General features: G+C 41.2%; 9 protein-coding genes across 9 annotated transcripts; all 9 read left to right on the top strand.

Annotated features, from left to right (window-relative positions):
* The first annotated feature begins 9,658 nt into the window (after positions 1-9,658).
* Positions 9,659-18,003, top strand: LOC141802896 (glyceraldehyde-3-phosphate dehydrogenase-like). Its single transcript, XM_074686690.1, has 12 exons — positions 9,659-9,760; positions 9,961-10,008; positions 14,559-14,658; positions 14,790-14,899; positions 15,004-15,094; positions 15,184-15,299; positions 16,471-16,552; positions 16,811-16,962; positions 17,047-17,125; positions 17,222-17,305; positions 17,487-17,584; positions 17,671-18,003. Exons 2-12 carry the CDS (start codon positions 9,986-9,988, stop codon positions 17,738-17,740), a joined length of 1,005 nt encoding a protein of 334 aa, XP_074542791.1. The 5' UTR covers positions 9,659-9,760; positions 9,961-9,985; the 3' UTR covers positions 17,741-18,003.
* Positions 18,004-20,716: 2,713 nt separating this feature from the next.
* Positions 20,717-30,623, top strand: LOC141803276 (uncharacterized). Its single transcript, XM_074687238.1, is given in 13 exon segments — positions 20,717-20,768; positions 21,554-21,814; positions 22,182-22,460; positions 22,566-22,894; positions 22,948-23,104; positions 23,198-23,215; positions 23,331-23,368; positions 28,978-29,248; positions 29,397-29,675; positions 29,752-30,072; positions 30,198-30,296; positions 30,396-30,413; positions 30,531-30,623. Coding segments are annotated over 13 exon segments (2,172 nt in total). The 3' UTR covers positions 30,581-30,623.
* On the top strand, positions 24,014-27,415 carry LOC141802878 (major histocompatibility complex class I-related protein 1-like). The gene is made up of 6 exons (XM_074686660.1): positions 24,014-24,115; positions 24,204-24,470; positions 24,655-24,933; positions 25,061-25,357; positions 26,438-26,539; positions 26,621-27,415. Exons 1-6 carry the CDS (start codon positions 24,067-24,069, stop codon positions 26,749-26,751), a joined length of 1,125 nt encoding a protein of 374 aa, XP_074542761.1. The 5' UTR covers positions 24,014-24,066; the 3' UTR covers positions 26,752-27,415.
* Positions 30,624-31,080: 457 nt separating the features above from the next.
* Positions 31,081-33,355, top strand: LOC141803275 (major histocompatibility complex class I-related protein 1-like). Its single transcript, XM_074687237.1, has 6 exons — positions 31,081-31,312; positions 31,402-31,668; positions 32,219-32,497; positions 32,617-32,913; positions 33,045-33,146; positions 33,228-33,355. Exons 1-6 carry the CDS (start codon positions 31,264-31,266, stop codon positions 33,353-33,355), a joined length of 1,122 nt encoding a protein of 373 aa, XP_074543338.1. The 5' UTR covers positions 31,081-31,263.
* A 5,467-nt stretch (positions 33,356-38,822) lies between these two features.
* On the top strand, positions 38,823-45,860 carry LOC141802876 (major histocompatibility complex class I-related protein 1-like). The gene is made up of 6 exons (XM_074686659.1): positions 38,823-38,881; positions 42,299-42,561; positions 44,726-45,004; positions 45,113-45,409; positions 45,544-45,645; positions 45,727-45,860. The coding sequence occupies exons 1-6, from the start codon at positions 38,823-38,825 to the stop codon at positions 45,852-45,854; spliced, it is 1,128 nt and encodes a 375-aa protein (XP_074542760.1). The 3' UTR covers positions 45,855-45,860.
* A 970-nt stretch (positions 45,861-46,830) lies between these two features.
* LOC141803274 (major histocompatibility complex class I-related protein 1-like) lies at positions 46,831-48,550 on the top strand. The gene is made up of 5 exons (XM_074687236.1): positions 46,831-47,125; positions 47,415-47,693; positions 47,812-48,108; positions 48,240-48,341; positions 48,423-48,550. The coding sequence occupies exons 1-5, from the start codon at positions 46,831-46,833 to the stop codon at positions 48,548-48,550; spliced, it is 1,101 nt and encodes a 366-aa protein (XP_074543337.1).
* A 2,279-nt stretch (positions 48,551-50,829) lies between these two features.
* On the top strand, positions 50,830-52,464 carry LOC141803273 (BOLA class I histocompatibility antigen, alpha chain BL3-7-like). Its single transcript, XM_074687235.1, has 5 exons — positions 50,830-50,878; positions 50,970-51,236; positions 51,496-51,774; positions 51,889-52,185; positions 52,331-52,464. Exons 1-5 carry the CDS (start codon positions 50,830-50,832, stop codon positions 52,462-52,464), a joined length of 1,026 nt encoding a protein of 341 aa, XP_074543336.1.
* A 1,484-nt stretch (positions 52,465-53,948) lies between these two features.
* Positions 53,949-63,787, top strand: LOC141803272 (uncharacterized). The gene is made up of 12 exons (XM_074687234.1): positions 53,949-54,004; positions 54,070-54,338; positions 57,101-57,379; positions 57,502-57,783; positions 57,839-57,979; positions 58,061-58,125; positions 59,940-60,063; positions 60,901-61,167; positions 61,471-61,749; positions 61,848-62,144; positions 63,596-63,692; positions 63,781-63,787. The coding sequence occupies exons 1-12, from the start codon at positions 53,949-53,951 to the stop codon at positions 63,785-63,787; spliced, it is 2,163 nt and encodes a 720-aa protein (XP_074543335.1).
* A 927-nt stretch (positions 63,788-64,714) lies between these two features.
* LOC141803271 (major histocompatibility complex class I-related protein 1-like) lies at positions 64,715-68,220 on the top strand. Its single transcript, XM_074687233.1, has 6 exons — positions 64,715-64,763; positions 64,839-65,105; positions 67,178-67,456; positions 67,579-67,860; positions 67,892-68,056; positions 68,138-68,220. The coding sequence occupies exons 1-6, from the start codon at positions 64,715-64,717 to the stop codon at positions 68,218-68,220; spliced, it is 1,125 nt and encodes a 374-aa protein (XP_074543334.1).
* The last annotated feature ends 269 nt before the right edge of the window (positions 68,221-68,489 follow it).

Here is a 68,489-nt window from a genome sequence, read left to right as displayed (position 1 = left end):
AAGCTTCTTCTGAATAAGTCAAAATTTTACAGTATACTGTTCTACTCCCCATCTATCTACTTGCAATGGTCTATTGATTTTATTGATAGATCATTAGAAAAAGTTGATGAATTTATTTTGGGAGTTCCCACCTCCCACCCATCTTTGAAATATCATAACAAATCAATTGTAAAGAAAATGTATTGTCTTTTTAAAATGCTATATTATTCCAAAGACTTTTATTTTATTTTTTTAATTTTGAAACACAAATGATCCTTCAAATACTTGACCGTGCTGACATTGTCTTTCGTAATATATCAGAAACAAATCTTCGTCTTCTTGATGTAGTTTATCACAGTCTCTGTTGATTCATTCTGAGATGTCCATTTAAAAATCACCACTGTCCACTGTATTATGAAATACATGAAACTTTAACATTAATTAATCAGCCACCAGGGGGAGTTCTAAAGGTTTTGGCTTCACTGTTTTTCTTTCTGCAATTTTATACAAACTTGAATAAAAAAACCCTTTAACTCCTTTTCGAAGCTTTTATGTTGAAAATCCAACCTCCATGATCCCCTTTTCTCCTCCGAGTGCCAGACTCATCTTTTTATTATCAGCTGCTAAGAAGCTTTTCTTTCCTCTGCTTTGAATTAATTCTTGAATTAAAGGCAGAATTAAACAGCGTGATAACCTCATGCAGCCTAACATGACCCTAAAAGAGTCAGCCTCTTCACTTTAAAGGGGGGATATTGAATAAAATGATGAATGAGCTGCTGGAGGGAAGAATGGAGGGAGGGAGGTAATTTAATAAAAAGCAAAAACAAAACGTCCAAAGCTGGAAGATAATTGGTGAATCCAGGCTTTTAAGGACCTGAAATGTCAGTTTTTAAATGTCACACCTCTCTGGATGTTTCACTCTTACGGTGTGAACAAGTGAACATCAGAGCGGATGAATCCTGGATGTATAATCCCAGCTCTGTCTCATGTACCTGTCCTCACCTGGTCCTCTGCCAGGTGCTCGGCGTCCTCTCTGCAGAGCTGATTAGAGGCCCCTTCCTGTAACAGAGGACGGGACAAGGACGAGCGGCTCTGCGTCTGCCAGGAAAGCTCTCAGCTCCAGCCGGCCGAGCCGAGGCGGAGGCTGAATGAAGACGGATGGTGTGATCCAGGGAGGAGATGGAGGGTTAAACGCTGGTCTGAGAGGAGACGGACACTCAGGACTTCATTTAATGAGATAATCACAGCTCTCACAGTCGTTAAGCTTGAGTTTCTCTCACTGTTTTTGTCTCTTTGAGTCTGAATCTTACCCTCAAATATTTGTGATTTACTCTTTTCTAAAAAACAGCTTCTGCTGCTGCTGCTCCATGTTGCCTGCTCACTAGAGGGCGCCAAACAGCAATGAGAGAGCTTAAGTGGTCTGTAAAGATTTCCTCTCTGAGCTCAGTCACTCAGGGCACAGTTCAGATGTCTCCTTCCTTTCCTCCTTTCCTCCTCCCACAGACCTGTTAATGTTACATAACGAACAAAGACCCAACATCAGGATAAGAAAAGGAGTCTGATTTCATCAGGGAACAGAGACTTTTGCAGCATTTAGAAGGTAACAGAAAAAAACGTCCAAACCTTACCCAGTCCAACGCCAAGCCTGGGGCCAATTATGAGAGATCCTTTTTTATTAAGTCATCCTCTCGGCAGCAAAAGTAGAAACTCACTGTCCTAAAAGTTGTTAAAAGTCACTTAATTTTCCGAAAATGTGCAATGTGCATGATATTCTAATACGGTGGTTTTCAAAGTTGGGGCCACCAGGAGGAACCAGGGGGGCCCAAAAAATTGGAGAGAAGGGGAGAAATGGACGTTTTTTTCTAAATAACAATTTCTCCTCAATGTTTAACACATAGGGTGCCATTTTTTGTCAGATCCTCTTAGAGTTGACATTTCTTCACATATGTTTTTGGCAAAGTTCATTGGTTGCCAAGGGGGGTCCTCGGCCAGAAGCAAATAATGTTCGGGGGCCTTGGCAGAGTAAAGTTCTTACAGATGCTAAAGGAGAGGAAAGTCTTTGGAGGGACATAATTGTGCATAAAAAAACACCCAAAATCTGTTTAGAACTACAAATAAACTCAAACCAGGGCGGGATGGACCAGTGGCGGCTACTGACTTGGCTGTCTAAGGGTCTGTTTACACAACGTTTTTAGGATGAAACACAAAATTATTGCTGTGTATCCGCTGCTCATTTACATGGAAACTGCGTTTTAGCTGACCTTAAACACAAACTTTTAAAAACGGCATCCAAAGTGGATTTTTTCAAAAACGCTGTAAACAGCAAGTTAAAGTTTTCAGTGGAAACGCTGACGTCAGTGCATCCAACAGTCCAACAGTACCGTTGTTATGATCATCGTGGTCTACCGAGTTGACCTTGAGCTGCTCACTCTGCTGAATCTGTGACTGTCTTTGACAAAATGTTCATCTGTTGCTCCACTTCTGCTCTTAGCATTCACCAACACACCAGATGATCGGCCCAACTCTACTTCAGTGGAGATCTACCAAAACGCGCTTCTGGAAAAGACAGTTATAGCGCCACCTACAGGCCTGGCATGCTTACTACAGTGTTTTCAGTCCCTCAGCATTTATGTGTACAAGATATTTTTCTCTGCATTTTCGTGTTTTCAGATGAAACATTGTCGTGTAAACAGAACCTAAGAGTCTTCAAATGTTTTCAATAACTCCAAAAAAATTGCTGGATTTTATGATTTTTTTGAACGAAAGTCACTAAAGGAGTCTGAAAATTTAGCTAGCCTATTAAACAGTTTGTTCTCAATAACAGTCCTTCACTTATAACAGCACATTTAAAATTTCATATTAATGCCTCTAGTTCAGGGGTCTGCAACTTATACTTTCATAAGAGCCATTTTGCCTCAGCTCACCTGGATTTAAGTCGTTCAGGAGCCACAAAATCTACTTTATCTTTGCAATAAAGACAAAAAAAAAAGTTTAAAATTCTATAAATAGAAAAAAAATGGTGAGAAATTAGCCAAATGAGAAGTTTTTTTGTGTCTATAAAGTTGAACATGTTATGTCTTAGTTTTTGTTTAAAATAACCTTGCAAATTTTAAAAAAATGAAATAAAAAAAATGGGGTTCTTTAAATTTAATGAATTTGCAAATTTTATGAAATTTCAATAAATTGCAAACTTTTTCAAAAATTTGTCAGAAAATCGTTAAATTGCAATAATAATAATAACAATAATAATAATAATAACAATAATAATAATAATGATAATTATTATTATTATTATTATTATTATTATTATTATTATTATTATATAATTAAATAAACAAATTTGGTAAATTGTAAAAATTCAAAAATTTGCTTAATTTTCAAAAAGTTGTAAATAATGAAATATTTGATTATTTTTCAAAAATTGTAAAAAAAAAAATTAAAGAAGCAAGATGAGAAATATTTGAGGCTAAAAAAGTCTGGATATGAAAAGCAGTCCTGATCAAATCCAGATCCTGATCCTGCCATGAAAACACCCAGACATATTATTTTCTTATTGCCCCCTGGTGGAGAACATTTCCCCTGGTCTGAAGCAGGGTTTACTGATGATCACCTGGTATCAAGACTCACCTTCTTTCCTTTCTCCCAGGAAATCAGAGAGGAGACAGGAAACGCTAACACGCTCGGCGTCAGTCGTCCCGGTGGCTCAGCAGGTTTTAGGCCCACTCACGTCAGATCTTGTTCTTGACCTTTCGTGGATCCTCTGTCTTTCTTCTCTCTCGCACATTTTTTGCCACATCCTCAGTTTAATGAAGCTTAACGGGAATCCTTAAAGGTCATCTCCAGAAGCAGTTAGAGCCTCCTGCAGCGACTCAGATTAAATCATTTCATGGAGGGAAGAAATCAACAAAGTGTGAAAACTTAAAGGGAGATTTCCTGATGTTTGTTTTCACTTTGAGTTCTTCGTTTGCTGACTCTTGACCTTCATTTTCTTGTTACAGGTCTTATTTTAAAACGCAAACACCGTTTTCCGTCAGGTGATGTAGTTATTCATTAACTTATTTCCTTTATTTCTGTCTCCTGGATTTTTCTTGTCAGACTTAATCTAACACCTCAGGAAAATCAAAATGAATGCAGAGTTCTCTCTGTGCAAATTGGTTTTCTTGACGCCCGACAGGTCTTGAAATCTGTCTCCTCTCACTGTCAAAGTCTGTGAAACTGAGAGAGTTTTAAAAACAGGTCACTTTCTGGGAGAGGAGCAGCAGCAGCGTGTCGCAGAATACAAATTTTACCTCGTCTTGGAGGAGGAGTTGCTGAGGAAATCAGGCTGAAAAGCGACGGATAATAAAGCGAATGTGTGCGATATAAATGTGGGGGACAGAAACGTAAACATGAGACCAGCTGTGGAGCCACATGGAGCCAGGTGTGATAAAGCAGGAATTCAACCTTTACCAATGACAAAGCAGCATTTCCCCACTTCTGTCTGAGACTAACGGCAAATATTTACACCAGACTCCAACAAAAGAGCCACAGGTCTTTCCTCACTGCTTCCTCTGAGCTCTTTTTGTGCTCTGTGCATGTTTCACTCACACTAACCTGGATCACATCTTCCTCTCCTGACACTCACGGACTTTTTTTCCTCGTGGTGTTGACCTTTGACCGTGGTCGCCGGTTCCTGGCTCACCGTGTCCTCCCGCCAAATGTCACACCCTTTGACATATTGAGACTATACGAAGCGAGCAGCGGCGCGGTGCAGGAGAAGGTTGGATGTTGTATTTATAGGTTGACCTTTCCTTCACCCTGCACAGGCTCACTTAAAGAGCTGTATGTTGGTGGGACTGGAGCATTGTGAGCGCTTCAAATAGCAGCTTTGGGTCCTCCTTCATGACATTCATGTTGAGTTTGGACTGAAGATGGTTTAACTCTGACCAAAGTCTGATTTAAGGACAAGTTTTTCACACAAAAAAACAATCTTGTTTTGGAACCAGATTTGGGCGTATTTTAAGTCTGGATGTGCAACGTGAAATCAAGCATAGCCTGATTTATTCTCCTTTTCTTGACGTGAATCACAAACTTAAAGAGGCTGTGAGGAGTTTTTAAGCAATTTTTAAAAAGTCTTCTAGATGCTTGATCATAATCCACACTTTAAAATGAGACTATCAGCCACAATATTACAGGTTTTTCCAAAATGCTGCTTCGTAATTTGTTCGTAGCTTCCCGATTGGGTCCAAGTCTCTGTGACAATACTGTGACAGTCCATAAGTAGTAGCAGCACATTTAAAATTTCATTTTAATGCCTCTAGTTCAGGGGTCTGTAACTTTTACTTTCAAAGGAGCCATTTAGCCTCAGCTCACCTGGATTAAATTCATTCAGAAGCTACAAAATCAACTTTAAAATCACAAAAAAGACACAAAAAAAGGATAAATTTCTGTGAATAGTAAAAATCTAGTGAAAAATTATCCAAACAAGGATTTCTTTTTTGTGTTAATAAAGTTAAAAATCTGATGTCTTATTATTTTTTTCTAACTTTGCAAATGTTTAAAATGAATTGAGAACTTTGTGGTATTATAAACTTCATGAATTTGCAAATTTTATGAAATTTCAATAAGTTGCAAACTTTTTTTAAAAAATTTTGAATTTTCAAAAAATTGCCAGAATATCATAAAGTTGCAATAAAATAATAATAATAAATAAAATTATTAATAAAAAAAAAAAAAAAAAAAAAAAAAAAATAATAATAATAATAATAATAATAATAATAAGTGTATAAATAAAAAATGTAATTTTAACAATTTGTTAAATTTTCTTAAAATTAAAATTAAATTAAATTTAATTAAATTAAATTAAATTTAAATTTTCTCTTCCGTTGCTAGGCGCTGCCCAAGTAGCTGCCTGTTTCAGCAGCTCTCTCGTCTTTGTCCGTTTCTTGTCATTTTTTTCGTCTCTTTTTCGTCATCTTTGTATTTAGAGTGGATCATCACTTTGTGTGGTTCATTGTTGGTCATGGACACCAAACTTTTTGTGGCTTCAGTGATATTTTTACTACTTTTCTCCTGTGTTTGTCTGGAGATCCTACATGTAACCATGGCTGCATTGTTTACATGCGAACTCAGCTGTTAGCAGCCCGTAGCATGTCAATGCTAACTAGTGTAGGGCTTGATGATTTCCCTCGAGCTGAGGAGGAGGAGGTGAGGACGACGTGCTGGTTCTCGGGTGTGAGCTGGGAGGTGACGACATGGACCTGTTCTTCCATCCATCGTTGTTGGGAACGTGGGATCTAGCCCCGGGGGATGGACGAGCTAGCTGTGCTATCGTGCCGTTCACGAACGTGGCTGACGGAGCTGACATCGGACGCCGCGACACATTGGAGGAGCTTCACCTGCTGTGAGCAGACAGGATCCAGGAGACAGAGACTGAACAGACTGCTGGGGAGGCTCAGTCCTGGACCCTGTGGAGGTGGAGGCTGGCTGGGCTGGAGAGTGGTGGACGAGTGGTGGACGGGATGTCGTCATCTAATTTCTTATGGACCTTTTTGCACTTTCTATACTCTTTCTTACTTTTGTTTTCTTAAATGCTGCGGTGACTCCTGAATTTGCCCTCGGGGATAAATAAAGTATTTTCTATTCTATTCTATTCCAAAAATTGTAAAAATTTAAAATTTTGCCAAATTTTCATCAAATTGTAAAATATCAGCAACAATATTATGCTGCTTTGTAAATTTCTCACAGCTTCCCGATTGGGTCCAAGTCTCTGTGACAACACCGCACCAGCTGACAAAGTTTAGTGGAGAGAAGAGAAATCTGTGTTTTTCTCTGCTGAAAATGATTTCTGATTAATTTTGTAGCGATGGTGGACACTGGAGCCGAACTGTCAGACAGAAAAAGGACAGAAGAGCAGAAGAAAGATAAACAGGAGAGCGACAGAGCATGCGTTAAAGGCTAAAAAGGCTAAACTTTTTGTGCTAACGTTGACTCCAACCCACAGTCAGAACTTGAGAGTCTATCAATAAAATGAAGAGTGAGGTTACATTAGCTCTGATTGGTAGATGACTGGCAGGATATAACCAGGATTCACGAATGTTACACACTACAGACACGTCTCATAGTGCTGGGCTGCCGATAGCACTACATATGGACAGCTACTAAACTACTTACAAACTGACAGTGTTTACTTGCTGTCACATTAGCCCACAGATACGTCAGAGCACCAGGCTGCCGATAGCGCTACATATCCAGCTGCTACAACGTTTGCTTAATGTCACGTTTGAAACCATAGCGCTACGTAACTTTACTAATAAATACCTTACCTCGTCCTGTTATATTTGGTACAAATTTGTCTTGAACACAGGAAATTTGTTTCAGAACAAACACACACCTTGCTAAAAGAAATTTATAACAGTGTGTGGAGACTCCGGGCCAGAAGGTGGCGGAAGAGTGCAATTAAATCAAATCCTCCTCACAGTATCTTGAAGCACCTTCAATTAACATTCTTTCAAATGACCAGCAGGGGGCGACTCTAGAAAAAAAACTACATCTTGACAAAAATATGCAAATTATGCTCTCCTAGCCCCTCCCCTAATCCTTCCCTCCACACAAAAGGAGAGACAAGAAATTGAAACTGCAAAAAAACAGTAATTGAAAAAAAAATCAAAAAAGTAAAACATCATAATTAAAAACTGTCATTGATGAAACAGTGACATGTCAACTGATATAACCAATGAAAAATCGAGTCTCTGAATAAAATGTGACACCCTCTGCTTGTCTTTGAGGACACCTTGATGTGGCGTCATCTTAAACCAGATGTTTCGTGTCAAAATGTGACGTGGTATTTCCAAACTCTTCATGTGTTTTGTCGCTCTCAGTCTGCTGGTAACAAAGTGCCCGGCCCATCGTATTAATACCAGAGCAGACAGATGTTGCTCCTCTGTGTTTGAGCAGCGTGTCGACAGATTATAATGGATGAGAGCCGTGATGTGTGGAGATCTGGCCTGCAGACGGATAAGCTAAGAATAGACTTGGTCAGCGTCGGTGTGACGGACACACGGGAGATTCAGACTGACAGAGAACTCAATCAACACGAGCAGGAGTAGCAGGAGTACACGTCACGGCTTTGTCTTCATTTAATCATAGAAACAAATGCAGAGTGAGCAAAAATTTTCATTCAGCTTAAATAAAAAACAGTTTCTTCTTTGATTAACCCCTGAAAGTATCTGTGTGTTTGAAGCCTCCTGTGACATTTCCTCTCCACCTCCTGTGTGTGCATGCTATGCTACACGTAGCAGTGGGCTTTAGAGAGTCACATGACTTACAGTATCACTCAGTGAACATGAGACTGGACAGGAGGACAGTGAGGGGGCCTGCAGAGGTCTGGTTTTGGACCAGGGACAAGTTTAAAGATCAGCTCCTTGGAGAGCGTCCAGTTTTATTCACGCCTTCCTTTTTTAAAATGTGTGTGTGCAAAAAGCGTCAGTGTGCACAGAGATGTTTGTGATACCATCATTTTATCTTCCAGAAAAATTAAAATGCAATTCCTCAAATGTATGTGTTTTTTTGTTAAATCCTCGGCCTCTCAGCAGCTAGTTTGTTACCTGAGTTAGCTACAGCTATCATTACGAAGGGCAGGGGCAGAAAGAAAATAACAGGCACATTTAGCTCATTCCTACCATTAAAGAGAGCCCTAAGTTCTGCTTATTTGGTGGATTTGCCTTCCAAGGAGGCAGTTAATCATGTTTCAACTGGCCAAAGGGCACTTAAGTGTGTGTTTTTGGGCTTCCAAAAACAACCCTAAAGCATATGTTTTGGCTCCCAAGAGGCCACTTTAGCTTTTTTACTTCTCCTTTATTTTTACCAAGAGGGCACTTAAGCTTTTTATTCATTTGTTTTTTTCTGTTTTTTTATTTTTTATTTTTTTTATTTTTTTACCAGGAGGCCCATTTCTTTCTTTCTTTATTTATTTATTTATTTATTTTTCTTTAGTTTTTATTTTAATTTTTTACCAAGAGGCCACTTAAGCCTTTTATTTACTTATGTTTTTATTTTTTTACCAAAAGGGCACTTTTTTTTCTTTTCTATTTTTTTATTTTAATTTTTACCAAAAGGCCAAATTATTTATTCATTTAATTAATCATTTATTTTTATTTTAAAAGTTTTTTAATTTTTACCAAGAGGCTACTTCAGCTTTTTTCAATTGATTTGTTTATTTTCTTTAATTTTTACCAAGAGGGCACTTTATCTTTTTTTTGTATTTTTTTTTTTTAACAAGAGGCCATTTTAGCTTTATTTATTTATTATTTTATTTATTCGTTTATTTATTTTTCCTTTAATTTTAACCAAGAGGGCACTTAAGGTTTTTTTGTCTACTGGGCACTTAAGTCTGCTTTGACTCCCAAGGGACCACTAAGGGCGCAGTCACACTGGCTATCCAAACCCTGCCGCGCTTATGCATTATTGGTCACACTACTCCTATATGAACCAGACATGATGTCTGTTTCATGCTATCTTTATTTATTTTTTATTTTTCATGCTATTCTATTTCATTTCAAGATCTCCTGTAAAATCCTCCCTGCGTGGATACATATGACTCAACTCTCGGCAGGTGTAGACTCCGTCAGGTGCTCCTTTACATAAACTCCTCCACAGACAGCCTCACGTGCCCTTGACATTTCTAAAAAAGGGGGCGTGGCCTGGCGGCGCGCAGCAGGTATAAAACAGCTGTGACACCTCCGCTCGTCCCCGCGCTCACTTCTCCCACAGAGGAAAGCTGACTGAGGTGCCTTCACTGACGGTGAGTGGGAACTTTTCCTGAGTGTCTAACTTTTCATCAGAGTTTAGTTTCGGTTTCTGTGCGAAGAGACACTTTCAAAATAAAAGACCCATCATTTAATCTGCATGTTGTGCTTTCTAAACTTTAATTTGAAGAGTCAAACTTCAACTGTACTTATATATTTTAAAGTTTGTTCAAAAAGTGTCATCTTTCTCTTGCAGTGAGGATTAGTCAATAACAGACAAAATGGTGAAGATCGGAATCAACGGGTGAGTTAATGTCTTTTCACTCACAGAAAATCTTCCTCCACTTTTTTTTTTATGTAAGTTTGTCTGTTGGTAACTTTATTTAAAACTTTGCATGAGGAGCAAACTAGTCATGTGATATTCTTTATAGAAAACTACATGCGTCTGCTGCAACACACAGAAATATGCTGTAATAAAGCCCTTTAAGTTGATTTATTTTACATGTTGGCATACAGCAGCTCTGTAAGTGTGCACTCCAGGTGCCAAAGTGTGTTGCAGGTGTGTATATTCTGCATTGGGTGCATGAGAGATTCTCATTTCCTAAATTGGTAATAATTTGACAAGGATTACTGAGCTGGGAGTGCAAAGATCTTCTGGAAACAGGACCCTAACGATGTTTCTGTGACCCTGAGGAGAGTTTAATCAGGAGCTGAGCAGAGGAAACTGAAGGGATGAAGTGGTTCAGTCAGGATATGATGGGTTATTTCCACCTGAAATGAAGAAGCAAGCAACAAACAGTGAGAGTGTGATGCAGCTTGTCATAAAGTTTACAATCGTCTTCATTTTTTCCTTTTCTTTGAGTTTCTCTTGGAGAAAGTGTTGTTGAAGTGACAGGAGCGGACTCAGGACAGGAGCCGTCTATTCTCTGGTTATTTATAGTCTGGTGGTGTTGTGTTGTCACGCTTGGCGTCCCCTCTTCCTCCACACCCTTCAGAGACCCCCTCCTCCTCCTCCTCCTCCTCCTCCTCCTCCTCCTCTCTGTCTGCATCTCTGCTCCTCTCAGCTGTCACATTCCTTTTATTCTCCCTCCGTCTATTTTTAACGCTCTAACCTTTCAGCTGAAGTTCGGAGATCATCCGGACGGCTTTTTTATTTTTTGTTTGGACACCGCTCTCTGGACTCAGAGGTGGCCGGTGAAACATTTCCTCCTCGTCTTTGAAACAGCTGCAAAGAGATTTAGCTCCTGAATCCTGGCTCTGCACCAAAACCAGCACCGAGCCTCAGAGACAGAGGACAGGCTCAGGTCCAGTTTGGACTCCTGGTCACTTGGTGATTCACCAGAACTGACTAAGGAGAGCTCCAGAGTCTGCTCTGACTTCAAGATTTCATAACTTAAAGTTTAAAAAGGTTGACCTGAGCTGTTCACTGAACCTGTGTGGAGTTATAATGAGTTTCCCTCTAATACAGTTTGATCCAGTGAAACATGACTGCTGCTCCAGAGCAAAGCAGGAAGTAGTCTAGACCTCCTGGCCGTCCATTCAGATTCTCCATGTTTTGTCAAACTAAAACAAGGGTCTTCAACCTGTGGTTCTTTGACTCCTTTGCAGGGGCTCCTTGTAGCTTAAAAAAAAAATATTATTGAAATAAAGAATTTTTATTTTTCTTGCAAAGGGTACAAAAAACATCACCACATCTTGCAAAATAGATTTCAATTATTTAGTTTTTTCATTTTGTTTGAATTTTTTTACAATTTTAATGATCTTCAATTTTTTTTTTACTTTTTTCATATTTAGAAATAAAATCCCAATTTTTTGAAGGTTTTTGCAAAGTTCATTTTCTATATCTGCAAATTTTTGCAAATCATTTCAAGTCCATGTTTTGAGAAATTTTGCACATTTTGACATTTTCACAATTTTTTTTGAGAATGTAGCAAATTTTTAGAAATTTTAGTTTCTTGCAATATTTTGCAAAATTTCTTTTTTGTGAAAAAAATTGTAAAATTTTGAAAAAAAAATTGCGTCTTTTTGAAATTTATTAATTTTCCAAAATGATAAGATTTATGATATTAATTTTTCTTTTTAATATTTCAAAAATGTGTTAACAATGAAAACAAAGACATCACATTTGCAGTTTTATAAACACAAAAAACTTTTAATTTAGATAACTTTTCACTATATTTTTACTACGTTTCTATTTTTACTGTTTTTTTGTTTTACACAAGAGATGAAGTAGCAACTTGACGTATCCGGAGTCTGCTGAGGAGAGAAATCTGTTTCCTGCCTTTTATTTTGTATTCTGAAGCGTATCTTAAATTTGTACCAGCTATCAGGCTTTAAAGAGAAGCAAACATTTGAAAAACAGTTTTAATTGAGCACACTTTGATACAGGAACAGAGTCTGCAACGTCAAATTGGTTAGCATAATGTGGCTAACATTAGCAGAGCTAGCACCTCTTGCTAGTGCTGATTACCACACCACCAACAAACCACATCATGCTACAAACATAGTCTGTCATCTGTGTCTGTTTACATCTGGGTAGTAGAGCATCATAGCAGTAGCTGTTTTTACCTAGTGGTTGAATAGTTGAACTACAGCTTAGCCACTGTGCATGTCTGTCAGTTCAGGTCCACAGCTATAAAAAATTATAAATTTAACCAACGAGTAATTCTGATGCCAACAAGTGAGGTTACGACATTTAACTGTCATCCTTCGACTCAGTGATCCCTGAACAGTAGTTTTAGCTGCGATGTCTAAAAATCCTGCAGTGGACTCAGCCAGGACTCCGCCTGTTGCAGCTGTGACCTTCCTCTATGAATGACAACGTGAGCTGTGCTGACTTCCTGCTGCACTCTGACCTTTCTTTAGATAGACTCAGTCTCTGATGTTGGCACGCAGAGCGCATGATTGTGTCTGAAACAGCAGGTTGAGTTTCAGACTGACCCATGAGGATTTACAGTACGCCTGTAACTGGACTCCTGAGTGGAGGAGGAGGGGGTTTGTGATGTTATGTAACGAGGCTCGGTCACTGATTCTGTATCCTCACTTTGATATGACCCTGTTTGGGGTTTTAATGCCTGTACTTTTATTTTAATATTTATATTTCCATGTGAGGGTCTCTGCTAAGTTTAAGCCTGTATGCTCCCTAACAAACATGGACATGACCATTTTTTTAACAGGTTAAACCTTTAAATATGTTATTGTTTTTTTAAGGGAATCTTTAAGAGACAATAGCAAATAGAAAAAAAGGCAATTCAATACAAGATATAAACCAAAAGAATAGTCATTCAGATTTACCAACAACAACAATAATAGAAAGAAGAAAAAATGTCTTAAAGGAGCAGTACATAATTAAGAATTACACAAGGAAATAAAGGAACAGTTGAGGCTTTACTGAAAACAAAATAAAATGGTTTAAGATGAGAAAAAAAAAGTAAAAAATAGGAATTAAGACAAGGATAGATATTCACAGGTAAATAGAGAAACAATACCTTTAAGGAAATCTGAATAGTTTAAATATTAGAAAAAAATAAATCAATCAATGTAAAAAACAAAACAAAAACAGAACTGTAAATAAATAAATAATTAAATAAAAATCTAAATAAATAGATAAAAAATATAAATAAACGAAAAATATATTTAAAAACATGAAAAATAAATAAATAATTAAATAAAAAATCTAAATGAATAGATAAAAATATGAATAAATGATAAATAAATCTAAAAAACATAAATAAATAAATAAATAAATAAATAGATAAATAAATAAATAAATAAAAATAGATAAAAATATAATTTAATACATTTAAAAACATAAATAAATAAATAATAGATAATTAAATTGATAAAAATATAAATAAATACATAGATAAACTGATCATTATTGATCATATTTTTTTTCAGCAGAGGGCGCCCCATATTCTCCATTAACAATACTTGAGCATTTAAGACACGTTGCTTCAAAATCCAGCTGTAAAAAAATGCACTTTATTCAAGCTCAAACACTTAAATTATTTTCCCATGAATATTCTATGATTTTTTCCAGATTTACACCAACTCCACATTGACTTCTTGCCTTTTGAGCAAAGTTTCAACCCAACATTTGCTCTTCTTCTTTGATCAAACCCTTCTGACCTCATCCTGGACACCACACAGGTCTTTGTAATGTCCATCCTGGCAGTTTAGCAGCAGACAGCTTCTTTAAATGTTCTGTAACAATAATACAAAGCAGTTAAAAGATGCATTTATTTGCATTCCCCCGCAGTCTAAAGTCAGTCTGAAGGTCAAATAGCTTGAATTTGAACCCTTTGCATCCAGCTGGGGGTCGTAAAGCAGAACAAGGACGTGAGTGTTGTCTCCTCTGTGCTTAACTTTAACATTAGTGGACATTGCGAGGCTTTAAATTCTTCTCTGACGACATCAAACTGTGACATTTATCCCACACCAGCTCAGTGGATGTGGCAGCGTTCCTTCACATTTTTCACACTCTTTTTGCTGTCAGACTAAATTTCCCCTCAGCTCCTGGCTGAACTCTTCCTCCTGCTCTCAGCCTCCTCTGGTTTCAGCTCTTCGCTCTCTGACCTCCTGTAACAGCAGCCATATTAGGCATAAACAGGATTTATGCTGCGACTATTGTTATCTGAAGTCGAGGTTGGCAGGCCTTGTATGGCTCTGCTGTTCTCTGCTTGGGCTGCTTTTGTAAAGCTGGGGTTTTGCTGCCACCTGCTGGTCAAAGCGGAGAAATGCAGTCCTGTTTTTGCCCCACGAGCTCCTCAAAATAGTTTTGAAATTACAAACACAACAGGTTAACATCCTCATCTTTCACCCTGTGTTTGACTGTGTCCTCCTGGGTTTCAGATTCGGACGTATCGGCCGTCTGGTGACCCGTGCCGCCGCCACTGGAGGCAAAGTGGAGGTTGTGGCCATCAATGACCCCTTCATCGATCTGGACTACATGGTGAGAGGACTATCTGCGGGTCTTTTTGTAGCTTAAGAAAAGTTAAAGAGTCAAACTAAAATCTTCTCTAAACCAACCAGCAGAGGTTGTTTAAATTTATCCTAAATAACATCTTGAAATCCTCTTTCCAGGTCTACATGTTCAAATATGACTCTACTCACGGCGTGTGGAAGCACGGAGAGGTGAAGGCCGAGGGCGGCAAGCTGGTGATCGGAAACATGCACATCATGGTCTTCCACGAGTACGCACTTCTTTTAGATTTACACTTTTGGAATTAAAATCTACCTTTTTCTGAAATATAAGAGTGCAGAGTGTTAAACCTCTCCCGTTTGTGCCGATGCTCAGGAGAGACCCCGCCAACATCAAATGGAGCGATGCTGGCGCCGACTACGTCGTGGAGTCCACCGGTGTGTTCACCACCATCGAGAAGGCCTCTGTGAGTCATCACGCTGAGTAGCTTCAGAGTTTCATTTTTTATTGATTTGTTTTTCAACTGAATGACCTCTCATCTCCGTCACTCTCCAGGCTCACCTGAAGGGCGGCGCCAAGAGGGTGGTGATCTCCGCTCCCAGTGCTGATGCTCCCATGTTCGTCATGGGCGTCAACCACGAGAAGTACGACAACTCCATGAAGGTCGTCAGGTGAGTCTCTAAGAACAGAAACAATATTGTCTACAATTTCAAAACCTAGAGTTCCCTTCGTACTGTGTTTACTTTCCGCGTTAAAGAGGGGGTATTCTGCTGTCTCATATCTGAAACATGGATACGTACTTCTTGACATGATGAGGTCATTCATGACATATTGAAGGGTTGGGCCCCAAACACCAAGATTTGCCCTGGACAAGCCTCCAGAGTGCTGGCCAATCAGAGTAAAGGGGGTTTGTGGAACAGGGAGCCTTAAAGAGACAGCACCTAGAACAAAATCATCACATCAAAAAAAAAACACTTAGAGAAAATAAGGTATTTATTTACACAATAATGTGTATTTTGTTAAATTAAAAATGCATCACTTCTTGAATTAACGCTTCTATATTTAAAGAGGTTTTTTTTTCCCGTTTTTTTTTTTATTTCAATTTTTTGACATTTTTTTTATTTTTAAAAACTTGGTTTTTTTTTGCATATTTAATTTTTTAATTTTTGCATTTTTTATATTTTTCAATTCCATTAAAAATAAAATGAAATAAAATGAATTGTTTTTTCTAAATTTAGTGAATTTTTAAAGTACATTTAATTTTTTGCAGATTTATGAAATATTGGCAATTTTTTTGAAATAAGTAATTTCTGGAATCTCACTTTTTTTAATTTTGTGATTTTTTTAAACAACTTAATTTTTCTTGAAAATTTTGATATTTTTTAACTTTCATAAATTTTGCAGATTAATGACATAACAGATTTTTCTTTTCTTTTTTTCAATTTGCTAATTGGTTAAACAAAGTACTAAGACATAACGTACAGTTTTATTAACACAAAACACTTCACTTAGATAATTTATCACTATAATTCTCCTATGCATGAATTTTGTACACTTTTTTGTTTTGTTTTTGAAATGAGGCTTATGAAAGAGTAAAAAAAAGTACATCCTGTCACCCAGCCTCTCAGAAGAAAAAATCATAAAACCAAACGAAAACCAACCTTCTGCAGTGTATTTCAATAGACGTACAGGCAGAGACTGTCCAACTGGGTTGGAAAGCTATACGCCCTGTGATTGGCTCATCATGTTTGTGGGTGGGACTTTATGTGGGCATTTATGTGACACAACCACTTGGTTAGGTTGTTTATCCACTAACATGTTTTTATTGCCTTGTCTTTGTAGCAATGCTTCCTGCACAACCAACTGCCTGGCTCCCCTCGCTAAGGTCATCAACGACAACTTTGGCATCCTTGAGGGTCTCATGGTAAAAACACATCTTTTTTATTTTAAAGATACACACACATCCACGGTCAAGGTTAATGAGCGTTAATGCACTGTTTTTAATTTTGATTTTTTGGCAAAATTACTTTAGAGCCAGAGTTTGACCAGTGTCTTTCCAACCTTGTGCTCTGGTTCATTCATCCAGTCGTCTGTTTCCTGAAACACACGATGTCTTAGGAATTTAATTTGGCACCAGAATCCTGAACCTTTCCTTTAATTCTCTGATGCCTTCCTTTTCCAGAGCACAGTCCACGCCATCACCGCCACACAGAAGACCGTTGATGGTCCTTCTGGAAAACTGTGGAGGGATGGACGCGGTGCCTCCCAGAACATCATCCCCGCCTCCACCGGAGCCGCCAAGGCTGTGGGCAAGGTCGTCCCCGAGCTGAACGGGTACAGACTCCAAACACATTTCGAATTTTCTGTGTTCTTCTTGTTGGTCAGACTGACTTATAGTTGACTTGTTTCTTTATGTAGAAAACTCACCGGTATGGCTTTCCGTGTCCCCACCCCCAACGTCTCCGTCGTTGATCTGACCGTCCGTCTGGAGAAACCCGTAAGTTTCACGATGGAGAAGCTGAGCTGTTTACACATGAAATAAGAAAGTTTAATATCAGCTTTTTGTCTCAAATCAAAATGTGGTGTTCATCAGGCCAAGTACGACGACATCAAGAAGGTCGTCAAGGCCGCCGCTGAGGGACCCATGAAGGGAGTTCTGGCATACACAGAGGATCAGGTAAAAAACCATGTCCACAGATTCCTGGAGTCTTGAAAAAGTCCAAACTCAACGAGCCGTGCTTCACGTGGAGCAGTGTAGAGTCAAACATGAGCCACTAGATGGCAGCACATGCTAAGTTATGTAGATAAACAGGGCTGTGATCTTCAGGGTATCAACAGTTTTTCCTCTCTCTGCTCAGGTTGTGTCCACAGACTTCAACAGCGACCCTCACTCCTCCATCTTTGACGCTGGCGCTGGCATCGCTCTCAACGACCACTTCGTCAAGCTGGTTTCATGGTGAGTGGGCGGGTCAGACTCTGAACCAGAGACCTCACAGCTTTAAGTCTACGTCACTCAGTCTCCACTCTCCTGTTCGTCTGCAGGTACGACAATGAGTTCGGCTACAGCAACCGTGTGTGCGACCTGGTCCTGCACATGGCCTCCAAGGAGTAAAGTCCTTCCCTGACTCCTCCTTTCTTCCCATGATTCCCTCCTCCGTCACCTGTAACTGGATGCTGCGCCATCCGGCCTCGGGAGCAAGCTCCTCTTGGACAAACGTCTAGCTGATGATAAAACCTTTTTTTATGGTGAAGTCACCTCTGACCTGCGAGGCCAGCAGCAGACCGTGTGTGTAGAGGTGATTGGTGTTGTACTGAATGGTCTCGTAGCACTGAACATGCACAGTGGCTCCTTTGCACTTAACATGAAAATAAAGCCCTCAGATTGAGAAAGACCTCAGACTTTTGATTTCACTCCTCATATTGCTGCACAGACACAAAGACGGACCATTTCTTCAGACGTTAGATCTGATTTAATGCAGTGATTTCCACTACAGAGTCATGTCTGTCCAGTGTCTAACTTCCTGTCCTGCGCAATCTTCCCTACACTGAGTTTTTGCATCATAGATCAGTGTCTACATGACAGACCAGCCAACGGAACGGATCCAGTGTAAGTTGACGCATTGAATTGAATGGAAACCTATCGATCGTTGCAGTGACCGACCGCAGACGCATCTAGAGTATTTCAGACGTTATGTTTCCCGGGTTGTGGAGGATACAACAGGAGAATCCTTTACGGCTCAACCCATCCTTGACATTATTTAGGAATTTTGATGATGGTGGTCTTAGCTACATGACATTAACACTGCCAAGTGGTTAACTAATGACGCCAGCTGATGACGTAAGGAGAATCCTCCACTGACCAAACTGTCTCAAAATTGTTGCCAACTCAATTTCATCTCCCAAACTGAGCTGTCAAAAATTGTCTCTTCCACCTGCATTTTAGACCCTATCCCATCGTCCCTCATTAAACAATGCCTCCCTACAATCTCCCCCTTCATCACTGAAATTGTCAACGCCTCACTTACCTCCTCCACTGTCCCTCCATCTCTCAAACTTGCTGCCATCACTCCGATCCTCAAGAAACCTGGTCTGAAACTTTCACCCCATATCTAACCTGCACTTTCTCACCGAGATCCTTGTTTGTACCGTTGCCGCACAAATCAAGACCCACCTCACCATCAACACCCTCTATGAATAGTTTCAATCTGGACCTCCCCCTCTCCTCTGACTCTGGCCTTCTCTCCATCCTCATTCCTCCATCCCCACCGCTTTTGACACAATCAACCATTCCATCCTGCTTCCCTGCCTTAAATCTCTCCTCCACATCACAGACGATGCCCTCACTTGGCTAACTTCGTACCTCAGTGACCGGAAACAATTCATCTTCATCAACAACTGCTCCTCTTCTACTGCCCCCCTATCCCAAGGTGTCCCTCAGGGTTCGATGCTTGGTCCCCTCTTTTTCATCCTTTACCTCCTTCCCCTTGGTCAGATTATCCAACGTCATGGTCCCCGCTCTCGTTGTTATGCCGATGACATTCAACTCTATATATCCACTGAATCAATAACCTCTCTGACCCAGTCCGCCCTCTCTAGCTGCCTCTCCGACATCAGCTCCTGGTTACAAAGTAATTTTCTAAAACTTAACCTCTCAAAATCCGATATTCTTTTAATCGGTCCAAACTCCCTTACCTCTACAGCCGAAGACTTCCACATCAAATTTCAAAACTCCACCCTCTTACCTTCTTCCCACTGCCATAACCTTGGAGTCATCTTCGGCAACAAGCTCACCTTCTCTCATCACATCAAAGCAGTCACAAAAACAGCCTTCCTCCATCTTAAGAACATCGCCCGCCTTCGCACCTCTCTTTCCTTCTCTGCAGCTGAAACCCTCATCCGCGCCTTCATCACATCACTGAATCGACTACTGCAACAGCATCCTTTTTGGCACAACCATCAACCACCTCAACAAACTCCAGTATATACAAAACTGTGCCGCCCGCCTCCTCACCCGTACCGTTCCTGTGAACGCATAACTCCCATTCTTCAAGATCTCCACTGGCTTCCCGTCCGTTACCGTATCCAGTTTAAAATCCTCCTCCTTACCCACAATGCACTCCATAACCAGGCCCCTCTATACCTTACTGACATGCTCCACCCCTACACCCCTTCCTGCACCCTCTGTTCTTCAGTTGCAAACCTCCTCACCGTCCCTAGGACCAAGCACCGAACCTGGGGGTACAGAGCCTTCTCTTTTGCTGCCCCCTCCCTTTGAAACTCACTTTTTTCTCACAAGGTGAGGGGAAGGAGGTGAGGATGACGTGCTGGTTCTCAGGTGTGAGCTAGGAGGTGACGACGTGGACCTGTCCTTCCATCCATCGTTGTTGGGAACGTGGGATCTATCTCCGGTGGGATGGACGAGCTAGCCTTGCTAGCTCAGCAGCAGAGGGGTTGCGGGAGGGCAGAGTGACATCGTGCTGTTCACGGACGTGGCTGGCGGAGCTGACATTGGATGCCGGCGCCACATGTGAAGAGCTTCACCTGCTGTGAGCAGACAGGATCCAGGAGACAGAGACTGAACAGACTGCTGAAGAAGCTCAGTCCTGGACCCTGTGGAGGTGGAGACTGGCTGACTGAAGAGTGGTGGACGGGATGTCGTCATCTATTTTCTTGTGGACCTTTTTTTAATGTATTTATTTATTTATTTATTTATTATTATTATTATTATTATTATTATTATTATTATTATTATTATTATTGCTGTTGCTGTTGTTCATTCACAATTTATTTATTTAAAAAAAAATACTGGTTTCAGTCACCATTTCATTTCAATTAATTCCCTAAACCTAACCTACAAAATTCCCTAACCCGTACCCACAAAACAGAAAGAGTGACAGAATGATTTCAGCTGAAGAACAGAGAAAAGAGAGATTTTTTGTTTCTTAATTTGAACATCTGAATTAGCCTCTTGCCCTGAGGAGGAGCTGAGATCAACCACATGAATGTAATGAGGAAGACATTTTTATTACAGTTCTCTGGACTTTTGACCCTGAGCACATTTTAAAAAACACAGAGACAGAGAGAAAACATGAAGACCTCGGTGCTGCTGATGGTTCTGTTGAGCCACTTTGCCTTTCCAGGTAAGACCAAGGTTTATATATTTTCTACAAATCTGCCAAAAGTAGCTCTACCCACAGATCACAACAACTCAGTGTCTCACAGATGTGGGGATAAAAATATCATAAGTCAGTTTATATAAGTTTCACCTTCCCATCAATGTTTATTTTGAGGTTGTTAACCCAGAAATCAAGACTTGCCTCCTTCATATCTCTTTGTTTGTGTCTACGACAAATGTGAACACAACAAATGTAACTTTGCCCATAAAAACAAAATTGCCACCAACAACTTTCACTTTCTTTCCTGTGGACTGTTTTTGTAGGCTACCAGCCTGTCTGACCTATGGTTTAAAGTGGATCCTGTACATTTCAGTTTTTTTTTTTTTTAATTCTTTATTTGTTCTGAACTTTTGTTTAATTTTGATAAACAACACATAATGACTGTACCATACAAATACAAACTGTGTAACAAACTAGAGTGGAACAAACAAAAACAGGTGTTTTATGAGAAGCAACTGACACTCATCATACGCAGTGATTGTGTCCTCATTACATTTTACTTTCACAGAGTTTTATTCACATAGAGATACTCAGGGTTTGTTACCCTTCAAAGTAAAAGTTTAAGGAGTAGCAGCAGTTTATTAGTGGCTAAAGAAAAAAATGTGTAAATATCTTTCCTTTGCATGACGGATATAGAAGCTGGGCCACACATTTAACAGTCATGGGACATTTTAGAAGTGTATCTTATTTCTGAGTTTGAGGATGTTTGTGGATTAATGCTGAAAATATTGAATTTGTTTGTTATACAGTGAAACACTCCCTGAAGTACATCCACATTGCATCATCTGGACTCCCAGACTTCCCAGAGTTCTCTGCAGCTGCAGTGGTTGATGAAACCGTGGTGGCTTACTGTGACACAAAGGTTCATATCAAAGAGGACTGGATGAAGAATCTGTTTGACAATAATCCTCAGCAGCTAGAGCGCTACACTCAGGAGTGTGTAGAGACCCAGCCTCACTACTTCAAGGCAACCATCGACACCTTAAAGCAGCGTTTCAACCAGAGTGGAGGTATGTACACACGTCATATTCTTGAAGCCTATCAGTTCTACACATTAATGTTTTGTTAACCTCAGTACAGAAGAGACATAGTAACATCATAATCATCTGACCAGCTTTTGGCAGTTTGGTCCTGCTGGAAAATGGAATCAGCATCTCCATAAAGCTCATCATTGGGTTTGTTGTGACTGATGCTACTGTTCATTTTGAAGCATGAGCACAGAAAGGTACAAGACCTACCACATTTTGGTAAGATAAGACTTACCAGGTACAAGTGAAAACAACAAGGGCAGGGCACACAATCACACAGGAAAAAAGAGACAAAAAGGCAGAACAGAATGGTACACAAGCTTGTTAGTATCCTCTGTTTGTCTCTCAGGTGTTCACATCTTACAGAGAATGAGCGGCTGTGAGTGGGACGATGAGACTGGAGAGGTGAACGGTTTTAACCAGTACGGTTATAATGGGGAGGACTTTATATTATTCAACCTGGAAACATCTACATGGATCACTCCCAGACCACAGGCCTTTGGCACCAAACTGAAGTGGGACGCTGATAAAGACAAAGGAATCTTCAACAGATATCATCTGACCCAGATTTTCCCTGAGTGGCTGAAGACATACATCTCTTATGGAAAGAGCTCTCTGATGAAATCAGGTAGTCAGCTGGTTTGATGGTTTTATAAACCAGAGAAATGGATAGTATCCTTAGGGCCTGTGTCTCTTAACGCCATTTTTCTGTGTCTCCCTCCTTCTCTCTCAGTGGTCCCGTCAGTGTCTCTCCTCCAGAAGTCTCCCTCCTCTCCAGTCACCTGCCACGCTACAGGTTTCTTTCCTGACAGAGCCGTGATGTTCTGGAGGAGAGATGGAGAGGAGCTTCAGGAGGACGTGGACCACGGAGAGATCCTCCCAAACCATGATGGAACCTTCCAGATGAGTGTGGACCTGCTGAAACCTCCAGCTGAGGACTGGAGGAGCTATGAATGTGTGTTTCAGCTCTCTGGTGTGAAGGAGGACATCATCAGCAAACTCCACAAAGATGTGATCAGGACCAACCATGGTGAGTGTGTCCTCTGCTCAGGCTGTCAACTGGTCTCTGAGACGATCAAACAGTTTGATCTTCTTTAAAGGATCATTGATCAAAGTCTGATCAGAAAACCTTGATTCTGATCTTTGAGTAGATCTTTGTCTTGTTGTTTTGATCCACAGACACTCCTCATGACCTGACCATCATCATCATCATCATCATCAGTGCCATCATTGCTGTTTGTCTCATTGGAGCTGTCTACAAATATCTCAGAGGTGAATGACAAACACAAATATTGTTGAGTTTCTTTGTGTAGTTCAGTCTTTTTTTCAGCACGGTGACTAAAATGTTCTTTGTTGTGATTTCAGCTCCACGCTCTGAACCCAGTGAGTAGAAATCTTTTCCTCTGTGTCCACAGATCAAACACGTTTAAAGGCTTTAACGGTCGATGGAGGGACTTGACTCAGTTGTTGATGATCATCTTGATTGTCTGTTTTTCAGCTCCTGAAAGCAGCTCTGAGCTCTCTGAGAGACTGAGAGCAGACGACTGATGGACCAGCTCTGGATCAGGGTCCTTGGAGAGTCTCACAGTTTGACACAGATTCACATGTTTCTGTAATATAATTCAAGATTGACGTGCAAATTGGCAATCATATATAATTTCCATTAATGTTAAATATTGCATTTATTTCCACTTTTGTAAATATTTTATTGTACAGTTTCTGTGTAAGCAATGATGAAAATCAACAAAGGTTCCAATAACGTGCATTGCTTGTTCATTTTGTACTGAAATTCCTCCTTATTAATAAAATCCTCAGTTTCCTAAAGTTAAAGAGTCCAAATCATCTCTGAATGTAGTTCAATGAAGAAACTAATATGAAAACAGTCAGATATACATACTTCACATGTGCCTCCTATGAAACTTAACGTATGACAGAAATACTTATCTATCTAGAAAAAAAATGGTTTGAATGGGTCTTGCAGCCTGCCCTGTGAGCAGTAGGGGGTGCTGTTGCTCCAAGATGATTTCTGGATGTTTTTATCTTCATCAGAAATTTGTTGAAACTTGAACTCTATGTGGGACAAACAAAAACTCTGATGAAATTTGAGCTCTGAGAGGAAGTGGATAATGCTTCTTCACAGTAATTCCTCTGGCTGATCTCTGTTGAATCAGACGCACGGCTCCTGAAGGAACTAAACAGCTTCACCGTCTGTCAGCTCTTTAAACCAAATCAAGATGAAAAAGTTTGTTTTGACACTTTTGTTCTGTCACGTTTCATCATCAGGTAAAGTCAAGTTTGTTTTTTTCTTTCAGCTGTTTTACTTTTTCTCTGGATCTAGACTTTTCGCTGAACTTCCTTTTCTCCCCTACAGAGAAACACTCCTTGAAGTTTTCCTCTGCTGGATTTTCTGGGATCCCTGACTTTCCTGATTTCATTACAACAGCAGAGGTTGATGGAATTGAAGCTGGTACCTGCAACAGCAACAAAATGATGAAGATAAAGCAGGATTGGGCTAAAAAGCTGACGCACACTGATCCACAATACATGGATCTGTACAGAAGAGAGTGTTTTGAAACCCAGCCTCGTCTCTATAAAACCATTATAAACAGTTTGACACAGAGCTTCAATCAAACTGAGGGTAAGCTACTCTGTCCTTTGGACCACTAGTGGAGTCTCTTCTTCACAACAAAGTCTGCACAGTGGGAGTGACCCGTAGAGTTCAAAGTATCAATCAGTACAAAACTATGTTGTGATCTTCCTTTTTTCTATTAGTAGGATCATCTGTAGGTTAAAGATTTAAGCTTTCTCTCCGTCTCTCTCAGGTGTCCACGTCTTACAGAGTATAGGTGGGTGTGAGTGGGACGATGAGACAGGAGAGGTTGATGGCTTTTTTAAGTATGGTTACGATGGAGAGGACTTCATATCACTTGATGTGAACAGTCTGACATGGATCGCTCTGAAACCAGAGGCAGTTCCTACAAAACTGAGCTGGGACGCTGAAAAAAAAAGAATACATTTTAATGAGAATTACCTCTCTAAGGTTTGTCCTGAGCGGCTAAAGAAGCATGTGGACATTGGCAAAAGCTTTTTGATGAAGACAGGTATGATCACATGATCAAGTTTAGGATCCTCATAAAAACACTTTGACATATTTTCAGCTACTTTTTTTTTTTTTAACTTCTTTGTCTTTATTGCATGTTTCCTGTCTCCCTCCTCCTTCTCCCTCAGTGGTCCCGTCAGTGTCTCTCCTCCAGAAGTCTCCCTCCTCTCCAGTCACCTGCCACGCTACAGGTTTCTTTCCTGACAGAGCCGTGATGTTCTGGAGGAGAGATGGAGAGGAGCTTCAGGAGGACGTGGACCACGGAGAGATCCTCCCAAACCATGATGGAACCTTCCAGATGAGTGTGGACCTGCTGAAACCTCCAGCTGAGGACTGGAGGAGCTATGAATGTGTGTTTCAGCTCTCTGGTGTGAAGGAGGACATCATCAGCAAACTCCACAAAGATGTGATCAGGACCAACCATGGTGAGTGTGTCCTCTGCTCAGGCTGAGCTCCAGCAAACAGTCACCTATTTCTCACCTGTTTACCTGCTCATGCTGTGCTCTGTGTTGTTTGTTTATTAACAAGCTAGAAGGTGCTCTCAGCTGAAGGCTCTATTGTTTTTATCCGTTTCTTTCTTATTATTCTCTCCTCCAGTAAATCGCTTATTAGACCTCCTGAACTTGCTCAAAGCTCACCAAAATTGGCACTAACATTATGGGTGCCAAAAATTTCAATATAATATGCTCTCTAGCGCCACCTTGGCGCCTAAAAACACATTAAAGTGGCTCTAGCGAGCGATAGGAAAGTTGTAGAGAGATGAAACCAACATCAAAATGTCCGTCTTATCGAGAGGCACAAAAAAGGCACCAGGTATTTTCGCGTATCTCCAACAGGAAGCCAGCAATTTGCTTTTCAAAATAAGATTTTGACGCATTTTTACCCTTTCTGCAAAAATTATCTCCTCCTAAACCACAAGTGGTATTGGCCTGAAATTTGCTCACAGGACAGACTGGACCCTGCTCTACAAAAGGTCTGATGGAAGTTTTTATTTCGGACCCAGTTTTTGAATGGCGAGCCCTCAAAGTGGCCGAACCCCCCCAAGGCGGCTCAGCTCCCTCCATGTAAATACATGGGAAAACAGTTTTCAGCTCCGTGCAGGCTGCTGCATTTGGGCCTCTAGACAAAAAAGTAAAAGTTGTACAGCTTAAAAATGTCATGGAAGGATTCCTGACAAAATTTCCTACAAGAAATATCCTTTTTTTACACACATTTGAGTGAAACTGTGGCCTCTGTGAGGAGTTGTTTCCAATATTTTTGTGATAATGAATTGTCCCTCTGCTGCTGCATCAGTTCTGTGATGATGTCACACTTGTTAGGAGTTCCGTGCAGCTGGTCATGTGACTCAGCAGAGGAAATAATACATGGTATCAACTGTTATAGCACTAAGAGGGACAGAAAGGGATGAAACCCTGACAGTGGAGGGGAAACAGGCATGACTGAGCGCGAGGACCTGTCTAAAGCTACTTGCAGCTTTAATTTGTTGTTGTCGTTTTTTCGAGCAGAGGATCCCACAGATGTTGCTGTTGTTGTGGGTGTGAGCCTTCTTCTTCTTCTGCTCCTTGTTGCTGCTGTTGTTGGATTTGTGTTTTACAGACAGAGGAAAGGTAAGAGTCTCTCAGGTGTGCTGATGATTCTTTACTCTGACATAATCAGAGAGCTAACGCTGTGTTTGTCTGACCTTACAGCTACTAAAACCAGGACTGAGCGCCCTGAAACTCTGAACCCTGAAACAACATCCATGAACCCACCATCCTGCTCAGAACCAGACCAGGACCAGGATGAAGAGACTTTAAACACTGAACCAGTTAAAATTTAACCAGAGGGCAGGTTCAAAATGAGGAAGTAACAACACTGCAGGTAGTTTTTAGGCCAAACATGTTAGTGTCAAACAGAGAAATCACACTGAGCCAGTTTGAAGAATGGTCTTATTTAAATACACAGTGTCTGATTAAATGAACCTTTTTGGATGATGTTGTTGTATAAAGAAATCAGCTTTTATTCAATCTGTTTGATAACTAAGCAGAAAGTCTGACAGAAGCTGTCAGTTGTTGGTCAGACTCAGAGGATGAGCAGAGAAACAAACACCTGGGTTAGTTTGACTTTAAGGAAAGGAAAGTAGACTCAATCAGGCATGGAGACTTCTTTCACTTTCTCCCTGAACTAATCAAAGACAACCTGGATGCATGCTTTGTTATTTCTTTTGATGCTGAATCTCCTTCTTTCTATTAAACTCTCCAGTTTTCCAAAGCATTTTCCCTCCTTCAGTGAGTCACATGACCAGCTGCACAGAACTCCCAATGAGTGACATCATCAGCAACTGCTGCAGAGGGAGTGAAATTAATTAAAATTTTGCAAACAACTCCTGATAGATGACGCACTTTTACAGAAATCCATGTAAAAATACGACATTTCTGTAGGAAATTTTGTCAGGAATCCATCCATATCATTTTTAAAGCTGTACGACTTGTACTTCTTTGTCAAGAGGCCCAAATGCGGCAGCTTGCGTGGAGCTGTTTCTTCTACTGCTATTCATTGTAATGGAGGGAGCTGAGAAGGCTTCTTTTCTACTCTTATCTATTCTGCACATCTTTTTTTGTACTACGGTGTTACTTGCTGCTGGAATCTGAATTTCCCGAGGGAACCCTCCCAAAGGATTAATAAAGTTCCTATCTAATCTAATCTAACCTAATCTTTGTGGTCCAGCGACTTTGAGGGCTTGTCATTTGAAAACCGGGTCCTGAACTTTAAAATCCTCCACAAGTTTTGTAAAGCGGGGTCTAGTCTGTCATTTCAGCGATTTTCAAGCTGATGCCACTTAAAATGTCAGAGGAGATAACTGTTAAAGAAAGGGTTTGAAATGTGGGGAAATTTTACTTTGAAAGGTAAATTGCTGGCTTCCTGTTTGAGATAGGTGAGGGGTGTCAGTGTATGATTTTTGCGTCTCAGTGAGAAAAACATTTTGATGTTGGTTTGATCTCTGTTTGACATTCCTGCTGGCCACTAAGGCCATCTTAGTGTCCCTAGGTGGTGCTATTGAGCAAATTATGGGATGTTGGGGGTCAAGTTTGGTATCATATTGAATTTTTTGCCGATCCTGTGGTGTGTGCCAATTTTGGTGAGTTTTTGAGCATGTTTAGGGAGTCACACTCAAGCTCAAAGAGCGGAGGGGAGAAGAAGAAGAGGAAACAGAGTAAACACATTAGGGCCCTCTCCCTTCAGGCGAGGATCCTCATTAAATTCACTTGAGGTTAGAGTTGAGCTCAAATAGAGAAAGGGTTTTTCTCATGTCTCAGTTTGAACATTTGAATGAGCCTGTTGAGTCTCTTTGAGTGAAGTGGAGTGGCCATGCCTTCCCTCAGGGAGGAGCTTACCTTTATTTCTAGTTCAGCTCAGTAAACTTTTGACCATCTAGGACCAGGAGGACTGAACAAACCTGGGAGAAGAAATGAAGACCTTTTTACTGTTGGCTCTGATGAGCTGTTCCACATTTTCAGGTAAGATCAGATTTTACATTTCTTCTAAAAATCACCTGAAAGCAGCTTTACAACAAAGACAGCAGCTCATTACTGTCTCACAGAGAGGGGGCTGATTATAATACGGTTCAATTTATGACCATCAAGTTTGACCTTTCCATCATTTTTATGTCATTAACAGGGTGGGAAAACAGCTTCACATCAACTTTAACTTTCGTTTCTCTATACTGTTTTAATGTCTCCAGCTTTACGGTTTAAAGTGGGTCCTGTGATTTTGTCCGTTTCATTTTATTCTATTGCCTAATTTCTTCCAGACTTCCTGACTACACACCTGTATATTCATAGTAACTCCAACATCTCCTCATCTTATCATGCTCTGAACTGAGTCTGTCTTATTGACTGGTAGTCGACAAAAATACAAAGTATGCGCTAAAAATAATTTTCATGGTGAAAATGATCAGAGGATCTTTACAGGTGGATGCATTTTCTGTTTACTAAAATGTGATGAAACCAGATTCTGCACCAACCAGTTATTCAGATCACGGTTTAGAAATGCTGTTTGACTTTTTTGTCGTGCAGTGAAACACTACCTGAAGCTCATCTGTACTGCATCATCTGGACTCCCAGACTTCTCAAAGTTCTCCACAGCTATAGTGGTTGATGAAACTCTGGTGGTTTACTGTGACACGAAGCTGCATGTCAAAGAGGACTGGATGAACAGGGTGTTTGAAAATAATCCTGAGCAGCTACAGCGCTACACCCATGAGTGTGTGGAGATTCAGCCTTCCTATTTCAGAGCAACCATCGACAACTTGAAGCAGCGCTTCAACCAAAGTGAAGGTACAAAGCTGTCATGGTGTCCAAACATATCAGTCCTTCAGGTTAATGTACTGTTGACATTAATGAATCTTGCATTAATTACAGCATCAATGTGTGACACAGAGGAGATCAGTGTGTGGCTCTGCTGAGGTGTTTTTGTCTCTCTCAGGTGTTCACATCTTACAGTTACTGACCGGCTGTGAGTGGGACGATGAGACTGGACAGGTGAACGGTTTTACCCAGTACGGTTATGATGGTGAAGACTTCTTATCATTTGACCTGAAGATGTTGAAATGGATTGCTCCAAGACCACAGGCCTTCAGCACCAAACTGAGATGGGACGCTGACAAACACAGAGAAAATCAAAACAAGTTTTACATCACCAGGCTTTGCCCTGAGTGGCTGAAGACGTACATAAAGTGTGGAGAGAGCTCTCTGATGAGAACAGGTAGTCAGCTGGTTTGATGGTTTATCCACAGAGAGATGGTGTGGTCTGTAATGTTTTCTTTCTCCTTCTCCCTCAGTGGTCCCGTCAGTGTCTCTCCTCCAGAAGTCTCCCTCCTCTCCAGTCACCTGCCACGCTACAGGTTTCTTTCCTGACAGAGCCGTGATGTTCTGGAGGAGAGATGGAGAGGAGCTTCAGGAGGACGTGGACCACGGAGAGATCCTCCCAAACCATGATGGAACCTTCCAGATGAGTGTGGACCTGCTGAAACCTCCAGCTGAGGACTGGAGGAGCTATGAATGTGTGTTTCAGCTCTCTGGTGTGAAGGAGGACATCATCAGCAAACTCCACAAAGATGTGATCAGGACCAACCATGGTGAGTGTGTCCTCTGCTCAGGCTGTCAACTGGTCTCTGAGACGATCAAACAGTTTGATCTTCTTTAAAGGATCATTGATCAAAGTCTGATCAGAAAACTCTGATTTGGATCTTTGAGTAGATCTTACTCTTGTTGTTTTGATCCACAGTCTCTCTTTATCATCTGACCATCATCATCATCATCATCATCATCATCAGTGCCATCATTGCTGTTTGTCTCATTGGAGCTGTTTATAAATATCTCAGAGGTGAATGACAAACACAAACACAAATATTGTTGAGTTTCTTTGTGTAGTTCAGTCTTTTTTTCAGCACAGTGACTAAAATGTTCTTTGTTGTGATTTCAGCTCCACGCTCTGAACCCAGTGAGTAGAAATCTTTTCCTCTGTGTCCACAGATCAAACACATGTTTAAAGGCTTTAACGGTCGATGGAGGAACTTGACTCAGTTGTTGATGAACATCTTGATTGTCTGTTTTTCAGCTCCTGAAAGCAGCTCTGAGCTCTCTGAGAGACTGAGAGCAGACGACTGATGGACCAGCTCTGGATCAGGGTCCTTGGAGAGTCTCACAGTTTGACATAGATTCACATCTTTCTGTAATATAATTCAAGATTGACGTGCAAATTGGCAATCATATATAATTTCCATTAATGTTAAATATTGTATATATTTCCACGTTTGTAAATATTTTATTGTACAGTTTCTGTGTAAGCAATGATGAAAATCAACAAACGTTTTAATAACATGCATTGCTTGTTCATTTTGTACTGAAATCCCTCCTTATTAATAAAATCCTCAGTTTCCTAAAGTTAAAGAGTCCAAATCATCTCTGAATGTAGTTCAATGAAGAAACTAAGGTGAAAACAGTCAGATATACATGCTTCACATGTGCCTCCTATAAAACTTAACATATGACAGAAATACTTATTTATCTAAAAATAAAAAATGGTTTGACTGGGTCTTGCAGCCTGCCCTGTGAGCAGTAGGGGGTGCTGTTGCTCCAAGATGATTTCTGGATGTTTTTTTCTTCATCAGAAATTTGATGAAACTTGAACTCTGTATGAGGGACGAACAACAACTCTGAGCTCTGAGAGGAAGTGGATAATGCTTCTTCACAGTAATTCCTCTTGCTGATCTCTGCTGAATCAGACGCACGGCTCCTGAAGAAATTAAACAGCTTCACCGTCTGTCAGCTCAGCTTTAAACTGAACCAAGATGAAAAAGTTTGTTCTGACACTTTTGTTCTGTCACGTTTCATCATCAGGTAAAGTCAAGTTTGTTTTTTTCTTTCAGCTGTTTTACTTTTTCTCTGGATCTAGACTTTTTGCTGAACTTCCTTTTTTTCTCCTGCAGAGAAACACTCCTTGAAGTTTTTCTCTGCTGGATTTTCTGGGATCCCTGACTTTCCTGATTTCATTACAACAGCAGAGGTTGATGGAATTGAAGTTGGTACCTGCAACAGTAACAAAATAATGAAGATAAAGCAGGATTGGGCTAAAAAATTACTGCAGGCTGATCCAGACCAAATGGTTGAGTACAAAAGAGAGTGTTTTGAAACCCAGCCTCATTACTTTAAAGCCATCATTAACTATTTGATGCAGAGCTTCAGACAAAGTGAAGGTAAGCTATTCTATCCTTTGGATTTTTTTCTATTTTTACTTTTAATCTTGGGCTGCTCCCAGGGGCGTGATCCTGCCGAGGATCACAGGGGCCACGGGCGGGTTCTCTTTCTCACAATAAAATTTTATAGATGGACTCTGCACAGTTAGACTGAAGCTACAGAAGAAGAAAGTTAAGTTTTAATCTTCTTCTTATTCCCATTGGCAGTATTTGGTATTTTGAAACAAACAGCGTTGGAGTGTTGGCAGGTCTATCTGACCTGGATCACTCAGCCAGACACAGGACAGGAGCTGCAGATTTAAAATGTGCTCGGATCAGTCTGTGGGGTTAAAACTGGTGTTTTCAGGATGAAAGTTCAGACACTAAATTAACGCCATTTTCAGGATGGGGATATAAAAAAATTACTTAACTTGCTTAATTTAGATATTTTAGGGGAAAGTAACGAGTAAATATAACTTATTATTTTTTCAAAGGAATTTGCTCAACACTGTCCATTGGTGAGATCATCTGTTGGCTGAAATCAGTCTTTCTCTCTCTCTGTCTCTCTCAGGTGTCCACATCTTCCAATGTATAGCTAGCTGTGAGTGGGACAATGAGACTGGAGAGGTTGATGGTTTCATTGTGTATGCTTACGATGGAGAGGACTTCATATCACTTGACATGAAGAGTATGACATGGATCGCTTTGAAACCAGAGGCAGTTCCTACAAAACTGACCTGGGACACAGAAATAACTTCAATGAATTATAATAAGAACCTAGTCTTCAAGGTTCTTCCTGAGCGGCTGAAGAAGTATGTGGACATTGCCAAGAGCTCTTTGATGAAGACAGGTATGATCCCATGACCAAGTTTAGGATCCTCATGAAAACACTTTGACATATTTTCAGCTACTTTTTTCTTTGTACTTCTTTGTCTTTTATTGCATGTTTCCTTTCTCCTTCTCCCTCAGTCGTCCCGTCAGTGTCTCTCCTCCAGAAGTCTCCCTCCTCTCCAGTCACCTGCCACGCTACAGGTTTCTTTCCTGACGGAGCCGTGATGTTCTGGAGGAGAGATGGAGAGGAGCTTCAGGAGGACGTGGACCACGGAGAGATCCTCCCAAACCATGATGGAACCTTCCAGATGAGTGTGGACCTGCTGAAACCTCCAGCTGAGGACTGGAGGAGCTATGAATGTGTGTTTCAGCTCTCTGGTGTGAAGGAGGACATCATCAGCAAACTCCACAAAGATGTGATCAGGACCAACCATGGTGAGTGTGTCCTCTGCTCAGGCTGAGCTCCAGCAAACAGTCAGAGTCCTCATCATTAAAACTGTCACAGAGTTTGGATCAAAAAGAAAAAGGAGGACTTTTCTTTATTTGTTGTTGTTGTTTCTCTGCAGAGGGTCCCACAGATGTTGCTGTTGTTGTGGGTGTGAGCCTTCTTCTTCTTCTGCTCCTTGTTGCTGCTGGTGTTGGATTTGTGTTTTACAGACAGAGGAAAGGTAAGAGTCTCTCAGGTGTGCTGATGATTCTTTACTCTGACATAATCAGAGAACTAACGCTGTGTTTGTCTGACCTCACAGATACTAAAACCAGGACTGAGCGCCCTGAAACTCTGAGCACTGAAACAACAATGATGAACCCTCCATCCTGCTCAGAACCAGACCAGGACCAGGAAGAACAGTCTTTAAATAATGAACCAGTTTGTTAACATTAAGTCCAGGGCCCTGTTCTACGAAGCAAGTTCAGACTAGTGAGATAGCCTTGGAGCTATCTCACTGAACTGAGTGCGGTAGCCGGTGGTCTCGCTACACGGTTTGACGACGCTGATTATCAACCTCATAAGTGGATCCAGCTAGGCAATGAGCGCATGCAGGCATATAAGGCGGAGCCCGCTGCATCTGACCAATCGAGAACATGGAGCAGTCTGGAGCGTCAAAGCAGGCCGGAGAGAGAAGGAGCGCATACGTCACTCAGGAGGAGCAGGAGGTGATCATGAGGAAGTATGACGAGGTGAAACATGTAATTAACGTTAAAAGCAACACCGTCGCCGCTGCTAAAGCACAGAAGGAGTGCTGGCAGAAAATTGCTGACAGTCTAAATGCGTAAGTGTAATGCAAAAAAAAAAAAAAATTGTGCCGTTATCATCCTGAAATATCACTGTTCACCATGCACTTTTACTGTAACATGCACCATACCTAATTTATTTCTTAGATGAATTTATTCATTTGTTCATTCCTATCGTGTTTATATTTTTTGTTCGATATGTAGCCCACATGAGGTCTACATGAATTCCTGTCACAATTTTAATACGGGCAATAAAATATTGTCATGGAACAGAAGTGTTGGCATTAAAGATCTTATTGAGGCAATGAGAGTTCTTAATTCCCTTTAACTACCTGTAGAAAGTGTCATGTACTACCAACCCCTCCCTGGAAAACCGGTAACTTTCGTCATCCGAAAAAGAGAGTGGGTCGGGCTCCGATGTCCACGGGATCCTCTAAGAACAGACAAGCCATTTTTTGGTGAGGGTTCATTGGTCAGTGGGCGGGGTTTTTATAGTCCGCGAGTTCAATCTGGAACCTAACCTGCCCCGAAGCAGGTTAGCCGTTCAGCGTACGTTGCCATGGAGACTCGCCTCGCTGAGGAGTGATCCCGTGTCGTAGAACAGGGAATCCAAAAACTATCCTCAAAGCTACCTCGCTAGGCAGTAATCCTGCTTCGTAGAACAGGGCCCTGGACTTCCTCTGAGGCTGAGCACGTGGACTCTGAGCTTTTCTTTGGATCATTGCTTCAGCTTCCTCTCAGGGTTTCCTGGTTCCTGTTTAAAACATGTTGTAGCATTTAGGGCCAGAAGAGCATCACAGAGGCACCGCCATGCTTCACTGTCTGCAGCTGTTCTTTAGTCCTCCTTCAGACAAACTGCTGATCCAGAGGCCCAGAAGGTTCTGGTTTTGTTTCCCAAACTTCTGTGGCTCATGTCTTTGGTGGTTGTGTTTTGTTGTTGTTGTTGTTTTGTTGTTAAACACACTGAGGTCATGTTCACTACATGAAAGGTCAACACCACTGGGAGACAACATGCATGTTAGCTTAGCTACAGAGCTATCAGACTGCTAGCTGACTCATCATCTCACCATCAGAGGTAGAGAGAGGTTGGTCTTGTGTTTCCAGTGTGGTGTGTTTCTTCAAGTCTCAGCCTCTTGGCCTTGTTTCAAGCTCGGCTCTTTGATGTCAGTTGGCGTACCTGTCCACCTTCATGTTTGGTACCAGGTGTGTCTCCTGTGAGCTCAGATTCCAGTCAGCAGTGGTTTGGTTTCTCTTTTGCTGAGCTTTGTTTGTCTCAGTGTTGTTTGTCCGTGTGGTTGTTGGTGGTTTGTCTGTCTGGTGAACTGAGTGCAGCTTTAAAAACAGTGTTAGTGTTTTCTTTAAGCTCCTGAAGCTCATGAGGTTCAAACATGTCGGTGTCACTCTGTAAATGTTAGTGAACAGAAAAACTGATCCATCTTCCTTTGAATGAGAAAGTCTGTTCCTGCTGCGTTCATTAAATAACCTCACCTCACAACGACGCTGTGGCAGCAGAGCCAAAAAATATTAAACCATAAAAAACTTGTTGATCCAGTTTCTCTGTTTTGTGACGAACCAGAAACTCTCACAGAAACTTTAAGTAAGTTCATGGATTGTTAGGCCTTTCCTTTTTTATCCCTCTTTTAATTTTTGATTATTTTAAAATAAAAATTTAAAATCATCTCTGTCTGTGTGAGTAGTGACATGAATATCTACTGAATGTTTTCACCATCAAACAGGTTAAAAAGAAAAAGCTGCAGATTTTTAGAGGAAGCTTTGAGAAGAAATGCTGTGAATTGTTTCCTCTTCTTCTTGTTTTCACTGAACTTTAAACTCTAACACTTTCATTTATTTTATTTGTTTTTACTTTGTGAGGATGAGAAAACTTTGACACTATGGTCCATTTACAGAGCTAGTTTTTCATGAACTTCACTCAGACATGTCCTCACGTTGCATTTACAGTAACTCTCCCCTAGAGGGCAGCATAACCCTGAGCTCTTCCAGCAGAGTCAGACACATGAGCTGCAGGAGAAACAGAAAGTTTAAAACACTTTAACAGTTCCTCTGTGACATGAACCCAGCTCTCAGTTACTGATCAGTCTGAAAAAAGGAGAAAACTGCTCCAGTCACTTCATTCTTCATCTTTAAACACACATGAATGACCTGTACGGGTGTTTTAAAAGTTTTATTTAGTGAAACACATGATAAAACATGTGATGTAGATGAGAGAGCCTGCCAACCTGAAAGGAAACGCAGTCATCATGTCTCAACTTGTGCTCTCTGCAGCTCAGAAAACAAACTTTAAACCTGCGCTAACATCAGAGCGGATCAGGTTTAAAAACTGAGGATCTGTGCAAGAATTGTGGGTAAAAAAAGATCATGATACATTGTTAAAGTAACACTCCTCTAGTGTCTATATTTTTTATATCTACATTTCACCATGAACCAGGAGGTCATCGTAGCTCCTTCATTTGAACTCCAATCTGCTTCAAATTTTACACAATCAAGGTCCACCTCCTAACATGTCTGTGAGCTCAAACCTCTGCTACTGCTCTGGAAATGCACATTTATACCTCTCACATACATTGTTCAACCTGTTTCAAATTTACAACACAAGATCACAGATGCATTCCAGTGACAGGAATAGCGCCACCTGGTGGACACACATGATATTTTCTTCAACAAACACTTTTAAACACACTTCTTAAAAGCTATGGTGTACGATTTGGGAGCTTTGCTCATCTTAATAATACCGTTTATAGGGCTGTTATGGTCCTATGGTCCAATCTACACAATATAAAGACCAAAAACAACAAAAAAAATCCATTCAGTATATCCGCTGCAAAGCTGCATACGAGTTGACCAATCTGAACTGCACATGGCATGTGCGGTTCAGATTGGTCTGTGAGTCCATCCAATCCCCTGTCTCCCTCTCTTCGCGCTGTGGTCCCACCTCGTCCTTCCCCTCCACCCCTCTCACGTCAGCTAGCTGTTCAGCTACCGAAGCGTCATGGAGCCAGAGAAGACCGACTGACTCTGAGACTTGACCTTTCAGGCGGAAAAATGATTCCTGTTCGAGATAGGTGAGGGGTGTCAGTGTATGATTTTTGCGTCTCAATGAGAAAAACATTTTGATGTTGGTTTGATCTCTGTTTGACTTTCCTGCTGGCCACTAGGGCCATTTTTGTGTGCCTTGATGGCGCTAAAGAGCAAATTATGGGATGTTGGGGGTCAAGTTTGGCAACATATTGAATTTTTTGCCGATCCTGAGGTGTGTTCCAATTTTGGTGAGTTTTTGAGCATGCTTAGGGGGTCAAATAGAGCTCAAAGAGTCGTGGGAAGAAGAAGCAGAAGAAGAGGAAACAGAGTAAAAACATCAGATCAGGTGTTTGAAGTTGAAGACACAAAAATTCTTGACCCCCTCATACCCAATTAAAATATGACAACAATGATCAAAAACCCCTTAAGGACTGGCTTACCTGAGCCACCAAGAGTCTGGAGCCTTACCTGCTATCAGCCCCTGATCACCTCCTTCCTGTTTCTGATTGGCTCTCAGCTCCACGTGGTCCCAGTGCCCCTGCTACAATAAAACAGAAGAGTCGTGTTTGGTTTTTAATCTTAAACCAAAAGTTGTATATTTCATTACAATAAACCAGGAAGTGATTGACTTATTATTTTTAATGCGGATGGAAAATGTCTTCCATGTAACTCAGGTATGGTTTAAAAAAGGTGAATCAGTGGTTTCTAAGGACTTTGATGGGTTTGTTAAGGCAAGTATCTCTTAAACAACTAAAAGTGACGAGATTTACTGCTGTTTCTATCCATCTCTTCTTTTATATCTAAGACCATCACATTGGTGTTGTGGTCATGTCGTTGTGATGCTGACTCATTTCACTAGATGGCGGTAATTGTTCAGAACCTGCCACCCGGATTGACGGACAGCATTACTGCTCACTAACAGACTGAATTCAGCCAAAACACTTGAGTCTGTGGTAGAGCCTGATGCATTTCACAATCTAACAGCGAATCTCTCCCTGTCTCTTGTATAATTTAATCAGATTATCTAAGTGAGTTTTCCCATCACATTATAAACTGATACTGATGCAATTGTTTTCTTAAGTGATAGTCATTAAAAATCCCTTCACTGATTTTTAACATTTAAATTTGCGACAAAGCCTTCATGATTTAAAAAAAAAAAAAAAAAACGTTTGAATGCTAAAAAAAAAAAAACCGATGACAATATGGATTACCACTTTAAAATAATAATAATTTTTGCAGTTATTATTATTATAATTATTACATTATGACAATAATAATAATAATAATAATAATAATAATAAATTTATCAATTATTTTAATTATTTATTATTATCATTATTATTATCATATTTTATATATATATATATATATATATATATATATATATATATATATATATATATATATATATATATATATATATATATATATATATATATATATATTCAACTTTTGATGTTTAGAGCTATTGGTGGGAAATGTTGCGGTCTTTTTTTTTTCAATGTGCAACCTTCCTCAGTTAAAAACTGATACTAACGCATTTCTTTTTCTTGAGTGCCAGTCATATATTTCTCTTCCCTGTTATTTAACATTAAATTTGTTACAGTCTTCATGATTTAAAAAACAAAAACAATGTATAAATGTTAAAAAATGATTACAATATGGATGATCACTTTATAATAATAATGATAAATAATAATAATAATAATAATAATAATAATAATAATAATAATAATAATAATAATAATAATAATAATAATAATAATAAAATATTTATTTATCAATTATTATTATTATAATAATTATTATTATTTTATTATTATTATATTTTATTATCTTATTTTATCTTATTTTATTTTTATTTTTAATTCATGTTTAGAGCTATAGGTGAGAAATTTTGCAAGTATTTTTTTTATGTGCAACTTTCGTCAGAGCTCTCTCCACATGGGTGGAGCTCAGATCAGACACAAGACAAAGGAGAGGACGCTTTGTTTACAGCTCAGCAGACTTTTGATCTTTTAGGAAATGAGAGGATTTAAGAAATCTGAGGAAACACTTAACCCTCAGACCCAAACATGAAGACCTCGGTGCTTCTCTTGGTTCTGATGAGCCACTTTGTTTTTTCAGGTAAGATCAGGTTTTACAAGTTTACTAACCGATCAGCTGAAAGCAGCTTTACACACAGGTCACAGCTTGTTAGTGCCTCACAGACGTGGGGATGGAAATATCAATTTATCACCAACAAGGTCATCTTGCCAAGGTCGTGCCAACTCCTTTCACTTTCTGTTTTACTTTAGTATCTAACTTTAACAGATTGTTTGTCACTGCTGTATCCTTTAACACATATTGACACCATGAGAGAACAAACAGCAGCTAAAAGGAGGTGGAAAGAAAAGGTCTCAGTGTAGTTAATGTTGGGCAGATGTGTCATAGTAACTCCACCATCCTCTCATCTTATCATGTTCTGAACTCAGTCACTCCTAATGGCTGGAAGACTACATTAGTCCAAAGTATGAATCAGTTTATCATCAGTTTACCCCAAATTCAAATGTGATCGTAAAGCGGTGACTGTTGATATGAAACAGAGATAAACATTTAAAGCTTATAAAAGTTGACTGTCATAAAAGACAACAGAAACATTATCTGCCCAAAGACCCTCCTGTAGGAAAGTGTTAAAGGTGTCCATTAATTTGACTGCGAAAGGTGTTATGACGTCACTTCCCTTTCCGTCCGTGATATTGTTTATGAATGCTTACACATCGTCGGGGTTGAAGCGCCTTTTCTTATCCTGTGTTTGATGAGCAAGTTGGGAGCATCGTTTATACGTTAATTAGATACACGTGACCGTGTCGTAAACTATTGTGTGAATGTAAACCTTTGTGCTGTATTTACACTTTGTTTCTGGATTATGTGGCTTGGTCTGCCCTGCCTGCAGTGTATGCTTGTGCTCATTGTTGTTCACCCATGCATGCTTCACGTGATCAGCCAGATTACTTGTAGTTGCAGCCTGCGCCCACTAGATGGAGACACACACCACCAAATGTATCTGGAATCCTGTACATTCACACATTTGCTGTGGTTGTTACTTTCTGGGTTATTTGACCACATTATCACATATTGTGTAATACAATTTATTTATTTTACAATGTTTAATACTTCTCTGTATTTCTGTTTCCTTTGTAGACCACAAAGACATACACACACAGACACCATCTTGCGCACTTTTTGTGTTTCTCCTGTATCCTATCCATCCACACTTCAACATTGAAGTTCCTGTAAATTCTCTCCGTGCCCCTCTCTCTGACCGGCGCTCTGTCGAAGGAGGCTATTAGACCAGGCAATTCTTCAGAGTGTCGCTCTATCACACTCAGGGTTTGTTACCCTTCAAATAAAAGTTTCAGGAGAAGCAGCAGTTTATTAGTGGCTGAAGAAAAAAAGTTGTAAATATCTTTCCTTTGCATAACGGATGTAGAAACTGGGCCACACATTTAACAGTCATGGGACATTTTAGAAGCAAGGTTATAATAGTTTTGGATTTGTCATTACAGTTTAGTTTTAATTAGTTTTGGAGCAGGCATTCTAGTTTTTATTTAGTTTGGATTTTTGCAACAAGGCTTAGTTTTAGTTTAGTTTTAGTTTAGTTTTAGTTTAGTTTTAGTTTAGTTTTAGTTTTTCATACCTTATTAACCAGGTGCAGGATTCAAAAAGGTCAGAGTTAATACTTTGTTATGCTGTTTATTTTGAAGTCCAATATAGTGCTCACTGCTCAGTCAATGCTGATACTGAACTGTTGGCTGCTGCTTTAAACACATGAAAATAATATAAACTCAGTATAAAAGATATAACCATCAATTATATAAAATAATGTTGACATAAATTACATAAAAATAACACTGGTTAACAACAAAAAAATTGTCTAAGGTTTTAAAGCTGTTTTAAGATCATTTTGGGGTGGAGAATTCAAATATAACATTAGTTTTGCTCTATCAGGTCAACTTTTTAAACTAGGACCATTTGCTGTTTTTCACCTTTTCTTTATCTTTACGTGTATGGTTGCTTTATTGTTCATGCATCTACAACTTACAAGCACTTTATTTTTGGCGTATGTCTATATCGTATATCGTTTTGGATGTTACCCAGTTTGTCTTCTTGAAATACCTTCAGTAAATGACTTATCTTCATTCTTATCACAGAGGTGAATGCCATGGCTTCTCGTAGAAGAGCTTGCAAAAATCACCCTGATTTATTCTGCTACATCTGTGGTGAATACACATTGGCACCTAACAGGAACTCTGTTACAAGCTTCATAAAGCGTGCCTATAATGCCTATTTTGGTATAAAGCTTGGTGACCAAGATAAAGCCTGGGCCCCACATATGGTTTGCAAAGCATGTACTGAGTATCTGCGTCAATGGACAAAAGGCAAGAAGAGTTGTCTAAAGTTTGGAGAGAACCAGCAAACCATGTCACTGACTGCTACTTCTGTGCGGTCAATGTAACTGGGATCAAAAGAAAGAACAGGGGCTGCCTTACGTATCCTGATCTAGAATCAGCACGCCGTCCTGTTGCTCATATAAGTGAGGGAGATTCCTCTAGTGACAACATTGATCAAGAGGATCAGGTGTTTGTTGATGATGATGCTCCACATCCTTTCACACAAATAGAGCTAAATGATCTAGTTCATGATCTAAGCTTGTCCAAGTCCTCTTCTGCACTTTTGGCTTCCCGACTTAAGGAAAAGAACCTTCTTGCAGACAGTACTCGCATAACATTTTACAGAAACAGACACCAGGAATACCTCTGGTAGTAACTAGGAGTGCCAAAGTACGACCCCAAAGATTGAAGACTGTTCATTGATAGCAGCAAGAAATCCCTAAAATGTGTTCTACCACACAATGGTAAAAATAATATAGCATAATAAAGCATTCTTAGATAAGTTATTGGCATAACTCAGCCCTTAAGTTGGGCAAAAACATAGATTTTCAACCAATCTGTGTGGCTTCAAAGCCTGACCTGGTAGAGTAAAACAGATGTCATTTCCCCTAAATCAGTTAAAAAACTCTAGACAATTTTCAAAAAGAATTTTTTTGTTACCCAGTGTAATATAAACATAAATCATAAAATAAATATAATATGAGCTTCAATAAATAAAAACTTGGACTCTGTAACAATTAAACTATTACAGATGCTCTAATTCATTGCTCCACTACGTTTGGTCGCAGCACACCGCACAGCCAGTCAGTGCAGTAAACAAGCTCGTCCCTGTACGCCGCTATGATGGTGCTGTACGGCGCTGACAACTGCTGAAAACTGTTGTAAAATTGGTTGGGAAAATGTGACGGATTAATTTAAATCCTAAAGGCTATTAATATAGTCAAAAACTATAACTAAGGACATTTTGTCTTTAATTTTGGTTAGTTTCAGCTAGTTTAGTTTTCGTGTTTAGTTTTGTTTTAGTTAACTATTACAACCTTGTTTAGAAGTGTATCCTATTTCTGAGTTTGAGGATGTTTGTGGATTAATGCTGAAAATATCATTGTTGTCTGTCGTTCAGTGAAACACTCCCTGAAGTACATCTACATTGCATCATCTGGACTCCCAGACTTCCCAGAGTTTGCTGGAGCTACAGTGATTGATGAAACTCTGGTGGTTTACTGTGACACAAAGATGCATGTCAAAGAGGACTGGATGAAGAATCTGTTTGACAATGATCCTCAGCAGCTACAGCGCTACACGTTTGAGTGTTTGGAGAATCAGCCTTCCTACTTCAGAGCAACCATGGACAACTTAAAGCAGCGTTTCAACCAGAGTGGAGGTACATACACACGTCATATTCGTGAAGCCTATCAGTTCTACACATGAATGTTTTGTTAACCTCAGCACAGAAGAGACACAGTAACATCATAATCATCTGACCAGCTTTTGTCAGTTTGGTCCTGCTGGAAAATGGAATCAGCATCTCCATAAAGCTCATCATTGGGTTTGTTGTGACTGATGCTACTGTTCATTTTGAAGCATGAGCACAGAAAGGTACAAGACCTACCACATTTTGGTGAGATAAGACTTACCAGGTACAAGTGAAAACAACAAGGGCAGGGCACACAATCACACAGGAAAAAAGAGACAAAAAGGCAGAACAGAATGGTACACAAGCTTCTTAATATACACTAGAATAGAATAGAATAGAATAGAATAGAAAAAACTTTATTTATCCCCAAGGGGAAATTCAGGAGTCACCGCAGCATTTAAGAAAACCAAAGTAAGAAAGAGTATAGAAAGTGCAAAGAGGTCCACAAGAAAATAGATGACGACATCCCGTCCACCGCTCGTCCACCACTCTCCAGCCCAGCCAGTCTCCACCTCCACAGGGTCCAGGACTGAGCTTCTTCAGCAGTCTGTTCTGTCTCTGTCTCCTGGATCCTGTCTGCTCACAGCAGGTGAAGCTCTTCCAATGTGGCCTTGGTGTCTGACCCGCTGGGTTAGCACAGCTAGCTCGTCCATCCCACTGGAGATAGATCCCACGTTCCCAACAACGATGGATGGAGGGACAGGTCCACGTCGTCACCTCCCAGCTCACACCTGAGAACCAGCACGTCGTCCTCACCTCCTCCTCCTCACCTTGAGGGAAATCATCAAGCCTTATGCCGCGGCCACACCAAACGCGAACTCACAAATTTACTCGCGCGAATCGCCTGGCACGCGCCGCATGAACGCCCGAGTCTCACCGCTGGACTATTTTGACAAGCTGAGGGGTACTGCAGTACTGCGCATGCTGAGTAGAGAGCCCGTTCATATTAAGACCGAAAGTCCAAAAGAGCATCTGAAAAACAATGAGCTGTGGTTTCCAAAGCATGACAGGAGAGTGTGTGAAAGCTTTGGAGATCACCATCAAGGCCTGCTGCCTCTCCCTGGTAATCCACCTCCACTGGCCCTGCCTGGCTGTTCCCTGAGACCTCATCCTCGACCCCCCGACCCATGTTCCTGGAGGTCTCCCTGGGGATAATGAAGGGGTGGAGGAAAGAGAGGAGCACAGAGAACTTCCATCTTTTCCCTGGCTCTGCCCCTGCCCCGCTCCTCCCTCCTCTCTATCAGCCTCAAAACTCCACTGAGGAAAACACAGTCTGACTCAGTGATGACCCGTGCAGGCAAATCCAGCTGGAAACGAATGTTTACAGAACTTACCTTCAAAACCTGTCTCCTCAGAGACTTTCAACCAAGCCTGCTCCTGTTTTTCTGGTCTCTGTAGAGTACACACGTCGTATCGTATAACTCTGGATGATGACACACCACACAGATTGTTTTCTCCTCCATCCTCCGATGGAGTTGGAGCCGGAGCAGGCAGCGGTTTTTCCCCCCCAATCAATGACATCGTGGGGGAATGTGATCACTGATTGGCTGCCACGGCAAGCCTTCACGCGAATTCGTGTCAAAAGTTCAATATTTTGAACTCGAGCGAATTCGCGTCTACCGCCCAGAGGCGTGAACGCTCCAAACCCCCCAAACGCGCCGCCCGAGGCGAATCGGCGTCTTTACGCGTCTTTGCATTGACTTTGTATGTAATCGCGCCATAACACCATAACACCAGTTAGCATTGACATGCTACAGGCTGCTAACGGCTGATTTCACATGTAAACAATGCAGCCATGGTTACATGTAGGATCCCCAGACAAACACAGGAGAAAAGTAGTAAAAATATCACTGAAGATACATAAAGTTTGGTGTCCATGACCAACAATGAACCATATAAAGTGATGATCCACTCCGAATACAAAGATGACGAAAAAATGACAAGAAACGGACAAAGAAGAGAGAGCTGCTGTAACAGGCAGCTACTTGGGCAGCACCTAGCAACGTAGACATAAGACGAAGACAGAAAGTATGATGACATGTCATAAAATAAAACTGCTGTTAGCAGACGGTGAGAAAGAGAGGATGTTACTACCATTTGTCCAGTGTTGATATCCTCTGTTGTCTCTCAGGTGTTCACATCTTACAGAGAGTGAGCGGCTGTGAGTGGGACGATGAGACTAGAGAGGTAAACGGTTTTAACCAGTACGGTTATAACGGTGAGGACTTCATATCGTTTGACCTGAAGATGTCTACATGGATCGCTCCCAGACCACAGGCCTTCAGCACCAAACTGAAGTGGGATGCTGATAAAAACAAAGGAATCTTCAACAGATATCACCTGACCCAGATTTTCCCTAAGTGGCTGAAGTCATACATCTCTTATGGAAAGAGCTCTCTGATGAAATCAGGTAGTCAGCTGGTTCGATGGTTTTATAAACCAGATAAATGGATAGTATCCCCAGGGCCTGTGTCTCTTATTGCCATCTTTCTGTGTCTCCCTCCTCCTTCTCCCTCAGTGGTCCCGTCAGTGTCTCTCCTCCAGAAGTCTCCCTCCTCTCCAGTCACCTGCCACGCTACAGGTTTCTTTCCTGACAGAGCCGTGATGTTCTGGAGGAGAGATGGAGAGGAGCTTCAGGAGGACGTGGACCACGGAGAGATCCTCCCAAACCATGATGGAACCTTCCAGATGAGTGTGGACCTGCTGAAACCTCCAGCTGAGGACTGGAGGAGCTATGAATGTGTGTTTCAGCTCTCTGGTGTGAAGGAGGACATCATCAGCAAACTCCACAAAGATGTGATCAGGACCAACCATGGTGAGTGTGTCCTCTGCTCAGGCTGAGCTCCAGCAAACAGTCAGAGTCCTCATCATTAATACTGTCACAGAGTTTGGATCAAAAAGAAAAAGGAGGACTTTTCTTTATTTGTTGTTGTTGTTGTTTCTCTGCAGAGGATCCCACAGATGTTGCTGTTGTTGTGGGTGTGAGCCTTCTTCTTCTTCTGCTCCTTGTTGCTGCTGGTGTTGGATTTGTGTTTTACAGACAGAGGAAAGGTCAGAGTCTCTCAGGTGTGCTGATGATTCTTTACTCTGACATAATCAGAGAACTAACGCTGTGTTTGTCTGACCTCACAGATACTAAAACCAGGACTGAGCGCCCTGAAACTCTGAACCCTGAAACATCATCCATGAACCCACCATCCTGCTCAGAGCCAGACCAGGACCAGGAAGAAGAGACTTTAGATACAGAACCAGTTAGTTAACATCTGCTGAGGGGGTTAAACAGTCACTGTACCAACCAGGTAGAAGGCGTGATATTTCTGTAGATTTTCTGTTTCTACTTATGTTTTAAACATCTCTGTCTGTGTGAGTAGTGACATGAATATTTCCCCCTTTGAACAAGTCGAATAGGAAAAACTGGATCTACAAAGGAAGCTTTGAGAAGAAATGGTGTGAATTCTTTCAGAAATGTTTCTCCTTCTTCTTGTTTTCATTTAGTTTTAACCTCTGAAATGTTCATTGATTGTATTAGCTTTTAACTTTTGAGAATGAGAAATATCTGGCACTGGATTAACTTCACTCAGCCTGCATTTACACAAGGTCTCCCCTAGAGGGCAGCATTATCCTCTCCCAGCAGAGACAGAGAAAGCCTCAATTTAGAGTCAGATTTAAAAAAGTCAAACCGTGAAAGAAACTCTCAGAGCAGATCAGGTTAAAAAATGAGAATCAGCAAAAGAATTGTGGGTAAAAAATAAAAAGATCATGATGCACCACTGAGTTTAACTGTGAGCTGAGCTTCTTTCTGTAGCTTGTATCTGGAGCCTCTCTGGTCCTGAGCTGGATTACACGTCAGATTGAAGAAAAGGAAAACTGCATAAAGGAGATTATTTTATGTTTTAATGCCTCAGAGAACATGCTCCAGTCTGTCTCAGTATTAAAACCCTAACAGGAGTCTTGGTAGTAGCTGATTGACTCCTTTATCTTGGGACAGATCAGGTTATGGTTGTAGATTAAAGACACTCCCTTTCGACTCAGAGAAAAACTGGATATAAAAATGGTACAAAGTACAAAATCACTTCGCCATTTTAATCCTGGATTAAAAAGTCGAACACAAGATGAAAAAGTTCCTGTTGATTCTTCTTTTCTTTCACCTTTCATCCTCAGGTAATATTTGAGTCTTTTATTTTGAGCTGTTTTCTTTATTTTTCACCTGATCTGCATTTTGTGCTGATCATAAAAATGATAAACTTTCTTTTCTCTCATGCAGAAACACACTCGCTGAGGTTTTTCTGTGCTGGATTCTCTGGGATCCCAGACTTCCCTGATTTTGTTGGAACTGCAGAGGTGGACCAAGTTCAATCTGCTTACTGTGACAGTAACAACAAGATAGAAACAACGCTGCACTGGGTGGAAACTTTAATGCAGACTGATAAAGACCATGTGGACTGGTACAAAGGACAGTGTTCTGAATCCCAGCCTAACCGCTTTAAAGCCAGAATTAACTATTTAATGAGGAGCTTCAAACAGACTGGAGGTAGGTTACACTAACCTTATGTCTTATTATATATCGTCATTATTTTTAATCTTTATTGGGCTGCTACCAGGGGCGTGGTTCTGCAGAGGGTCACAGGGATTGTTGGCAGATTCACTTCTTCACAGTAAGACACAGACTGGATCTTATAAAGTCTGCTCAGAGAGTTGGAGTTGCAGAATCTGTAGAAACCAAAGCATCAGAAAAACAAACTCATGTTTAAGCTCCTTTATTTCTACTGGTGGGATCCTCTTTTAGCAAAGATGATAAACTCAGTTTCTCTTTGTCTCAGGCGTTCACGTCTTACAGAGGATCAATGGCTGTGAGTGGGACAATGAGACTGGAGAGGTTGATGGTTTTGCTGAGTATGCTTATGATGGAGAGGACATCTTATCACTAAATGTGAAGAATCTGACATGGATCGCTCTGAAACCAGAGGCAGTCAATCTAAAACTGAGCTGGGACGCTGACAAAACCAGAATGAAATACAATGAGAACGAACTCACTCAAATTTTTCCTGAGTGGCTGAAGAAGTACGTGGACATTGGCAAAAGTTCTCTGCAGAAGAAAGGTATGATAGAGTGACAAAGTTCAGGTTCCTCATGAACATGCTTTTACATTTCTTTAAGCCCTTTTTTTTCTTTTTACTTTGTTTGTTTTTCTGTCCTGTCTCCCTCCTTCTCCCTCAGTGGTCCCGTCAGTGTCTCTCCTCCAGAAGTCTCCCTCCTCTCCAGTCACCTGCCACGCTACAGGTTTCTTTCCTGACAGAGCCGTGATGTTCTGGAGGAGAGATGGAGAGGAGCTTCAGGAGGACGTGGACCACGGAGAGATCCTCCCAAACCATGATGGAACCTTCCAGATGAGTGTGGACCTGCTGAAACCTCCAGCTGAGGACTGGAGGAGCTATGAATGTGTGTTTCAGCTCTCTGGTGTGAAGGAGGACATCATCAGCAAACTCCACAAAGATGTGATCAGGACCAACCATGGTGAGTGTGTCCTCTGCTCAGGCTGAGCTCCAGCAAACAGTCAGAGTCCTCATCATTAAAACTGTCACAGAGTTTGGATCAAAAAGAAAAAGGAGGACTTTTCTTTATTTGTTGTTGTTGTTTGTCTGCAGAGGGTCCCACAGATGTTGCTGTTGTTGTGGGTGTGAGCCTTCTTCTTCTTCTGCTCCTTGTTGCTGCTGTTGTTGGATTTGTGTTTTACAGACAGAGGAAAGGTAAGAGTCTCTCAGGTGTGCTGATGATTCTTTACTCTGACATAATCAGAGAACTAACGCTGTGTTTGTCTGACCTCACAGATACTAAAACCAGGACTGAGCGCCCTGAAACTCTGAACCCTGAAACATCATCCATGGACACACCATCCTGCTTAGAGTCAGACCAGGACCAGGAAGAAGAGACTTTAGATACAGAACCAGTTTGTTAACATCTACTGAGGGGGTTAAACAGTCAGAGCTCAACACTGATACCTGTGTATGGTTGGTATCTGTGTAAATGGAGAGTAAGATAGATAAATACTCAGAAAGAGCAGGTTGATCATGTTCCTCATCATCCAGCGTGTCTCTTTTATGACTGTCCAGGAACTCTCCCAGAAACTTTACGAGAACAAAAAAGATAAGAAGGTAAGTTTAGACCGATGGGCTTTTTGTGTAAAGAGAATGCCCTAAGAGCTGAGTCTGAGACTTTCCGACTCATTCTACCCCTGAGGACAAAGAGGAGAAGGCTCAGATTAAAGGCCTAAGTGTTCCCTGAACAGATGAGTCTTCAGACATCTCTAAAAGTAGAAAAAGACTCTGTGGATCTTATAGAGTTAGGTTCATTAACCATTTGGGAACAACAGAGGAGAAGAGTCTGGCTAGTGATTTGGAGCCGCGCTGGGCTGGGAGCACCAGGCGTCTTTCACAAGCAGAGCGTAGAGGACCAGAAGGAGTGTAGACCTGGAAGAGGGACCCCAGGTCAGCAGGAGCTGTTCTTGTCACTGTTTTGTAAGTCAGAAGAAGAGCTTTGAATTTGATCGGAGCTGCCACTGGAAGCCAGTGAAGAGTGAAAAACAGCGGGTTTAAAATTAAAACCTGACATTTGTTCAATATAGGTTGGAGTTAGGGCTGCACGGTGGTGCAAAGGTTAGCGCTGCAGCCTCACAGCAAGAAGGTCACCGGTTCAAATCCCCACCTCGGCCAGTGGGTCTTTCTGTGTGGAGTTTGCATGTTCTCCCCGTGCATGCGTGGGTTCTCTCCGGGTACTCCGGCTTCCTCCCACAGTCCAAAAACATGCTCATCAGGTTAATTGGTCACACCAAATTGTCCCTAGGTGTGAGTGTGTGCGTGCATGGTTGTCTGTCTATGTGTCAGCCCTGCGATTGACTGGCGACCAGTCCAGGGTGTACCCTGCCTCTCGCCCAATGATTGCTGGGATAGGCTCCAGCCACCCGCGACCCTAAAACAGGATAAGCGGTATAGAAAATGGATGGATGGATGGAGGTTGGAGTTATTTACATTTTGAGTTTGTGTTATGGCATTAAAGGACAGTCAATGGTCAGGTTTCAAAAAGTTGTCAAAACTGGATGTTGGAAATGGGTTAAGTTTAATAAAAATTAAAAAAAACAGCAAACAAGACCTGTAGACGAGAGGAAAAGGACTGCCTCCAGACCAGTCTGATTTTCTTGACATTTCTTTGATTTAACTCAGGGTAAAGTTTGCAGGCTTAAAGTCAGACTACGATGTCAGAAAAAATTGGCCTATGTCACTTTATTCTTCAGTGTTACATGGTTGACACACAATGTTCTCTTCATGTCAACAGTCATCCACTGTGAAGGCCTTTTTGGTTGAAATAATGCATAAATACCTTTTGCTCTGTATTTGGTTTCCTAAAAACTTGAAAGAAAAAAAAGACTTAGGCCATTATTTTAATATGGTGATGATATGTTCATGTAGTGATATGAAAATAAGAGTGTTGCAATGTTGGACCAGCAGGTGATGCTCTTGATAACAGGGTTGTTCTGAGAAAATGCCATGAGTCTGTTGTGTTCTCGCCATGAGTGAAATAAAATAAACTCCTCCAGTATTGCTCCATCTCCAGTGATTACTACAGTTCATTTAATCTATCAGCTATTTTTATTTGTGAGGAAGGAAAAAATTGACACCAAGGTCCATTTACAGAGCTAGTTTTTCATGAACTTCACTCAGATCTGTCTTCACTTTGCATTTACAGTAACTCTCCCCTAGAGGGCGGCATAACCCTGAGCTCTTCAACAACAAACATTTTAGCAGGTCCTCTATGACATGAACCCAGCTTACAGTTACTGATCAGTCTGAAAAAAAAGGAGAAAACAGCTCTAATCACTTCATTCTTCATCTTCAAACACATGAATGACCTGTACAGGTGTTTTAAGGTCTCTTTACAGTGTGACATAAAGTTTATTACATAATAATAGTCCGTCTTTGAGTATAATGGATGATAAGGTATGTGATCATGTTGATGAGAAGGCCTGCTTGAATAGACTTTAAAACTGACATCAAAGAAGATCAAGTTTAAACACTGAGGTTCTGTGCAAAAATTGTGGGTAAAAAAAAGATCAGGTCATGATGTCAGACTAAAGGGACTCCCTACTACGGATACACCCTCTAGGCTCTAAAAGATAAAGGATGGTACAAAGTACAAAATCACTCAGCCATTTTAATCATGAATTAATTTGTTAACAACAAGATGGAAAAGCTCCTGTTGATGTTTCTTTTCTTTCCCCTTTCATCCTCAGGTAATGTTTGAGTCTGTTTTTCTTCTATAAGCTGTTTCTTTACTTTTCACCTGATCTACATTTTGTGTTGAACCTGATTTCCTCCCTACAGCTAAACACTCTCTGAAGTTTTTCTTTACTGGACTCTCCGGGATCCCAAACTTCCCTGATTTTGTTGGAACTATGGAGGTGGACCAAATTCAAGCTGCTTACTGTGACAGGAACAAAAAGATAGAAACAAAGCTGCACTGGGTGGAAACTGTAATGCAGACTGATAAAGAGCAAGCAGACTGGTACAGAGGAGAGTGTTTTGAAATCCAGCCTAACTTCCTTAAAACCACAATAAATGATTTGAAACAGGCCTTAAATCAGACAGAAGGTAGGCTAAATCCCTTCTTCTTTTCTTTGCTGGTTTTCTTTTTTTCACTTGATAATTTCACTGCTGCAGCTGAATTACATTAAATACAAACATGGAACGAGATCACTTTTATGATCAGTTTAACTATTTAACTTTCCTGTTTCTGAAAAATGGTTCTATTGGAATATTTTGCACAAATATTTTGATAGGGTATTTTTGTTTACAGCTTTTTCATCAGAGATCTACAGGTAAACTCTGTTTCTGTTCCTGTCTCTTTCAGGTGCTCACACCTTACAGAGTATCAGTGGCTGTGAATGGGACGATGAGACTAAAGAGGTTGATAGTTTCATGAAGTTTGGTTATGATGGAGAGGACTTTATATCACTTGATGTGAAGACTCTGACATGGGTCAGTCAGAAACCAGAGGGCCTCGTGAAAAAACTGGGTTGGGATGCTGACGAAACTCTGCTGAGATTTCACAAGCATTACTTCTCTAAGGTTTGTACAGAGTGGCTGAAGAAGTATGTGGATGTTGGCAAAAGCTCTCTGCTGAGGACAGGTATGATCACATGATCAAGTTGAGGATCCTTCCAAACACATCTTAACATTTTCTTTACCCCAATTTTTTTCTTTACACTTTGTTTTGTCCACCCCACCCCAATCTTTCCCTCAGTGGTCCCGTCAGTGTCTCTCCTCCAGAAGTCTCCCTCCTCTCCAGTCACCTGCCACGCTACAGGTTTCTTTCCTGACAGAGCCGTGATGTTCTGGAGGAGAGATGGAGAGGAGCTTCAGGAGGACGTGGACCACGGAGAGATCCTCCCAAACCATGATGGAACCTTCCAGATGAGTGTGGACCTGCTGAAACTTCCATCTGATGACTGGGGGAGGTATGAGTGTGTGTTTCAGCTCTTTGGTGTTAAACATGACCAGGTCACCAAACTCAACAAAGAAGTGATCTGGACCAACCATGGTAAGACTTTTCACCATGCTTTCCTCTTCATGCTGCTGCAGCTGCTGCTGACATGTTGTGTTTGCTCTTCTCACCTGTTTACTTGCACATGCTGTGATCTGTTTTCCGGATTAAATTGCTGTAATTGTTTGTTTTTGCTTTGCAGAGTATATTCCCGGGACCCTTTATGTTGCTGTTATGGCTGTATTGTTACTTCTGGCGGGCCTCATTGCTGTGGCTTCTTGTTCTTTTTGTGTCTCATTGCTGTGGCTTCTTGTTCTTTGTGTGTTTCATGGATGACAAAAGGTAAGAGTCTCTCAGGTGTGCTGATGATTCTTTACTCTGACATAATCAAAGAACTAACGCTGTGTTTGTCTGACCTCACAGATACTAAAACCAGGACTGAGAGCCCTGAAATAACATCCATGAATCCACACACCCTGCTCAGAGCCAGACCAGGACCAGGAAGAAGAGACTTTAGATACAGAACCAGTTAGTTAACATCTACTGAAGGGGCAAAAAAATAACTGAACCAACCAGGTGGAATTTCTGTAGATTGCTCTGTTTCTACCATTATTTTCAGCTCACGTGTGAACTCTTTCACACGCTCATGATTTTGTTTGATATTTTCGTCCATAAAGAAATCAGCTTTCATCTGTTTGATAACTAAGCAGAAATTCTGACTGAAGCTTTAAGTGAAGGAAAAGGTTCAGTTGTTGGTCAGACTCAGAGGATGAGCAGAGAAACAAACACCTGGGTTAGTTTGACTTTAAGGAAAGGAAAGTAGACTCAAACAGGCATGGAGACTTCTTTCACTTTCTCCCTGAACTAATCAAAGACAACCTGGATCATTACTACACCAAGTGTACCGTTAACCTCCACAGGGAGGCGCCAACACCAACACAAACATCTCTGTTATTCACTTTAGAGCTTTGTTTTACATGTAAATAAAATATTTTCATTAATGCATTGATAAGTTGATCTTTTATTAAGAAATAAAGATTCAAAAACATTTCTGTCTGTGTGAGTAGTGATATGAATATTTTCCCCTTTGAACAGGTCAAATAGGAAAAACTGGATCAACAAAGGAAGCTTTGAGAAGAAATGGTGTGAAGTCTTTCAGAAATGTTTCCTCTTCTTCTTGTTTTCATTTAACTTTAAACTCTGAAATGTTCATTGATTTTATTCGTTTTTAACTTTCGAGGATGAAAAAACTGACACTGGGTTAACTTCACTCAGCCTGCATTTACATGAAGTCTCCCCTAGAGGGCGGCATAACCCTCAGATCTCCCAGCAGAGTCAGAGAAAGCCTTGATTTAGAGTCAGATTAAGAAAGTCCAGCTCCCCAAAAACCTTCACTCAGAGCAGATCAGGTTAAAATAATGAGAATCAGGGAAAGGATTGTGGGTTAAAAAAAAAAAAAAAGATCATGATGCACCTGTGAGTTTAACCATGAGCTGAGCTTCTTTCTGTAGCTTGTATCTGGAGCCTCTCTGGTCCTGAGCTGGATTACACGACAGATTGAAGAAAAGGAAAACTGCATGAAGGAGTTTATTTTATGTTTTAAGGCCTCAGAGAACGTGTTACAGTCTGTCTCAGGATTAAAACCCTAACAGGAGTCTTGGTAGTAGCTGATTGACTCCTTTATCTTGGGTCAGATCAGGTTATGGTTGTAGATTAAAGACACTCCCTTTTGACGCTCAGAGAAAAACTGGAGATAAAAATGGTACAAAGTACAAAATCACTCTGCCATTTTAATCCTTGATTAATAGGTCGAACACAAGATGGAAAAGTTCCTGTTGATTCTTCTTTTCTTTCACCTTTCATCCTCAGGTAATGTTTGAGTCTTTTTTCTTTGAGCTGTTTTCTTTACTTTTCACCTCATGAACTTTCTTTCCTCCTTACAGTGGAACACTCGCTGGTGTTTTTCTCCATTGGATTCTCTGGGATCCCAGACTTCCCGGATTTTGTTGGAAATGTTGAAGTGGATGGAATTGAAGTTTCTTACTGCGACAGTGACGAAACCATAAAACCAAAGCAGCACTGGGTAAAAACTTTAATGGACAATGATCCAGGCCATGTGGACTGGTACAAAGGATTGTGTTTTACAAACCAGCCTCAACTTTTTGGAGAAATTATCAAACATTTGATGCAGGCCTTCAGCCAAAGTGAAGGTAGGTTACTCTATCCTAATATCTTGTTCATTTTTTAAAGGGCCCGAACCCGACTACAGATGTGCTGAAGGCCCCCTTAAAGGGATAGTTCAGTTTTTTTGGAGTGGGGTTGTATGAGCTCTATGTGACCACTAAGGACATTAGATACAGTAGAAAGTTGTCTCCTCTCCCTCAGTAAGACACAAACTGTAATCGATGGTGACGAGGAAATAGACGCTAACAGGGAGCAAATTCAAAGGCTATTTTCTCTGCCTACAAGAACTAAAATCAAAAAGTAATACCACAGTTTAAGAGTACGCTACATCAAATATTTTTTAAGTGCATTAAGTCTTCGGAAATATAAACATTTATCCGGACCTAACTAACTGGTCATGTATCCTTCCGCGCAGCGCTAGTGCGCTCCATCCCCCCTCCTCCTCTCAGCTGTAGGGAATGTAAACAAGCTTTGCTTCAGGCGCCGGTTTTAGCCTCGTGTAAGTATGATCAAGTATTGTGATTCTTTTGTTTGTACTCTAAGGATTGTGAGGCAGCGTAGGAAATTCAAAATGAGTGACTATGACAGCGACGATGAAGTTTCATTCACTTTGGAACCAAAAGGATATCTGTATGAACCGGAGCACACAGAGCTGCTACAGATGGAGACTGAAAGGAATACAGAGGAAACATCCACGGACACTGGACATCGAGATGCTGAGTGTTACTGCTGCCACGACTGTTGTTGTTGTTGTTGTTGTTGTTGTTGCTGTTACAGGACACTCCAGAATTCAGAAGAGCAGGGAAATCTGTGTGATGAGTTATACAGACGACTTGAGAGCCAGCAGTGTCCTCAGACAAATCCTGAAGAGTGTCTGTAACCAAGTTCCACTCGTGCCAACAGTAACACTAAGCATCCATGGGCATTGAGTCACAGCTCAGACATTTACACCACTGAGTATTTCCGACTCTGTCTTGCTGTCCAGTGTCCGTGGATGTTTCCTCTGTATTCCTTTCAGTCTCCATCTGTAGCAGCTCTGTGTGCTCCGGTTCATACAGGTATCCTTTTGGTTCCATAGAATGGAACTTCATCGTCGCTGTCATAGTCACTCATTTTGAATTTCCTACGCTGCCTCACAATCCTTAGAGTACAAACAAAAGAATTACGATACTTGATCAATTTTACACGAGGCTACAACCGGACGGAGTGCACTAGCGCCGCGCAGAAGGATACATGACCAGTTAGTTAGGTCCGGATAAATGTTTATATTTCCAAAGACTTAATGCATTTAAAAAATATTTGATGTAGCGTACTCTTAAACTGTGGCATTACTTTTTGATTTGAGTTCTTGTAGGCAGAGAAAATAGCTTTTGAATTTGGTACGTCTCTCCCTGTTAGCGCCTATTTCCTCATCACCATCGATTACAGTTTGTGTCTTACTGAGAGAGAGGAGACAACTTTCTCTACTGTATCTAATGTCCTTAGTGGGCACATAGAGCTCATACAACCCCACTTCAAAAAAACTGAACTATCCCTTTAAGGTTCCTTAGGATAATCTTACTGTTTCTGCCACAAGTTATATGTGCTCCACATAAGCCCCCCTAGGCCCTAGGTGAAAAAAACACTGCTACTTTAAACTAATTATCATGCCAAGACCTACAAAAAAAGCTCTTACCATCATGGTGAAATCCAAACAGGAAGTTTGCAAATTTTATTTATATGCCGATAATTTAAAGGGTAAATACACTGCTCAAAAAAAAAAGGGAACACTTAAACAACACAGCGTAACTCCAAGTCAATCACACTTCTGTGAAATCAAACTGTCCACTTAGGGAGCAACACTGATTGACAATCAATTTCACATGTTGTTGTGCAAATGAAACAGACAACAGGTGGAAATCATGGGTAATTAGCGAGACAACCCCAATAAAGGAGTGTTCATGCAGGTGGTGACCACAGACCACTTCTCAGTTCCTGAGTTTTCTGGATGATGTTTTGGTCTCTTTTGAATGTTGGTGGTGCTTTCACTCTAGTAGTAGCATGAGACGGAGTCGACAACCCACACAAATGGCTCAGGTAGAGCAGCTCATCCAGGATGGCACATCAGTGAGGTGTGCTGTGTCTGTCAGCGTAGTGTCTAGAGCATGGAGGCGCTACCAGTAGACAGACCAGAACATCAGGAGACGTAGAGGAGGCTGTAGGAGGGCAAAGACCCAGCAGCAGGACCACTACCTCCTCCTTTGTGCAAGGAGGAACAGGAGGAGCACTGCCAGAGCCCTGCAAAATGAGCTTCAGCAGCACAAATGTGCAGTTGTCTGTTCAAAGGGTCAGAAACAGACTCCATGAGGGTGGTGTGAGGGCCTGATGTCTCCAGGCCTTCATAGAGCACCATTGATCAGGTCTTGTCCTGTAGTTAAAGGGTATGTGCTGCATCAAACTCTGATGTCTCACCATGAACCAGGAAGTCATTCTAGCTCCTTCATATAGAGTCCAATATGCTTCAAATCTCACACACTTGATCTAAATTTATCTACACATGCATTTTGATCACAGGTCACAAACATGCTTCAAATCATCCACATTCTTTCTTCGTCTCTCACCCACATGACTGAACATGACAAAGACACGGCCATACCTACTGGTCACAAGACTCTTTGATTCAATTTTCCCATGTATCCTTTCTCTACGTCTTCACCAGGGTACATCACTCTGCACATACTACCTCCATTTCCATTAATAGGATCATCTGTAGGTCAAACTCAAGTTTCTGTCTCTCTGTCTCTCTCAGGTGTCCACGTCTTACAGAGGATCAGTGGCTGTAAGTGGGACGATGAGACTGGAAAGGTAGATGGTTTTGTTAAGTATGCTTATGATGGAGAGGACATCTTATCGTTTGATGTAAAGAGTCTGACATGGGAGGCTCAGAAACCAGAGGCAGTCAGTCTACAATTAAGCTGGAACGCTGACAAAACTCAACTAAAATTTGACGTGAACAACCTCATTAAGGTTTTTCCTGAGTGGCTAAGGATGTATTTGGACAAAGGCAAATGCTCTCTGCAGAGAAAAGGTATGATCACAAGCCCTGTTCAGATTGCTCCTGAAAAACACTTCACATTTCCTACTGGACGTTTTTTTTTTCTTTTGTACTTTCCTTGTCCTTAACTGTTTTTTCCTGTCCTTCTCCCTCAGTGGTCCCGTCAGTGTCTGTCTTCCAGAAGTCTCCCTCCTCTCCAGTCACCTGCCTTGCTACAGGTTTCTTTCCTGACAGAGCCGAGATGTTCTGGAGGAAAGATGGACGGAAGCTTCAGGAGGACGTGGACCACGGAGAGATCCTCCCAAACCATGATGGAACCTTCCAGATGAGTGTGGTCCTGCTGAAACCTCCAGCTGAGGACTGGAGGAGCTATGACTGTGTGTTTAAGCTCTCTGGTGTGAAGGACATCATCAGCAAGTTCCACAAAGATGAGCCCAGTCAGAGTCCTCATCATTAAAACTGTCACAGAGTTTGGATCAAAAAGAAAAAGAGGACTTTTCTTTATTTGTTGTTGTTGTTGTTTGTCTGCAGAGGATCCCACAGCTGTTGCTGTTAGTGCGAGTGTGGGCCTTCTTCTTCTTCTGATCGTTAATGTTGCTGGTTGTGGATTTATGTTTTACAGACAGAGGAAAGGTAAGAGTCTCTCAGGTGTGCTGATGATTCTTTACTCTGACATAATCAGAGAACTAACGCTGTGTTTATCTGACCTCACAGGTATTTACCGGCGTGGAACACCAAACCCTGAAAACAACATCGATGAACCCGCCATCCCGCTCAGAGCCAGACCAGGACCATGAAGAAGAGACTCAAAAGCCGCGTTTCCACCAAGCAGTCCGGGTCGGTTCGTCTCGGTACGGTGCGCTTTTAGCGGCGTTTCCACAGACTCATCCCGGGACGAATCCCTAAAAACCGAGACGAGCCGTCCCACTTTTTTGGGACCCTTTCGTATGGGTGCCAGACTGAACCGATCCGCTCTCGGGAGGTGGAGCAACACACTGCAGACGGTTGATTGGTCAAAAGATTCGTCACTTACCCCGACAGCGGCTACATTTCTCCTGGCGGCTCACAGACTTCTCTGAAACGAAGCTTGATTGCACTTTGTAACAGAGAGTTACATGAAAATCACAGAGAGGACGAAATGCTGCATGTCTTCCATCCGTGCTCTTTGTTTACTGTGTCACGTTTTCTTCTTTGTTGGATTTAATCGCGGGATAAGCTGCTACGGCGTTGCACTATTGTTTACCAGCTGTGGCTTCTGGCATACGGCTTACACGCCGCCCACCACGAGAGGGCACAGTTTGCTGTGGAAACGCAAACGGGATCAGACTTAACTGTCCCAAACCGTCCCAAACCGTACTGAACCGAACCCTACTGCTTGGTGGAAACGCAGCTTAACACCTCCTGAGGGGGTTAAACTGTCACAGCTAAACTCTGACACCTGTGTATGACCGTTACTAGCAGAGACATTTACTGTAGGGTATTAGTCAGGTAACCATTCAAAGACTTCTTCTGAGTCGGACATTTCCTCCTTGAACCTCCTGCTCCTCTATTGACTCCATCTTGCTCTTTATATGCCGTACCTTTCCAGGGCCAGTCGAAGCAAAGCAGCCACAGAGCATCACAGAGGCACCGCCAAGCTTCACTGTAAGCAGGAGGAGGAAGAGTCACGTTGATTCTTCCTCTTTCAGTCACACTCACTGATCCACAGGACACAACAGCTCCAGTTTAGGGTCAATGCTCCACGGAGCAGAACGCCAAACTTGACTTTGAGGAAAGGAAAGTAGACTCAAACAGGCATGGAGACTTCTTTCACTTTCTCCCTGAACTAATCAAAGACAACCTGGATCATTACTACACCAAGTGTACTGTTAACGTCCACAGGGAGGCGCCAACACCAACATAAACAGCTTTGATTCACTTTAGAGCTTCTTTGTACATGCAGATAAAATCTTTTAATTCATGGATTGAGAAATATATATATTTACGTTTTTAAAAATAAAGGTGAAAAACCATCTCTGTCTGTGTGAGTAGTGACATGAATTTCTCCTGAATGTTTTCACCATCAAAGAGGTTAAATAGAAATAACTGTGGATCTTTAAAGAAAGCTTTGAGATGAAATGGTGTAAATTCTTATAGAAATGTTTTCTCTTTTTCTTGTTTTCATTGAACTTTTAACTTTAATACGCTCATTTATTTATTTTTTTATTTTTTGGTTTTTAATTCACAAGGAAGGTGGGGGATGGGAGGGGGGTAGAGCATCTGTGTGCATACCATCCAGGAGAGCAGAGCGCTATCAGCCAACCAAGGCCAACGCGATAAAGATCGTTTGGGTCAGGCAGGCCCACTGAACATTTTCCGTCTGCCTTAAAGTCCCAACTGGTCAACTCTGTGGAGATTCAAATGACTTAATTTGGTGGCCCATTACAGCCGAGCCGAGCCTACGACTTCTCCAAGTTGTTATCCATCCTGTAAAGAAGTCCAGGAATCACATCCTGCCTGTGATTAAGTTCCCATATCGCTTGAGTCTGAGTGTTGACAGCCCTGCACAATCCCTCAGCTCATCAAATCCTAAAATAGTACCCTGCGTCTTCAGAAGTTTGCGATAAATCAGGAAACCACCAGCTCCAAACAGCAGAAAGCCTGTTATCATAAATCCAAATATGTAGACATCTTCAACATCCTTGACGAAAAGGATCGACAGGCATACGGTCCTCCAGGTATCCCAGAAGTCAGTCGTGTACCCGGCTGGAAACATTTCACCGGGGCAGGCGGGCTCCTCTTTGCCCAGTTTCCTCATTGAGAAAATTTGATCAATTGTGTTGAGAGACCAGCCGATCAAATCCATGATTTTAGGTTTTTGATAGGATACAAAGAGAGGCTCTGATAGTTCAGACAGAGACAGACCAAGAGCAAGCAGGACAGATAGGGAGGGGGGAGCTAGAAGAAAAGCGTCCACCTTCATTGATATTGTAGTTACATGAAGTCTCCTCTAGAGGGCAGCATAACCCCCTGATCTCTCAGCAGAGTCAGACTGGACTCTGTTTTGTGTGGTTGTGACTGAGAAAGAGTCTCTAGAGCTGAGCTTCTTTCTGTAGCTTGTATCTGGAGCCTCTCTGGTCCTGAGCTGGATTACACGTCAGATTGAAGTAAAGGAAAAGTTCATGAAGGAGATTTTTATGTTTTGAAGCCTCAGAGAACATGTTAAAGTCTGTCTCAGGATTTGAACACGAACATGAGTCTTGGTCATACTTGTAGCTGACTCCTTCATCCTGGGTCAGATCAGGTTGTGGCAGAGACTAAAGGCACTCCCTACTACAGACACTCCCTCTGATGATAATATAAACAGCAGGTAAATGATGGTACAAAGTACAAAATCACTCAGCCATTTCAATCATGAGTTAATATGTTGAAGACAAGATGAAAAAGTTCCTGTTGTTGCTTCTTTTCTTTCACCTTTCATCCTCAGGTAATGTTTGAGTCTTTTTTCTTTGAGCTGTTTTCTTTATTTTTCACCTGATCTGCATTTTGTGTTGAACCTGATTTCCTCCCTACAGTTGAACACTCGCTGAAGTTTTTCTTTACTGGACTCTCTGGGATCCCAAACTTCCCTGATTTTGTTGGAACTATGGAGGTGGACCTAGTTCAAGCTGCTTACTGTGACAGTAACAACAAGATAGAAACAAAGCTCCACTGGGTGGAAACTGTTATGCAGACTGACAAAGAGCAAGCAGACTGGTACAGAGGAGAGTGTTTGGAAATCCAGCCTTACTTCCTTAAAACCACAATAAAAAAATTGAAGGAAGCCCTAAATCACATTGAAGGTAGGTTAAATCCTTACTTCTTTTCTTTGCTGGTTTTCCTTTTTTCACTTGATAATTTCACTGCTGCAGCTAAATTACATTAAATACAAACATGGAATGAGATCACCTTTATGATCAGTTTAACTGATGGAGACTCATGTTTTTAAACAACTTTATGTTGACTTTCCTGTTTCTGAAAATGGTTGAAAAATGGTTTTATTAGAAATATTTTGCACAAATATTTTGATAGGGTAATTTTGTTTATAGCTTTTTTTTTATCAGAGATCTACAGGTAAACTCAGTCTCTGTTCCTGTCTCTTTCAGGTGTTCACACCTTACAGATGATCAGTGGCTGTGAGTGGGACGATGAGACTAAAGAGGTTGATAGTTTCATGAAGTTTGGTTATGATGGAGAGGACTTTATATCACTTGATGTGAAGAGTCTGACATGGGTCAGTCAGAAACCAGAGCGCCTCGTGAAAAAACTGGGTTGGGACGCTGACAAAACTCTGCTGAGCTTTCACAAGCATTACTTCTCTAAGATTTGTCCAGAGTGGCTGAAGAAGTATGTGGATGTTGGAAGAAGCTCTCTGCTGAGGACAGGTAAGATCACATGACCAAGTTGAGGATCCTAACACACTTACAGTTCACTTGGCACATTTTTTTTGACACTTTGTTTTGACCCCCATCTTTCACTGAAGATCTGCCGTCAGTGTTTCTCCTCCAGAAGTCTGCCTCCTCTCCAGTCACCTGCCACGCTTCAGGTTTCTACCCTAACAAAGCTGCAATGTTCTGGAGGAAAGATGGAGAGGAGCTTCAGGAGGACGTGGACCACGGAGAGATCCTCCCAAACCATGATGGAACCTTCCAGATGAGTGTAGTCCTGCTGAAACTCCCATCTGATGACTGGGGGAGGTATGAATGTGTGTTTCAGCTCTCTGGTGTGAAAGAGGACCAGGTCACCAAACTCTGGAAACACGGGTTCAGACCACCACTTGGTAAGACTTCTCACCCTATTTTTCTCTTAATGCTGTTGCTGCTAATATGTTGTGTTTGCGCTTCTCACCTGTTTACCTGCACATGCTGTGGTGTGTGTTGTTTGTTTACTGCCGTGAATGCAGCAATGCATTTACAGCATATGTTCAACATCCTTTTTCTTCTTCCGCTCTGTTATTTGCTTTGCTACTTCTACAAATTTCAACTGATTTTCACCGTTCAAACATCAAGAGTGGGTCTCATTCTGCACTCTTGCGCTATGACTTTTCACAGCCTTTTCACAAATACTTTCAGAGATATTTCAAGTTTTTTGCGATTTCGGTCCTGTAGAGATGAATGGGAAATTTTCAAAATTTTCCCCCTTTTGGACATTTTTCAGCCTGCTTCAAACCCTCCTTATTCATTCATTTACATACCTAGAAACTTCATTCAAACTTCAAAATATTCAGCGATCTTTTGGCTTTATTCAGTGTGTTTCAAATGTTTCCTCGCATTCATATTTTCTTCACAATCACCCTTTAAAGGTCATGATGCATTTCAGCTCTTGGAGCCATTAAACACTGGTGTGTATTGAACGGAATGTTCCAGATTAGAGTGGCGAGAGGGGGAGACAAAACCTGGAAACTTTTGGGGAAAACTGCCCCCTTCACCACATATTTTGGGCTATCAACACATATAAGTCATCAAAACATAGGTAATCTTGTCCTGTTTTTGACAAAGTGGTTTTTAAAGCAAAAGGATGGAGCCCCTCACCACAAAAAAGCCAACTGTCAGGAAAACTCAGCAACAGCCCCCATCTACTCCAATGTTAATTTCTGAGGGTCTTTCTCAGAGATCAGTGGAGAACCACTCATCTGTCTCTCGCTGTCACAACCACATTTTCTGGGTCTACTGACATGAAACTAACACGGACAGCTTCATCAGTGTTTCAGGACTCTCACGGTTCAGTCATTTTTCTGATCGCACCTATGTTTAAGTTACAATATCAGGCAGTTTGAGACCATGATTTCAGTGGTAAAGTCTTGGTAATCAACAGACTCCAACAGCTCTCTGATGGCAGTTAGTAAACAGTGATCACCATGGCAACATCTGGCTTCAGATGGACCTCAGCTGACAGGTTTACATGATTAAACTCACACATACAGGACACAAAGTATCACACCTAAACAGCATTTTTTAGGTCAGACTCACATTTTTCCTCAGCCAGTTCATTATTTCCATTGATGTTCTTTGAAATTCAATTAATTCCTTTATTTTTTTTTAATAAATTCAGCCATTTAAACTTTTAAATTTATTCATCAATTCCACTGATTCATCAACTAATTTACTTTCATGAAAAGGTTCATGACAGGCTCTTTCAGCATACTGCATAAGCAGTTCAGCGCATTCTGCATTCACAGCGCATTTCTTTGGAAATTGCTTTTCTAGTTTGCTGTTGTTTTTTTCTCTGCAGAGGATTCCACAGATGTTGCTGTTGGTGTGGGTGTGAGCTTTCTTGTCTTGTTCTTTGTTTCTGCTGTTGTTGGATTTGTGCTTTACAGACAGAGGAGGTAGGAGGTAAGAGTCTCTCAGGTGTGCTGATGATTCTTTACTCTGACATAATCAGAGAACTAATGCTGTGTTTGTCTGACCTCACAGCTACTAAAACCAGGACTGAGCGCCCTGAAACTCTGAACTCTGAAACATTATCCATGAACCCACCATCCTGCTCAGAGCCAAACCAGGACCAGGAAGAAGAAGTCTTTAAATACTGAACCAGTTTGTTAACATCTAATGAGGGGGTTAAACAGTCACTGTACCAACCAGGTAGAAGACGGGATATTTCTGTAGATTTTCTGTTTCTACTAATGTTTGTATTTCACAGGTAAAAATGTCTTTGCTGGTTCAAAAGAAACGATAAGATAATATTTATAAAGACAAAAAAAAAACATGTTTAGGTCAAGTTTCATAAAGAAAATCAACATTCACACGAGTGTTTTGTGGTGTACCATGTATAAACAAACTAAGTGTCAGCAGATCTGGACTCGAAGAAAAACAGAAAGAACCGGTTCATCCTGTTCCTTCGTGATCTTGTTTTACATGTAAATAAAATATTTTCATTTATGCATTGATAAGTTGATCTCTTATTAAAATATAAAGATTCAAAATAATCCTTGTCTGTGTGAGTAGTGACATGAATATTTTCCCTTTTAACAAGTCAAATAGGAAAAACTGTGGATCTACAAAAGAAGCTTTGTAGATCTCTAGAGCTGAGCTTCTTTCTGTAGCTTGTATCTGGAGCCTCTCTGGTCCTGAGCTGGATTACACGTCAGATTGAAGAAAAGGAAAAGTGCATGAAGGAGATCATTTTTACGTTTAAGGCCACAGAACATGTTACAGTCTGTTTTAGGATTAAAACCCTAACAGGAGTCTTGGTAGTAGCTGATTGACTCCTTTATCTTGGGACAGATCAGGTTATGGTTGTAGATTAAAGACACTCCCTTTCGACTCAGAGAGAAACTGGATATAAAAATGGTACAAAGTACAAAATCACTCAGCCATTTTAATCCTGGATTAATACGTCGAACACAAGATGGAAAAGTTCCTGTTGATTCTTCTTTTCTTTCACCTTTCATCCTCAGGTAATGTTTGAGTCTTTTTCTCTTTGAGCTGTTTTCTTTACTTTTCACCTCATGAACTTTCTTTCCTCCTTACAGTGGAACACTCGCTGGTGTTTTTCTCCATTGGGTTCTCCGGGATCCCAGACTTCCCTGTTTTTGTTGGAAATGTTGAAGTGGATGGAATTGAAGTTTCTTACTGCGACAGTGACGAAACCATAAAACCAAAGCAGCACTGGGTAAAAACTTTAATGGACAATGATCCAGGCCATGTGGACTGGTACAAAGGATTGTGTTTTAAAAACCAGCCTCAACTTTTTGGGAAAATGATGAAAGATTTGATGCAGGCCTTCAGCCAAAGTGAAGGTAGGTTACTCTATCCTAATATCTTGTTCATTTTTTAAAGGGCCCGAACCCGACTACAGATGTGCTGAAGGCCCCCTTAAAGGGATAGTTCAGATTTTTTGAAGTGGGGTTGTATGAGCTCTATGTGACCACTAAGGACATTAGATACAGTAGAAAGTTGTCTCCTCTCCCTCAGTAAGACACAGACTGTAATCGATGGTGACGAGGAAATAGACGCTAACAGGGACAGACGGTACCAAATTCAAAGGCTATTTTCTCTGCCTACAAGAACTAAAATCAAAAAGTAATACCACAGTTTAAGAGTACGCTACATAAAATATTTTTTAAGTGCTTTAAGTCTTTGGAAATATAAACATTTATCTGGACCTAACTAACTGGTCATGTGTCCTTCCGCGCAGCGCTAGTGCGCTCCGTCCCCCCTCCTCCTTTCAGCTGTAGGGAATGTAAACAAGCTATGCTTCGAGCGCTGGTTTTAGCCTCGTGTAAGTTTGATCAAGTATCGTAATTCTTTTGTTTGTACTCTAAGGATTGTGAGGCAGCGTAGGAAATTCAAAATGAGTGACTATGACAGCGACGATGAAGTTTCATTCACTTTGGAACCAAAAGGATACCTGTATGAACCGGAGCACACAGAAGAAGAGCTGCTACAGATGGAGACTGAAAGGAATACAGAGGAAACATCCGCAGACACTGGACATCAAGATAGAGTCGGAAATACTCAGTGGTGTAAATGTCTGAGCTGTGACTCAATGCACACAGATGCTGAGTGTTACTGCTGTCACGAGTGGAACTTGGTTACAGACACTCTTCAGGATTTGTCTGAGGACACTGCTGGCTCTCAAGTCGTCTGTATAACTCATCACACAGATTTCCCTGCTCTTCTGAATTCTGGAGTGTCCTGTAACAGCAACAACAACAACAACAACAACAGTCGTGGCAGCAGTTACACTCAGCATCTCGATGTCCAGTGTCCGTGGATGTTTCCTCTGTATTCCTTTCAGTCTCCATCTGTAGCAGCTCTTCTTCTGTGTGCTCCGGTTCATACAGGTATCCTTTTGGTTCCAAATGTGCATGTGTCTGTTCAAACAGTCAGAAACAGACTCCATGAGGGTGGTGTGAGGGCCTGATGTCCACAGGTGGAGGTTGTGCTTACAGCCCAGCACCGTGCAGGACGTTTGGCATTTTCCAGAGAATACCAAGATTGTCAAATTCTCCACTGGCACCCTGTGCTCTTCTCAGATAAAAGCAGGTTCACACTGAGCACATGTGACAGACGTGACAGAGTCTGGAGAACGTTCTGCTGCCTGCAACATCCTCCAGCATGACCAGTTTGACTAGGGGTCAGTAATGGTGTGGGGTGGCTTTTCTTTGGGGGGTGCACAGCCTTCCAGATCCTCAGACCCCTTGTGAGACCATATGCTGGTGCAGTTTGTCCTGGATTCCTCCCAGTGTAAGACAATGCTAGAGTTCATTTGGCTGGATTGTGTCAGCAGTTCCTGTAAGACAAAGGCATTGATGCTATGGACTGGCCCGCCCGTTCCCCAGACCTGAATCCAACTGAGCACATCATGTCTCGCTCCATCCACCAACCTGCACCACAGACTTCCCAGGAGCTGGTGGATGCTTTAGTCAAAAACCTAAGATCAATGGTGCTCAGAAACAACTTTCAGGCCTTCATAGAGCACCATTGATCAGGTCTTGTCCTGTAGTTAAAGGGTATGTGCCGCGTCAAACTCTGATGTCTCACCATGACCCAGGAAGTCATTCTAGCTCCTTCATATAGAGTCCAATATGTTTGAAATCTCACAAACTTGATCTGAATTTATCTACACATGCATTTTGATCACAGCTTCAAATCATCCACATTCTTTCTTCGTCTCTCACCCACATGACTGAACATGACAAAGACACGGCCATACCTACTGGTCAAAAGACTCTTTGGTTCAAATTTCCCATGTATCCTTTCTCTACCTCTTCACCAGGGTACATCACTCTGTACATACTACCTCCATTTCCATTAATAGGATCATCTGTGGGTCAAACTCAAGTTTCTGTCTCTCTGTCTCTCTCAGGTGTCCACGTCTTACAGAGGATCAGTGGCTGTAAGTGGGACGATGAGACTGGAAAGGTAGATGGTTTTGTTAAGTATGCTTATGATGGAGAGGACATCTTATCGTTTGATGTAAAGAGTCTGACATGGGAGGCTCAGAAACCAGAGGCAGTCAGTCTACAATTAAACTGGAACGCTGACAAAACTCGACTAAAATTTGATGTGAACAACCTCATTAAGGTTTTTCCTGAGTGGCTAAGGATGTATTTGGACAAAGGCAAAAGCTCTCTGCAGAGAAAAGGTATGATCACGAGACCATGTTCAGACTCTTCTTGAAAAACACTTCACATTTCCTACTGGACGTTTTTTTTTCTTTTGTATTTTCCTTGTCCTTAACTGTTTTTTCCTGTCCTTCTCCCTCAGTGGTCCCGTCAGTGTCTCTCCTCCAGAAGTCTCCCTCCTCTCCAGTCACCTGCCACGCTACAGGTTTCTTTCCTGACAGAGCCGTGATGTTCTGGAGGAGAGATGGAGAGGAGCTTCAGGAGGACGTGGACCACGGAGAGATCCTCCCAAACCATGATGGAACCTTCCAGATGAGTGTGGACCTGCTGAAACCTCCAGCTGAGGACTGGAGGAGCTATGACTGTGTGTTTCAGCTCTCTGGTGTGAAGGACATCATCAGCAAGTTCCACAAAGATGAGCCCAGTCAGAGTCCTCATCATTAATACTGTCACAGAGTTTGGATCAAAAAGAAAAAGAGGACTTTTCTTTATTTGTTGTTGTTGTTGTTTGTCTGCAGAGGATCCCACAGCTGTTGCTGTTAGTGCGAGTGTGGGCCTTCTTCTTCTTCTGATCGTTAATGTTGCTGGTTGTGGATTTATGTTTTACAGACAGAGGAAAGGTAAGAGTCTCTCAGGTGTGCTGATGATTCTTTACTCTGACATAATCAGAGAACTAACGCTGTGTTTGTCTGACCTCACAGGTATTTACCGGCGTGGAACACCAAACCCTGAAAACAACATCGATGAACCCGCCATCCCGCTCAGAGCCAGACCAGGACCATGAAGAAGAGACTCAAAAGCCGCGTTTCCACCAAGCAGTCCGGGTCGGTTCGTCTCGGTACGGTGCGCTTTTAGCGGCGTTTCCACAGACTCATCCCGGGACGAATCCCTAAAAACCGAGACGAGCCGTCCCACTTTTTTGGGACCCTTTCGTATGGGTGCCAGACTGAACCGATCCGCTCTCGGGAGGTGGAGCAACACACTGCAGACCGTTGATTGGTCAAAAGATTCGTCACTTACCCCGACAGCGGCTACATTTCTCCTGGCGGCTCA

Source organism: Halichoeres trimaculatus, unplaced genomic scaffold (assembly GCF_033239565.1).
Source record: "Halichoeres trimaculatus isolate MK-OKI-2021-1 unplaced genomic scaffold, fHalTri1.1 fHalTri1_scaffold_14, whole genome shotgun sequence".
Taxonomy (NCBI): domain Eukaryota; kingdom Metazoa; phylum Chordata; class Actinopteri; order Labriformes; family Labridae; genus Halichoeres; species Halichoeres trimaculatus.
This window is presented reverse-complemented; position numbering and strand designations above follow the sequence as displayed.

Coding starts and splice junctions, on each gene's coding strand:
- LOC141802896 (XM_074686690.1), top strand. CDS start 9,986: ATGGTGAAGATCGGAATCAACGG. Junction 14,900..15,003: donor CACATCATGGTCTTCCACGA/GTACGCACTTCT, acceptor GCCGATGCTCAG/GAGAGACCCCGCCAACATCA. Junction 15,095..15,183: donor CCACCATCGAGAAGGCCTCT/GTGAGTCATCAC, acceptor GTCACTCTCCAG/GCTCACCTGAAGGGCGGCGC.
- LOC141802878 (XM_074686660.1), top strand. CDS start 24,067: ATGAAAAAGTTTGTTTTGACACTTTTGTTCTGTCACGTTTCATCATCA. Junction 24,116..24,203: donor CTGTCACGTTTCATCATCAG/GTAAAGTCAAGT, acceptor TCTCCCCTACAG/AGAAACACTCCTTGAAGTTT. Junction 24,934..25,060: donor AAGCTTTTTGATGAAGACAG/GTATGATCACAT, acceptor CTTCTCCCTCAG/TGGTCCCGTCAGTGTCTCTC.
- LOC141803275 (XM_074687237.1), top strand. CDS start 31,264: ATGAAAAAGTTTGTTCTGACACTTTTGTTCTGTCACGTTTCATCATCA. Junction 31,313..31,401: donor CTGTCACGTTTCATCATCAG/GTAAAGTCAAGT, acceptor TTTCTCCTGCAG/AGAAACACTCCTTGAAGTTT. Junction 32,498..32,616: donor GAGCTCTTTGATGAAGACAG/GTATGATCCCAT, acceptor CTTCTCCCTCAG/TCGTCCCGTCAGTGTCTCTC.
- LOC141802876 (XM_074686659.1), top strand. CDS start 38,823: ATGAAGACCTCGGTGCTTCTCTTGGTTCTGATGAGCCACTTTGTTTTT. Junction 45,005..45,112: donor GAGCTCTCTGATGAAATCAG/GTAGTCAGCTGG, acceptor CTTCTCCCTCAG/TGGTCCCGTCAGTGTCTCTC. Junction 45,410..45,543: donor TGTGATCAGGACCAACCATG/GTGAGTGTGTCC, acceptor GTTTCTCTGCAG/AGGATCCCACAGATGTTGCT.
- LOC141803274 (XM_074687236.1), top strand. CDS start 46,831: ATGATAAACTTTCTTTTCTCTCATGCAGAAACACACTCGCTGAGGTTT. Junction 47,126..47,414: donor GAGCTTCAAACAGACTGGAG/GTAGGTTACACT, acceptor TCTTTGTCTCAG/GCGTTCACGTCTTACAGAGG. Junction 48,342..48,422: donor GTTTTACAGACAGAGGAAAG/GTAAGAGTCTCT, acceptor CTGACCTCACAG/ATACTAAAACCAGGACTGAG.
- LOC141803273 (XM_074687235.1), top strand. CDS start 50,830: ATGGAAAAGCTCCTGTTGATGTTTCTTTTCTTTCCCCTTTCATCCTCA. Junction 50,879..50,969: donor CTTTCCCCTTTCATCCTCAG/GTAATGTTTGAG, acceptor TCCTCCCTACAG/CTAAACACTCTCTGAAGTTT. Junction 51,237..51,495: donor GGCCTTAAATCAGACAGAAG/GTAGGCTAAATC, acceptor TGTCTCTTTCAG/GTGCTCACACCTTACAGAGT.
- LOC141803272 (XM_074687234.1), top strand. CDS start 53,949: ATGGAAAAGTTCCTGTTGATTCTTCTTTTCTTTCACCTTTCATCCTCA. Junction 54,005..54,069: donor CTTTCATCCTCAGGTAATGT/TTGAGTCTTTTT, acceptor TTTCCTCCTTAC/AGTGGAACACTCGCTGGTGT. Junction 57,380..57,501: donor ATGCTCTCTGCAGAGAAAAG/GTATGATCACAA, acceptor CTTCTCCCTCAG/TGGTCCCGTCAGTGTCTGTC.
- LOC141803271 (XM_074687233.1), top strand. CDS start 64,715: ATGGAAAAGTTCCTGTTGATTCTTCTTTTCTTTCACCTTTCATCCTCA. Junction 67,457..67,578: donor AAGCTCTCTGCAGAGAAAAG/GTATGATCACGA, acceptor CTTCTCCCTCAG/TGGTCCCGTCAGTGTCTCTC. Junction 67,861..67,891: donor GTTCCACAAAGATGAGCCCA/GTCAGAGTCCTC, acceptor ATACTGTCACAG/AGTTTGGATCAAAAAGAAAA.